We start from the raw sequence: 71,161 nt of genomic DNA on the forward strand, positions 1-71,161 counted from the left end.
GATTTGTGAAACCGGTCAAAAACAAAACAAATCAACCTTACATGTAAAGAGGTCTGTGAGATCTTTTTTCAATAGGAGCATTTTATTGATTTCTTTGTCACTTATTACTATCTATTTTTAAGAACCTAGATACAATAGAGGGGGGAGCTCCAGCAGTTCTCTTCCTTTGCTATAGAAGAATATATATTTGCCCAATTAATTTGAACAGCGCCAGAGGGGGGCTGGGATGGAGCCGGTGAACAGCGCACCGTAGCAGCCTAGCAGGAGCTCGCCGAGTAGGCTCCGTTGCTGGTCCAGCGCCAGGAGAGGTGGTCGGGCATGGACTAGCACCGTGCGCATACCCCAGCCCAGCTGATCCTCAGCTAAACGAGCTCCTGCACAGGACGCGTCCAGAACATCAAACCAGCTTGCTGGCTGGCAGTCTGTATAGGAGGGTATCCGTTTTACCCGCAAACAAAAAGGAGGGTGTTCGTTTGATTGCCGAAGAGAAGAGCTAGCGCCTCTTGCAACTTTTCTTTTTGAGTGTGGCTGTTCTACATGCTACACCCACAATCGAGAACTTAGCAAAACAAATCAAAAACATCTGAAACTTTGCAGATCCAACTATAACCAAATGTTTTAGGTGCTTGCAAAATTTTGTGCCGAAATGACATTCGAGGAGATCTTAAAAAAAAAAAAGCTTGTGCTCAAATATAAAATCTGAAACATGGGTGCAAAGCGAGAGTTTGTATTTCAATTCATATGAAGATCATTCAATGCTGTTTAGCGACCAAACTATGCAAGGTTGTTAAAACATTTGCTCATAATCAATGCCACGAAGTTTCAATATATTTTTTTCTAATTTTTTACTGTTCATTGCGTGGGTGCACCAAACTTGGGTGCAGCCACTACTTCCATTTTTTCCTCTCTGGGTTACACCCCTATCTTGGAAGTCATCATCAGGATTAGCATTCATGGTCAGGTCCATCATCGTTGTGATTCCAAATGCGAGGAATTAAATCGTCATCCATGACATAGTAATCCTCTTCAAGCACATAATGGAATTTGGTGTGGCCGTTGAGCTTAACAAACACGTCCGTTGAAAGAGAGACACCATCAGAACCAACCCTCTTTGGCAAATGTCTTAAGATTTCATAGTACTACCACCTGAATTCACAAAACTTAAGAAGCATATAGTAAATTTAAAGATTATAGGCATTGCCACTAAGAGGCACAAGATGTAGTTTCGTCGGGAAGAAGGGGTCATCAATGCAGGACAGCAGGAGTACGCAATGATGATGGTGAAGCAAGCAGCCGGCGCTGACCAGTTCTCATCGCCCTGCCACGTGGAGCCTGTATAGGATATTTTACTGCCACATGACCACACCGGCTTACGCTGCGTCGATGGACGCCAAGCGCAGTATCGCACATGGAGGCCGTGGTGGTGTGCTACGCCGACACGGCCGCATGCAACCCAAGGTATGTTGCCTTCTAGGATTGTGCTGCACCAGAATTACAACTCCTTATACGCACATCAGAAATCCTACTTTTTAGGTTCGTGAATTCCTCAACGAGGATGTGGGCGAGGGACATATAGATGAGGATCCCGGCCACAACTTAGCGGAGGCCGCGGTTGGGAAAGTCACTCCGGTTGTAATAAAATTCTGCTCTTTGCAATTTTTGGCACAACTGAAATTTAACCCTTTGATGATGGTCACTAACGCAAATGTCAGTTGCAGGGTGCATGTATGGGAACAACCTATATAACACCTTAAGCAGGATTTGGTTTTCTCCAAAATCTCATAGATTCCTAAAAAAAAGTGAAGGTGAATCTTCCATCACCCCATAAACGCTATAAGCGGTCTTGTGGGCAAGCTGAACTAACTACTCGCAATGGTAGTTTACCTTGCGAAGCATCTGCATATTTATAGCTGAACTCTCGGGTAGGATAGCATCCGCGCATACATGCAAGATGCATGCGTTATAAAACCAACGCAAATTCATATATTTGCAGTGTGGGCTGCACACAACAGAATGATCCATCCACCGAGCATCACGTTTGCGTGCAGCCCTCACTCATCCGAATGATATGAGCACTTTCAGGCTTTCCAAGCGAAGGAGACATTGGCTTTTTATAAAACATGAAAAGAGTAGGGAGTTGCATTTCATCATAGAAGAACAGATTTGACAAATAGATTTGTGAAACCGGTCAAAAATATAAGAAATCAACCGTACGTGCAAAGAGGTTTCTGAAATCTCTTTTCAATAGGAGCATTTTATTGACTTCTTGCAGAGTCACTTATTAGAATTTAACTTTTAAGAACCTAGATGGAGGGGAAGCTCCCGCAGTTATCTTCCTTCCTTATAGAAGAATATATTTGCCCAATTAATTTGTGAAATTGGTCAAAAATGAAGGAAATTAACCTTGCATGTAAAAAATCAGACTCACTATCCGTCCGCGGACATGGGTACAGGAGTCCGTCATTCAATTCTATATCTCAAATGTCCGTCTCTATTAAACCTAAAAAATTAGCAGCGGCAATAATCTTCCGCCAAATAGCAATAGCCTTCCGCCAAACAACAACAACCTTCCGCCAAATTGTAGCGGTCACATCTAGGAACGATCACATTTTATATGGGTAAGAGAAAAAAAAGAGTGAAACAACTACGTAATTTTTAGAACAAGGTGATTAGTATGCTTGGCGTTTGATTGGGAACCCTAAACACAAGCTAACTTACTAGTTAGAACACGCTAGCACGTGATGCAAGCCAAGTTTGGTTAGTGGCTTCCGCCAAACATGAAGCAGGATAATTAGTGGCTTCAGCCAAACATGCTAAACATGCTAGCAGCCTTCTGCCAAACGCCAAGCATGCTAATCACGTTCAACCAAACACCAGCAGAAAATAATAGCTGCCTTCTGCCATCCAGACAAAGAGAGAGAGAGAGGGATACGTGGTGCCTTCTAATTGGACAGACGGACATACGAACTCCCGCAAACCTTTCCTGGGTTTGCTTCCCGGTTTGCGGGAATTCAGACATGTGGACTGGTACGCAGACGTTTGAGGCTTGCGGGACATCGTTGGAGATGCCCTAATGAAAGCCCTCTATTGGTTCCTCATGATGTTACTCATGACACTTATTGCTGTGTGCATCTCTTATTCATATAGAAAAGCAAGTTGGTGATGATGGTGTCTCTGCTTTCGCATGATCCGTACCGTTCAATCTAAAACATAAGGCTGAGAAGGGTTGCCTCTGGCCCGCTTGCAATTTTGTAAAAAGAAAACACACCACACAAACATCTGGACGCGAGGTTCTCATTTTTCCTTCTCTCGCGAAAGAAACCAAGTCCTTGAGAATCCCTCCCAGATTCCTCGCCGGCAGCCAATCCCCTTCCTTCCTTGGTGTCTGCCGGAGTTGGGCAAGGGTCCCTCCCCTTTGTAGTTGCTGCACCCCGTCCATGGTTGAGGCACTTACAATAGGATGGACTACCCGTCAAGCTCGTTCCAGAGTCCAAACCCACACCGCCCAATGCCGAGTGGAGGCGATGCAACATCTTGAGAAGAAGACATTTGTTAGGGGGGGGGGGGGGGGGGGGGGGGGGGGCACCGAGCCCTTCCTCATCCTTAAAGCGGCAAACACGGTCCCAGACCCCCAAGTGTTGGGCGCCTGAAGCACGCTCCCCGAACCCGCCGCAACGCTTCAAGCCCTTTGACCATCAAGGGGGGAGAGCCATCGCTGCCATGGCATGGCAGCATAGGTGGGGATGGCATCAAGCACGGCGTTGATGAGGACCAGGTAGACTGCGGGGGAGAGAAGACGAGATCACTAGCCGGACAGGTATATATTTGTCAACCTTGGCGATCATCGGCAGAAAATCCGCCAACTTGAGCTTGTCCCATGACAAAGGCAGCCCAAGCTTCCATGGTGAAACTCTCCACTGTGCACGCAAGAGCAGCCACCACAGCATCAAGCTCGAGTGCGTCGACGTGCATGGGGACAAGGGTGTTGTTCTAAAGTTGATGACGAGCACAGCATCAAGCTCGTGGCAATGGCTAAGTTGTTGAGAATACGACAAAGATGAACGACCACAAAGATGAACGACCACCACATGACAGGCTCGAACGATGATGAGTGTGTCGTCAGCGTACTGCAGCAACAAGAGGGGAGGGGTGCTGAAGCACATTGTCTTGCCTGATCATCTGTTGGAGGAAGTCCACGACGATGAGGAAGATGTAGGGGGAAAGAGGATACCCCTGCCTGAGCCCACGGCACACGCTGAACCACTTCCCCTGGATCCTGTTGAGAAGGACCGTGGGGCGAGAGGAATGGCAGATGAGCTCCATCCAGAAATTAACACCAGAGCGTCGAGAAAACGCACACCTCCATGACCTGCCGCAAGCTGCACCAGTTGATGGAGTCGAACGCTTTGGCAAAATCCAGCTTCAAAACCATGATGGGGGAGGAGCGCTTGCGGCAGCACTGAGATGCCTACACGAAGTTCTCAGATATGCATGTGCTCCTCCCTGCGATAAAGTATAAACCTTGATTGATCCATGTCGACAACCTGGCTGATTTTTGTCTCTAAAGCGGTAAACCCTGGTGATTAGGCCACGACACAGGATCTTCACGTCGCCATTCTGAAGTGAGACCGGCCGGAACGCTCCCGGCGAGGGGATGCCGTCGCCCTTGGGGAGGACCACATAGGCCCTATTCACGCCGGTGAGCTGAGCAGTGCAGGCGTGCACCTCGTCAAAGAGGCGCTGAAGGAGAGAAACATGAAAAACATGGACCAACTAAGAGGAACGTGCCAACAAACAAGGCCACCCTAAACACTGAGAAGCCTACCACTGGCAGGCCGTCCAAATCAGAACATATATTCCCTAGTAATCCATTTGAGCTTCTTTCATCACAATTCCTTTTTCTCTAGAACAGGCAGACTCCATCTAAGCATTGCCAGAAATTTGAGAACATCGAAAAGAAAGACAAGATGACGGCTTATCAGAAAGGTAAGGCAAGAGCGCTTAAATCTCCAGCATTAGTGTAAGATCATCAAACCTATTATCTCATTGCAGGGCCAGCAGCCGCTTGTATCTCCCCTTCTTGCTGCTTTTCTTCTTCTTCTATCTCAAGTGCACTTCCCTCTCCAGGACAGGTCGAATCATCACCATTCGAACCCAAGCTTCTTCTCCTCCCATCACGACGGTTCTCGAGCTCCAAACACTCCTTAAGCTGCGCCACCACCTCCGCCATCGTCGGCCGCTCTCGGGAGGCGTCTCGCTTGCAATGCAGCGCCAAGTCAGCGGCTTTCCAGACAGAGTTGATGTCATAGTCCCCTCCCATCTTTGCATCCACAATGCTCTCGATGTTTCCATGGTCGAGGCTCTGGTGCACCCACTCCCCGATGTGGATGCTCATGCTGTCGCTAATTGGTATGACAGGGGCATGACCCGTGATGAGCTCCAGGAGGACGACACCAAAGCTGTACAGGTCGCTCTTCTCACTGATGTGATAACTGCGGAAGTACCTGAACAATTGGTAGACACAGGGGTACTTAACTATGACAAAGTAACAACACTTCTGGCAATATTGAAGACAAGTGGATACATGGGAGAAGAGATTGATGATGTGCATGACGTACTCAGGATCTAAGTAGCCCATAGTACCAGCTGGCTCCGTGGTTATATGTGTTTCGGACTCGCTGAAAGCCTTGGTCAGGCCAAAATCAGCAATTTTAGCCCCAAGATCTGTGGTCAGGAGGATGTTCCTGCTCTTCACATCTCTGTGTATCAATGCTGGCTTACAGGCGATGTGCAGATACTCAAGACCTGTCATAGAAAAAAATATCACTTTTTCGTTAGCAGTTATGAGTAAATGAAATTTCAGGACCTAGTAGAAGGCCGCTATGTCCTAACCTTGTGCAGCATCAAGGGCGATCTGAAGACGCTGCTCCCAACTGAGTGGTTTACTAGTAGAAGTGGCTTCGCATGTCAACAGGAATTAAACGTAGTTAGCTTAAAGAAGATATTGGGAAATTCATGGACTTCAGTTAGTAACCCCAGATATTTTAAGGACTATGCAGTTCTCGTTTGAGTAAAATGTAACATTTCCATCATTCGAATTTCAGGATATAGCACATAGCTGATGTAGGGCGCCTAAAACTTTGATTAGCCGATATAAGAATCTATATTTGAATAGCCAAGATAAACAACCTCTCAGATGATCCTGAAGGTTCCCTTCGGGCATGTACTCGTAAACAAGGGCCAAATGATTTCTGTCCTTGCAATAGCCAACCAAAGAAACTAAATTTTTGTGATGAATCCTGGTCAAGTGCTGAGCCTGCAATATAACGAGAGCACTGTCTTTCAGATAATTTAAGCAGAACACATAATGAGAATGATTAGTAAGTGTAGTTTAATACAAAAGCACGGAGCAAAAAATTCTTCAAAAAATCATTCATCAAAATTTGTACACAGATGGCTACACTAAGAAATTTGGGGGAAAGAGATAAATGAAATGATTACACATGAATATTTCAATTGCGACATAGAACTTCAAACTGATTTTTCTTTTACCTCAGCCAGAAACTCTTTACCCCCTTGGGAAGATGACTCGGAACGCACTTTCACAGCAACTGATTTTCCATTCTCCAAGTAACCAAGGAAGACAGGTCCAAACCCGCCCTTTCCAATCTGTTGGCTGAAATTATTCGTGATATGCTTCAGTTCTTTGTAAGAGAACTCTCGGTTCTCAAGTAATGCTGATTCATCTTCATGACCAGTAGCATTTCGCTTAGCTGAATAAATGCACAGAGTAGTTAAAGGCAAGAACTTTTCCTTCCGTATAACAAAAGCCAAAATAAAATGGAAATACTAAAGTGCGTAAGGCACAAAACATAAAGCATCACTTCCTCCATCTGACTGTGTCACCTTTTCCTTTGAGCACTTGGCACAGCAAAAATAGGATAACAAACAGTGCAATGGCAGCAGCTATTGGTACAACTATTGCGGTGAGAAGTGTCCCGTTGATTTTCTTTCGATCTGATCTGCAGGCAGTACCGTTGCCACAAAGATTTACATTATCACCAACCCTGCCAATTCAAAATGTACAAGATTAATCACAATATAATGTGATTCCATAGTGTTCCAAATAAAGAGAGATGTCTCATTATGAATGATGGTAGGAGCTAGTACTTCTCTATAAATATACTGATCAATCAGACCTAATAATTAACTGTCAGATGTAACACTGAAACTACTTTTAAAGGTGCTTTCATAACGAATGTTTTAAAGAAAGTGAAACTACCCATTAAATGCACTGGGACAAAGGAAACTGATATATAATAATCTTCCATGCCTTTCTACAGAAATCCAACCATAAGCATATTATTTTGTTCACTGGAGTTACCGGTCCTTGTTGTAGTATCACTTACAGTTGATAACTGACGATGAGATAACTTATCTTTCCAATTAACTAGAGGTACTACACTTTACTGAATGAAGAGTCAAAGAAATTGAAAAGCAATAGGCCCAAATAGCAAAGCATAAAAGTTTTAGTTAGTTTTATATTAAATTATCACTTATAAAAATATTACTGACATCATTCAAAAACGTTAAGCTACTTAGTGTGTGTATTTTTCTTCCAAAAATATATTTAAATCTAGTTAACTTTCGAAATAAAACATACCTTAGTGATAAGGACCCATTTTGGGACCTTTGTAGAAGGCTGTAAGGAATTGGTCCACTCAGATCATTGCTGGACAAATCACTATGAAGGAAAACATTGTGTACATACCATTGTCAGAAAAATGTTGTGTTGAGATTCAAGGACGAACAGACAAGTCATAAGACTTACAGAAACATCAGTGATGAAAGTTGCCCAAGAAAATTCGGAATGGGACCAGACAAGTTGTTGTGTGACAAATCCCTGGAAGGAATAACAGATCTTGTGAACTATAGCTAGTAAGTAAATGGGGAAATACAATGTTTTTGGAAGTTCTGTTTTCAGCTTCAGTGCATGCTGAATACAAGAGGCAAAAGTATGCAGCTAATCACTGCATGTAAATGAAGAGAATTACGTTTCTCTTCCAAACTATATCATTAGTGTTCTGACAGTATATTTTTCCTGAATGGTGAAGACAAATGGGGACGCACAAATCATGTGTCCAGAGCTTCTATATGGAGATACAGAGTTCTTTATTTTTCCTGAAAACTGATGGATAAGTCTGTGTACTAGGGTCGTTGTGGGGCTGCAGCACATGGTCCTTGTGGCAGTTAGGATAGAGTTCCTGACCATCAAGGACTGGCAGTTAGGATAGCATCTTAGACTAGCATCTTAGACTGGCATCTTAGACTAGCATCTTAGACTGGCATCTTAGCATATGCTTGGCTGGCTAGCAGCCTATAAGTATGTATCCCCAACCTCTCAGGTTGGCATGGCATTGTGTGAGAAATAAACCAACGAAAATTGTCCCAACTCTCCTAGTATTATCCACAACTATCAATGCTCAGGTTCAAAGGTCAGGGTACAAGATAACGAGGCTCTGATACCACTTGTTAGACCTTTGAACCTGAGCATTGATAGTTGTGGATGACACTAGGAGAGTTGGGACAATTTTCGTTGGTTTATTTCTCACACGATGCCATGCCAACCTCAGAGGATGACACTAGGAGAGTTGGGACAATTTCCGTTGGTTTCTTTCTCACACAATGCCATGCCAACCTGAGAGGTTGGGGATACATGCTTGGCTTGTCCCAACTCTCCTAGTGTCATCCACAACTATCAATGCTCAGGTTCAAAGGTCTAACAAGTGGTATCAGAGCCTCGTTATCTTGTACCCTGAGCATTTCCTGTGAGTAGCCTAAGTCGGTAGCAGCAGCTGCTCCGTCTGCCTCTGGTTACCTTCCTCCCTCCGGACTGTCGAGCAGCAGTTCGTCTTCAACAGCCTCCTCTTCACGCAACAGCCCCCCAGCAGCGAGCCATCTCTGCAGGTCGCTCTCAGCACACGGCTACCTCGAGCATACGGCGCCGGCAGGAGGCCGAGCGCGCCGTGGCGGAGGAGCGTGAGCGAGCAGCTGTAGCAATAGCTGCTGCGGCAGCAAGGGTGTCGAGGCTGGCTGCAGCGGAGCTGGCAGTGGCCAGAGCGGAGGTAGAAGCAGCCAGGGCGGAGGTAGAAGCAGCAGCAGACGCAGCACGTGAGGCTACGGCGGATGCCAAGGCACTCCGCGGCGGCTCCGGCAGCTCCAACAGCTCCGCGCCTGCGGACGACGGCGCTGACGTAGACCGCGCCAAAGTGGCGCAAGAGCGGACGGCGTAGTGGGCAGCCGAGCACGCCCGCGCTCCAGGTGGAGGTGCGCACCGCGACGGCGGCTGCAACGACCAGGACCGCGGCCTCTACGAGGTCCGGACTGTGGTCAGGGATGTTGGTCCCAGTGCTGGGTGGCCTACCCTCACTAAAACCAACTACGTCGAGTGGGCCGGGATCATGAAGATCAAGCTCCAGGTGCGGCGCATGTGGGAGGCAGTCTAGGACAGCAACGTCGACCACCAAGAGGACCGACGGGCGCTGGACGCCCTCATCGCTGCAGTCCCGCCCGAGATGCAGTTCTCGCTTTCCAGCAAGCGGACTGCCAAGGAAGCTTGGGACGCCATCGCCGCGGCACGCATCGGCAGCGACCGTGCTCACAAGTCCACTCTGCAGGCACTTCGTAAGGAGCAGGAGAGCCTGGGTTTCAAGCCAGGTGAGGACGTTGATGACTTTGCTCTCCGTCTCAACACTTTGCTGCAGAAGTTGGTGAAGTTTGGTGATGCCACCTACACCGAGGAGAGAGCTGTCGAGAAGCTTTTTCGGTGCATCCCCGAGAAGTACAAGCAGATGGCTCGATCGATCGAGTCTTTGTTGGACCTCTCCACGATGACAATCGAGGAGGCGATAGGTCGCCTCAAGGTCGTCGACACCGACGAGCCACAGCCTTCCTCGGGGCCCATCACCACCGGCGGGAAGCTGCTCCTAACTCGGGAGCCATGGGATGCCAGCCTTGGTGACAGGAAGAAGGGGGGGCCTTCTTCCACGATGGGCGGCCGCAAGCGTGGCAAGCAGCGTAAGACGCGAAGAGGCCCCCCCGGGCAGGGCACAAGGACGTGCTGAAGGTGACGCCCGCGGAGGCGCCAAGGACGGCGCTGCTAGCAAGCCCAAGCCGGCACAAGACAACAGTTGCCACAACTGTGGCCGGTTTGGCCATTGGGCCAATGAGTGTTGGCAACCACGACAAGGCCAGGCTCACGTCGCACAGGCGAAGGAGGAGGAGACGGCTCTGTTCATGGCGCATGCAAGCGTTGAGCTATCTTCAGCGACACCAGTCGCAAAAGCTCTCATCCACCTCGACGAGCCAAAAGCACACGCTCTTCTCGGTGATGGCTCCGGGAAAGACAAGACTACGGGGTGGTGCCTTGACACCGGCGCCACCCACCACATGACCGGCCGAAGGGAATTCTTCGCCGAGCTCGACTCCGATGCGCGAGGCTTCGTCAAGTTTGGGGATGCCTCCGCTGTGGAAATTAAGGGCGTCGGCTCCGTCATCTCCACCGCCAAGACGGGAGAGCACCGGCTGCTCACCGGTGTCTACTACATCCCTGCGCTAAGGAACTCCATCATCAGATTGGAACAGTTGGATGAGAACAGCTCACGCGTGCTGATTGAGCATGGGGTCCTACGCATCTGGGATCGCCAGGGTCGCCTTCTCGCCAAGGTACCCAGAGGTGAAAATCGACTTTACGTCCTTGATGTGCAGGTGGCACAACCGGTCTGTCTCGCTGTCCGTCGGGACGACGAGGCGTGGCAATGGCATGAGCGCTTTGGGCACCTTCATTTTGAGGCCCTGAAGCGTCTAAGTGCCAAGGAGATGGTACGAGGCCTGCCATGCCTCGACCATGTGGAGCAGTTCTGCGACATCTGCGTACTGACGAAGCAGAGACGACTCCCCTTTCCCCAACAGGCGAGTTTTCGGGCCAAGGAGAAGCTGGAGCTCGTGCACTGAGACTTGTGCGGCCCGGTGACGCCAGCCACACCAGGAGGTCGACGCTACTTCCTGCTGCTCGTCAACGATCTCTCTCGCTACATGTGGGCGATGATTCTCGGCAGCAAGGGAGAAGCGGCGGACGCCATCAGACGCATGTAGGTTGGTGTGGAGGCGGAGAGCGGCCGCAAATTGCGCGTGTTGCGCACTGACAACGGCGGCGAATTCACGGCGGCTGAATTCGCGTCGTACTGCGCCAATGAGGGCATCCAGCGCCACTACTCCGCGCCGTACAGCCCGCAGCAAAACGGAGTCGTCGAGCGGCGCAACCAGACGGTTGTGGGGATGGCTCGGGCTCTCCTCAAGCAGAGAGGGATGCCGGCTGTTTTCTGGGGAGAGGCGGTGCTGACGGCCGTCTACATCCTCAACCGCTCGCCTACTAAGGCACTCGACGGCAGGACACCGTACGAGGCCTGGCATGGGCGGAAGCCGGCGGTCTCCCATTTGCGGGTCTTTGGCTGTCTTGCATTCGCTAAGGAGCTCGGCCACATCGGCAAGCTCGACGACAGGAGCACTTCGGGAGTCTTCACCAGCTACGCGGAGGGCTCAAAGGCCTACCGCATCCTTGACCCAAAGACACAGCATGTGCGCACGGCGCGAGACATCGTGTTCAACGAAGGGCGAGGGTGGCAATGGGACAAGGCAGTGGACGACGGCTCGACGCTGACGTATGACGACTTCATTGTCGAGTACGCCTGCTCCAAGGAAGCCGGGGGAGCAAGCAGCTCCTCTTCGCCGGGCGCGTCTACCCCGGGCCCCAAAACTGCATCGACTCCGGTGCCTGCTACTCCGGTGCCTGGTTCGTCTTCATCAGCACCAGCTTACGTAGAGCACAACCCGATGAAGTTCGCTTCCCCGCTCACTCACGACGAGGAGCGTGTCGACGCGTGGTATGGAGGCGAACAGTTGCGGTATCGCACGATGGATGATCTACTCGGCGACCAGCTGGTGCCGGGACTAATGCCACGTGACCTGGAGGCGCAGCTACAACTCGCGTGTGAGGACGGCGAACCACGGTCCTTTGCAGAGGCCGAGAGAGATGCGGCATGGCGCGCCACGATGCAGTTGGAGATGGATGCGGTCGAGCAAAACCGCACCTGGGAGCTCGCTGACCTCCCTCGTGGTCACCACGCAATCACCCTTAAGTGGGTGTTCAAGCTGAATAGGGATAGAGCCGGCGCCATCATCAAGCACAAGGCTCGCCTGGTGGCCCGAGGCTTCTTGCAGCAGGAAGGAGTCGACTTCGACGACGCCTTCGCTCCCGTGGCACGGATGGAGTCCGTACGACTTCTCCTTGCGCTGGCTGCCCAGGAGGGCTGGCGTGTCCATCACATGGATGTCAAGTCGGCATTCCTCAACGGCGACTTGAAGGAGGAAGTCTACGTGCATCAGCCATCGGGATTTGTGATTCCCGGCCAGGAGGGCAAGGTACTCCGCCTGCGCAAGGCTCTCTATGGCCTACGGCAGGCACCTAGGGCGTGGAACGCCAAGCTGGACTCCACGCTAAAGAAGATGGGCTTCGAGCAAAGCCCGCATGAGGCTGCCGTCTACCGACGGGGCAGTGGAGGAAATGCCCTGCTGGTGGGCGTCTATGTTGGCGACTTGGTGATCACCGGCACCAAAGATGCAGAGATGGCGGCGTTCAAGGAAGACATGAAGGCCACCTTCCAGATGAGTGATCTAGGGCTCCTCTCCTTCTATCTAGGGATTGAGGTGCACCAGGACCACTCCGGGATCGCGCTTCGACAGTCCGCCTACGCCAAGCGCATCGTTGAGCTAGCTGGGCTCATCGACTGCCACCCAGCTCTCACTCCGATGGAGGAGAGGCTGAAACTGAGCCGCGACAGCATGACAGAGGAAGTGGATGCTACGCAGTACCGACGCCTTGTGGGGAGCCTTCGCTACCTCACCCACACACGGCCGGACTTGGCATTCTCCGTCGGCTATGTCAGTCGGTTCATGGAGCGACCGACGTCGGAACACCAGCAGGCAGTGAAGAGGATCGTCCGCTACGTAGCAGGGACCCTCGACCACGGCCTCCACTACCCTAGGTGTCCGGGGGCGGCACACTTCGTCGGGTACAACGATAGCGACCACGCCGGCGACATCAACACCAGCAAGAGCACGAGCGGGATCCTCTTCTTCCTCGGCAAGTGCCTTGTGAGCTGGCAATCAGTCAAGCAGCAGGTGGTGGCCCTGTCCAGCTGTGAGGCTGAGTACATAGCGGCCTCCACCGCCTGCACTCAGGCGCTCTGGCTCGCTCGACTGCTTGGTGATCTTCTCGTTCAAGACACCAGAACGGTGCAGCTCCTGGTGGACAGCAAGTCCGCCCTGGCCCTGGCAAAGAACCCCGTGTTCCACGAACAGAGCAAGCACATCCGACTGAGGTATCACTTCATCCGCAGCTGTGTGGAAGAAGGGAGCATCGAGGCGAGCTACATCAACACCACGGACCAGCTCGCAGACCTGCTCACCAAGCCTCTTGGGAGGGTCAAGTTCCTCGAACTTTGCTCCAGGATCGGGATGATTCAACTCTCCCACAAGACGACGTACAAGACTTAGGGGGAGAATGATGGATAAGTCTGTGTACTAGGGTCGTTGTGGGGCTGCAGCACATGGTCCTTGTGGCAGTTAGGATAGAGTTCCTGACCATCAAGGACTGGCAGTTAGGATAGCATCTTAGACTGGCATCTTAGACTAGCATCTTAGACTGGCATCTTAGCAGCATCTCAGCATATGCTTGGCTGGCTGGCAGCCTATAAGTATGTATCCCCAACCTCTCAGGTTGGCATGGCATTGTGTGAGAAATAAACCAACGAAAATTGTCCCAACTCTCCTAGTGTCATCCACAACTATCAATGCTCAGGTTCAAAGGTCTAACAAAAACATGGAGACACGGGCAATCCAAGATATTTGCCACCTTGATTCTAAGAAGAAAAGAAAATGTACCACCTTGATTCTCAAAAGAAAAGAAAATGTACAGCCATCTAACCGTGAAGTTCAAAACAGTTCCTCCATACTACTGTTAAATTGTTTCAGATATTGTTGAGTAATTCTCTCCATGTGTAAACATGCTAATCATCTTTAGAATGTCAGTGCAATGGTTTTTTTTTTGGAAATTCGCAAATGTGGTTGTGAATTATGCTGGTCAAAATAAACTTGAACTTCCTTAGAGAAATACAGACATTCATGTTTTAACAACAAGTACACCAATTCCTAAAATATGCTAAAAAAAGCAGGTGGGGAAAAGATCCGCGTGGGTTTATTTTGAGTAGTATAAAAAGGGCATTGGCATGTTAAAACCTACAGTAAGAAATGATGATGAGAAGTGAGAACCTACAGATACTGGAGTGCTTGGAGATCTCTAAAATTAGTAGAGATGGCACCAACCAACCCAAAGGAAGACAAGTTTCTGCGAAAAAGGTAATCCAGAAGAGTTAGCTTCTCTTGTTGATTTGTCCTAAATGTTTCTTCGAAATGTCAAAATATTCAGCATATAAGAACAAGTTCTTTATTTTATTCAAACATAGTTATGAAACTTACAGTGCCGTTATTTTAGAGGCACCTACTGGTGGATATGAGCAGTTTAATCCTCTCCATATGGAAGCCTTCGGAATACATGGATCACCCATCCAGTTTTTTATCACACCAAAATCGTCTTGGATTGCCATCATGGCTCTAGCTGCTTTGCGAGAACAAGGAAGATGGTTAAACCAATCAAATGAACAGACAACCAGGCAAACCTTAAGGTACTCATACACCTCAAATGTGATAAACAACAGTCTAATACATCTCTCTCTATTGCTAAGATGAAGTAGACCTACTTCTCAACCCTGAACTTGCGTCACTGCCATGAATAAAGATATACAACAACAAAAAAAGGGCAACCTGGTGCATGTAGCTCCCGCTTGCGCAGGGTCCAGGGAAGGGTCCGACCACTTTGGGTCTATAGTACGCAGCCTTTCCCTACATTTCTGTAAGAGGCTGTTTCCAGGACTTGAACCCATGACCTCATGGTCACAAGGCAGCAGCTTTACCACTGCGCCAAGGCTCCCCTTCAAAGATATACAACAACAGCAAACAATATAAATTAAAATCCGCCATTTGGATTAAAAAAACTTTCACAAAAAATCCAAAAATAGAAGAAGAAATGGTAGACATATCAATAAACAGAACTTGGTGACATGGCAACGACATGGAAGTGATATGGTGGACACATGGCATACACGTAACAGTAAATCACTTGTGAGACTACCCGAGAGTTGAAAAGACAGACACACGCTTTCAATAGTTTCACATGCCAATCGAACGGTTTTAGAGTTCAGGATTGAAACATAAACTTTTGAAGGCTGGACCATATACAAACTCACTGAAAAAGAGACCCCTCGCGTCGCTCCCGCGAGCGACCGAGGGGATAACCCTAGCCGCCGGCGCGCGTCCCTCCTCCCCCCTCCCCCCCCTCGCCGCCGCCTGTCCGCGCCGCCGGGCAAAGCCCGGTGGGTGCTGGCGGCGGCGGGGCCCTTTCTCTCCCCGCTCGTGGAGGCTGGCGCGGGCGGGCTCTCCCGGGCGACGGCGCGGCGCGGATCCGGGGCGCGGCGGCGCATGGCTGCGCTCGGCGTCGGTGTGCGGCACGGCAGGCCTGGCGCGGAGGGCTGGACGCGGGTGGGTGACGCGCTTGTGCCCGAGACGGCGGTGGCTTCGGCGCGGTCAGATCTGGCTCAAGACGGCGCGGGCTGCGGGCGGCGCGGGCTGCAGGTGGCCACCTCTCTGTCGTGGTCGCGGCAGGTGGTGGTGACTTCGCGGCAGTTGGTGGTGGTGGTGCGGGCCGGAGGTTGGGGACGACGGCCGCGGCGGCTCTTTCGGATCCGACCTCCCGGCTGCGTGGGCCGAGAAGGCTTGGGCTGTGGGCAGCGGCCCTGACCGAGGCCCCCTCGGCTGGTCGGGGTGGCGGCGCACTGGCGGTGGCTGCGGGGGTTCGTTCCCGGCGGCTGCTGTGGTGGTGGCAGGTTGATTGCGGCGGCGGCCAGATTTTCCTGGCGTCGGCCCGTCTGTAGGCTGCCTGTATCGGCCCTCGACCCCTTTCCTCGGCGTCCGTTCGCTTCTCTCCCGGAGGGCTGGCCTTCTCCCGGCTGCGGTCCATCATCCGTCTTGCACCCGGTGCCATAGGACCGAGCTGGTCTCGCGCCCGGCAGCAGGACCGGCTCGTCTCGCGCCCGGCAGCAGGACTGCGCTCGTCTCGCGCCCGGCAGCAGGACCGGCCCGTCTCGTGCCCGGCGGCAGGACTGTGCTCGTCTCGCGCCCGATGTAGCAGGACGGCTCGATGGAGGCTTGTTGTGGCCAGCCTATTGGGTCTCGGCGTTGGGACCGGCCAGGGGTGTGAAAGGCGGATCCTTTCCGCCCGTCTCTACGGTGGGGGTAGCGGTGGGGCTCGGGGGACTTGGTGTCAGGGTCTTGGATTCCGGGGCGGCGGCCTTGGTGGTGGTGGCGCGGTGCTCATGGGCAGAGCTCGTGCCTTGGTGCTGCCCGGCTACCACGGCCGTGTGGGCGGCGTGGTAGCCGGGGTGTGGCGTTCGGTGGCGGTGAAGGTTGGCCGGGGTGAAAACCTACTCTATCTTCGGACGGACTGGCGACGGCGAAGATCGCTCCCTTCTTGAAGGCGTCGTCGCGGCTATCACTGCCCGTCGTGGTGCTCCAGGGGAAACTCTGATCCTCGGATCGGGCGGTGGCGACTCTCCAGTGCCGTATCCTTCCTGAAGGCACCGCCTTGGAGCCCACGATTCGTCATATGCGGCCTTACTTCTTCGGATGAAGCCCTCGGCGGCTCTTGTAGTGCTAGGGTGTGTGTTGCTGCGCTCAGCGCCTATGTATCATGCCTTGGGTGCGTGTGTGTGTGTTTGTGGTGGGTGTGTGCGGTTGTACCGGGCGTTGTGGATCTTTGCTTTATATATAAAGCGGGGCGAAAGCCTTTTTCGGTAAACATAAACTTTTGCCGAAGTTCAGAGTTGAGAAGTACTACAATTTTTCTATTGCAAATTAGACAAGACCCTTAACATAGTAACTGTGGGTGGTTATACCCTCTGTAGTCCAGTACTAATATTGCATCAGTAAATTCATACCATCTCCAGGATCAGTTGCAACCGCAGTTATCGGTTTCACCAAGTACATCTCCATGGCATTGAGGATAGGTGGAAGCGTTGCATTTTTAGTAGCAACAAGTGAGACACTATAATTTTCCATCCCATGCAAAATGCCAGAAAAATAATCTGTGACTTGGAATGTTGGGGTGTAAGGTTGCTTGTTCCATGTCTTGCTATTGATAATGATATCAAACTGCCGCACTGCATTGCTTCCTACAGTCTGCAGCTCAGCAAAGTAGAAAATAAAGAAGTATTTGGAGCTTATGTTCACTGATGGATCAGATGGATTCCATGAGAAATCAATTCTTGAGCTATTAGCAGTCACTGCATTTTGCATAACAGACGATGGCACATCGTAGACATCCCTGAGGTTATTCTGAATTACAGATGTTGCAGATATCTGGATACAGTTTGGAATTGCATTATATGTCGTCCAGATGCGGTCATGGGAATCCGAGGGGTACCTGCTTAGACCAATGAAATATCTCTATCATCTGGCATTATAGTCCGCTGAATTAACTAGAGTCAAAATAACCATATCTCTGTCGAAAAGTACACCTTGCGGACAAAACTTATGCAATACAAGGCTAAAAGCAGCTGGTACAGATTACACTCATCTATAAATATATTTTTTCTTTTAGTCTAATTACTTCTATTGACCAATATATGATAACATAGATTTTCCAATTTAAGATTTGATTAAAACAATTATAAGTAGAAAACTAACCTGATTACTGAACCGTCTGTGGGCCCCATGTGGAACCGATTAGAATTAACCAGCACGAGCGATTGAGTTGCATTTACCTCTGGGTAAAGGGTATTCTTCATTGGCCTCAAATCCAGCCCAGAAATAAATGGATTACCCATACCTTTGTTCACCAAACAAACTTGCAAGTAATCATCAGGAGCCACAACTATGATGTCCATCCAGTTGAATGCTCCTGCATCACTTAAGCTAACTTCATGCCAGTAGTTTGTCCCCAGGTACAGATCAAAGACAGGAGGTTTGCCCAGGCCATCATAGTTTCCATAGTAGAAGGCGGCACGAACAAGGTACTTGTTTCCCATCACCAAGGATCTCAGGGTGTAGCAATTCCTTGCGCCATGTGGAAAGAACCGGAGATTCAGATAGCGTTTCACCAGTGATGGCTTTACGTAATCTGAGGAGATGCCGTGGTTTTCTCCAGTGGTGACGAAACTATAGTCTGATACATATATCATATTTGAAACGGAATCTTGGTAGGTAGAGTTCACTTCGATGCCACAATCGATGCTTATGAAACCTGGAAACAAAATACAAGTCAAAAAGATTTATATCATCGACCTTGAATAAACCTTTGGCTATGAGCAATGCAGGTGCTTCACATTGTGTATTTTCTGAACAAAAAAGCAGTAAGAAATAAGAATTGAGGGGCAACACACCTAGATAATCAGGCTGTCCATGGATCAACTGGAACATGTAGAATAGGAGAGCTGTTACACATAGATTCATGTTTCTTGTGAGCAAACTAGAGGCTTCAGGCTTCTATCCAAGAGAGAGAGAGGGAGAGAGGCAGAGACTGGCATATATGTATATCCATGGGACTAGCAATTGCTTTCATATGTGTATTACGGTTGTCATATTCCACAATTATAGACCAGGAGGGTCAGTGTACAGTTGCCGTGTGTGGCTATGGTACGCTCCAATAAGAAATGGCTGTTTCGAAACAGTTTCATCATGATAATGGTTAATGGAGTATCTCCCACCAATAGAAAGGATACGGCCGCGACATAATTGCAACTTTTAGACTTGACTCCATGATTCCTTTGTTGGCATTAGAAGAAAGGCTGTCCTCTCTTGTGGTCTGGTCATCTCATAGTAGAATGATAAATCAGAATGGCAAGTAAATCCCATGCCTCAAGCATTTCAGTGTATTTATTAAGCTCCGGAACAGAACCGGCCTGAAACAGTGCGCAACAAATTACTCCCTCCGTCGCAAAATATAAGAACGTTCTTATATTTTGGGACAGAGGGAGTACATTCCAACCGATCATGTTGTGGTAATCTTGTCGCCATGGCCTTGGCGCATAACTTAACTGCCATCCGCCATCAACCTAAATGAACTTACGCAGTAAACTAATAAGATGATCTCAACGAATTTTACAAATATAAGTGGCAAACAGTGATAAAGTCAGGGAAGACTTGTACCTCCTTGCTTATCATGCGCTACTGCTAGTTAACAATTTTACCAATTGGTGCATATACTGTAGTGTGTAGAGGGGACCTGATCTTTTACCCAGATTCCATGATCTACCAATAGTTTCAGATGGAGACCCGCAGCTGGAGGGCGACCACGTGCATACCTGGCCAAAACAAGGGTGCGCGACAGCGCGGCGCGCGCCGTCTTCGGAGACCCTGAGGCCAGGTCGGCACGAGCAATCCATACGCTCCCCGGGGCCCCGACGGCGACGTCGCGTGTACGAGGACACGGGTGCGGCCGCGTCAAGACACCACCGCACACAGACTACCCGGCCAGTGGATGGCAGCGAGCGACCAGGGAGTGGAGCCGTCCTTGTCGGCCTCCTCTCCTTGACCTCGGTCTCAGTGGCGGCATGTCGGCACGCACTGCACAGCGCCGAAGGAGGTGCAGTACAGGCAACCGAGGAAGTCATTACGCCGAGCACCCTGCGCGCGCGGCGACCGGAATCGACCCCGGCACGCACGAACACGCGCGCGCACGCGCCGAGAGGAGAAGCGCGGCATCAAGGCCGTCGGTTCCCCCCAGAGTGACGCGCACGGAGGGCGCGACCATGGCTGCGCTAGCTTTGCGGTGACATTTCGCCGAACACACACCGAGCACTGCCACCACCCCGGTTCCGATGGGCAGTGGGGAATTAATTTTTTGTTTTTTGGGGGTAAGGCAGTGGGAAATTGATGGAAATTTCGCGGCAACGCAGAGAGAAGTTGGGCTGCCGGGCCCGGTGTCTCGGTGAGGAAAACTTTGCCCGTCTCTCCTCTTCTTTTTTTGAACTGGAGATGCAGAAAAGAGAATGCCGCCACTCGGATTCAGAACAAGATGCTTGAGCATTGCTTTCTAAGAGCAGCGTGTCTATCAATTTCACCGCACATACACCCTAGCACATGATCCTCAAGCTAAGGCATTCTTTAAGAGCCTGTTCGGCGACACTCCAGCTCCGAACTTCATGACCGGAGCGGGTGAAGCTGTGCCAAACGCAACAGCTCTCAAAATCTAATAATGAAGAGCGGAGCGGCGCACAATGCAATTTAACGGAGCAGCATAACCCTCGCTCTTCGTTTCAGCAGAATCGGGAGCTGGTTGAAATTACCAAAAGTGCCACCGCCAAGTGCCACCAACAAAACGGTACGAGTCTATTTTTTCTCCTCTCCTCTCTCTATCGCTAACCAGTCCCAAAAAAACAAAGACGAGAACCAGCGCTCCGCCGGAGAGCCAGCCGAACGGTCCTTCCACAAGGCGTTTGATTGGGAGAGCGCTTCCTGCACGGGTCGGAGCGGAGCGACTAGTTTTTCTGGAGTGGGTGATTGCCGAACAGGCCCTAAGCGCGCCCTTTTTTTTAGCATTTCGTATTGGTTGTCTTGCGTTTCCTGCATTGACCGCTTGTATATCTTCATGGTTTTCTGCGGATAAACAACTATTGCTTGAGGTCTCAACACCCATTAGTGCATGGTGTTCTTCGACTGATCCACATGTTGATCTTTTTGCTTTCTCAGCGATATGTGCATATCTAAGTAACTGTTCTTCTGTCAAACCGTAATGAAAACACATTTTCTATTTTTTAATCTCATTCTTTATACTTCTTCTTGGCATAATGGCATGCAGTATGAATCTGGTTCACTTTCTTTATAATGTGATTTTTGAAAATAAAATTATAATGATCCTTTGATTTTGATTAAACCGATTTGCTATTGAATCGTTGGCTAGTCTATTTTTTACTTCCTCTATTTCTAAATATAAGCTCTTTTAGATATTTCAATATGAACTACACACGAACGTATAGTCATATTTGAGAGTGTAGATTTCACTCATTTTACTTCGTATGTAGTCAGTATGGAAATATTTAAAAGGTCTTATATTTAGAAACTAAGGAAGTACATATAAAGGAGGAAAGCCAAAGGGTGCTGACATTGGGGGGCAAGATTTTTCTAAAATGAAAGTTTATCGTTCGTCGCAGGAGTGAGACATGATGTTTTGCAAATTGGTGGCTAGGATATCAGGTTGGATGCTATGTTGTTAGATTGGACATGCTGAGCTTTTGCGTCAGTTTTCATCTCCCTTCGAGCTTTCTCTTTGCTTTATTCGCTATGTTTTTTATACTTATGTTCTTCTGTAATTCAAAGTTTAAAACTTAGTCTGGGGTACGTGATTGTGAGTGTGCTCGTTTATGGCACTCCATACTTGTACGTGTTCTCTTTTGGCTTTAGCTTGATTGGGATCCGTCGTGACTCAACCTTCTTGTATGATACATGCTGCTAGTTTGTAATAGGGTTCAAACCATATGGTTTCTTTAATAGAAATCGAAGGGGGTGGCCTCTCTTTTATTAAAAATTATAATCTTTAGAAGATGAATCTATATGCATATGTCATACTGGATAATGTGGTTTCTCTTTGACTTGGATATACAAATGTTTATTTAGATATGCAGAAAAAAGATTAAAAGGCAGTCATGGATTGTGCCACAAAAGGCAAAAACAAAACTGAAAAAGTAGCACACATGATTAACATCTACTTTTACAATGTATTTTGATTTAAAATTTGTTGGATTGTAGACACATATTTCTTTATAGTTTCATTTAGAAGTTTTTTAGTGGTGTGCCATGCACTAGTAGCAAGCTAGCAACATAGTCCCGTTAGCACTAGAAGTCTAGCAAGGATCAAGATCCAAGCAAACAACAACAATACATGATATTAGGAGTATTCTTGGCCCCGAGATCAACTGGAGATTAGGGCAAGTCCAACGCAGATCACCTAAACGCATCGCACAATGTCTAGAATTTTTTAGTATTGAACTAGTGTGGGTGTTTGAAGCCCTACATATTGTCCTCAAACTAGGGGTTTGGAGGGGAGGGCTTTGGGAGAGTTTGGACATCCGAGAAATCGCCAACTTAGCCTCAGGCCCGCCACAAGCTTGCCTTTTCCCTCTTCCTTCATGTCTCTAAGATTTCAAGGTCTAAAAGATAATAAACTAGATTAAAAATTTATTGATTCAACGTTAAATTTAATTTGGTTGGGGTGCACCAGGCCTAGGCAATGATGCAACGCCTAGGCAACACACAAGGGCCCCAATGGCAAGCCATTGTGATGGAACCTCCCCACAAAAAATAAATTTAATATTGTTAGGCACATGACCCAAATATCAGATATTAAATTGATAAAAACAGATACTACACTTGATCTTAGTCAAAAGGCCGAGAAAGGTATGCTTTGAAACGATGTCTTATGCCTTGTTTTACAGCTCCCATCATCCATCTCCTCCATTTTATGTAGACGAGGTGGTACTAAACCAAGTAGGGATTTTTTTTTGTTTTAGGTAAGAACGATAAGTTTGCATTGAACTTTGTGCAACCGGCCTGCTTGGGGCGCCCCTATGTATCGCTTATAGCAAGACGTAGGGAACCCTCGCGTAAGGGCGGCATAAGATGGGCCGGCCCAAATTCGTTGGAGGCCACAACTTCTTTGTTCTGGGTTTTTATTTTCTTTTACTTTTGTTTACACGTCAAAACATTATACACATATATATTACAAAAATATACTTTACATAATGTTTTAGAAAATATTAATCACGCATACGGAAAATGTTTAAATGTGTATAAACAAATGTTGACCATGTATATGAAAACTGAATAACAAAGATATGCAATGTGTGTGAAAAGGTTTGATCATGTATTTTAAGAAACTTAATCAAGCATTCGAAATAAATGTTAAATAAGTATTTGAAAATTGTTAATCAATCCTTTGAAAATGTTAGATGTGTATAGAATAAATATTGACGATGTAATAAAAATAATATTAATCTTGTACTTGAAAAATGTTGATAAAGCATTTTAAAATTGTTAAATGTGTATAGAAAAAAATATATACTACTCCCTCAGTCCCATAATATAAGAGTGTTTTTGACATGTGTCAAAAACATGTGTATGTATTATGGGACTAGTGTCAAACACATGTATAAAAAATGCTCTTATATTATGGGACGGAGAGTGTATGTATTAAAAACGTTAATCTTGTACTTGAAAAAAATGTTAATAAAGCATGCAAAAAAATGTTAAATGTGTGTCGAAAAAATGTTGACCATATATTTAAAAAATGTTAATCCTGTATTTAAAAATGTTGATCAAGATTTTTATTAAATCTGTGTAAAAATATTAACCATGTATTAAAAAATGTTAAACATGTATTTAAAAAATATAAGACATATATTATAAAAATGTACTTGATACATACCAAGAATATACAATGTGTACGGATAAAAGTAGACATCACGAAGGTATAAGATTTCAAAAAATGTTAGACGTGTAATAAAAAATATTCAACCTATATATAATAAATGTTTCTGATGTATATCAAAAATATTAAGTGTGGTCTGAAAACCGAGGAAAGCTGAAAAAACAATAGGGAACAAAGAAAAATAAAAAACAAAGAAATCCGGGAAAGAAACCAAAAACATAAGAAAACTGAGAAAAAATGATGGAAACTGACAAAAACACAAAAAAAACGGAAGAAACCCGTGAAAAACAAAGAAACCCACTAAGAACCGTGAAAAAATGAAGAAAAAAAGATGATATATAAATTAACAATATATATATATATATTATATAAAGAAATTGAAGAATCCAATTAAAACAAAGAAATACAAAAAACCAAAGAAAAAGAAAAAACCAAAGAAAACTGGCAAAGAAACAAAGAAACCGAAAAAAAACGAAAAGAAACAAAGGAACATGCGCAGCAAAAAACAGCGAAGCCACGACCAAAACGTAGGAACAAACCTGCGAAGCGTTTGTCTTGACGGAAAAAAGAACAGAAACACGGGGCGGATAGTCTGACGCGTGAGAGCTAGTCTCTTCAGAGCGAGTGTAGCTTCCATATCTCTTAAAGCGGGATATAGCTGTCGCGGCTGCTTCTACCACCGTGTTGTTTGGGTCTCCCAGGCCCAATAAAAAGTAGCAGCTCCAGGAAATGTTCATATATGTTCATAAAATTGAAGAAAATGTTCGCTAATCCATTACTTGATGAACATTTTTTGAGCTTGACGAACAGAAATTGTATTCAACAACATTGTTTGTTGAAAAATGGATGAACAAAATTTTGAAAGTCGATGAACAAATTTTGAATTTGATGAACATTTGTTGAAAAAAAAGATGAACAAACTTAGAATGATGAACATTTTTTTAGTTCGACAAACATTTTTTGAATTCGATGAACAATTTTGAATTTGATGGGCAACTTTTAATTGGATGAAAAAAATTGAATTCAGTGCACAGTTTTTTTACATTTTTAAAAATTTTTGAAACTGATGGACAAAATAATGTTAGTGAATTTTAAAATAAAATTCGCAAAAAACTGAAATGTATAGTAGAAAAGAGAGAAAAGAAAACCTGAAACAAAAAAAAAGAAAGAAAAAAAAAGAAATCCTGGTTTAGGGAAGGTTGTAGAACCTTCCCAAACCGGGCTAGAATGCACGTAAATATCCTGGAAAAACTGGGCGGGCGCACTGTGTGAACGATTCAGGGTGGGGGCTACGCACTATGCGCGAAATAGGGGGGAGCAACTACTTGGTGAGCGCTCCTTCGAGAGCCTCCCAACGATCATTTGGGGTGGGTTGAGAGCGCGCCAAGTGGCGCGCTCTCAGCCGTCGCCACGTGTCATGTTCTGGGTGCTCTCTCCGGATTCAGTTTTTTTCGCACACGTTTTCGGCCTTTTTAATGATTTTTTTTACTTTTTTGGTTTTCTACTGGTCTTCCTTATTTTTTGGACCAATTTTTAATTTCTTTTGGCGCGAAAAAACATTTTTTTTCTTCCGCGTAAGACACGGTTTTGCTTTCGTGCGAGGTATGGCTATGCCTCTCGGAAACAAAAAAAAAGAATGCACTTTTTGTTTTTCTCTTTCCGCGAGAGGCACGGTTTTGCTTCCACAAGAGATACGGTTGTGCTTTCGCAAGAGGCATGGCCGTGCCTCTCGCAAATGAGAAAAAAAAAATATGTTTTCTATTTTTTTTCCTTCCGCGGGAGGCATGTTTTTGCTTCCACGAGAGGCACGTCCGTGTCTCTCGGAAACGGGAAAAAATACGTTTTTATTTTTATTTTATTCCGTGAGAGGCACGGTTTTGCTTCCGCGAGAGGCATGGCCGTGTCTCTTACGGAAAATGAAAAAACGTAATCTCGGTTTGGTTTTTGGTCCGGTTTTTGACCGTTTTTTCGTGAAAAAGAAATTCGTCAAAACCTATCAATATGGAATCTAATTTTGAAAAACGACACGAGGAATCCAATGATGAAAACGGTTCAAGATTTGGATGCACAATTTAAGAGATAAAACGTTTTGAATAAATAAATATACAGAAAAAGAAAAACTCCCAGATTACAAAAATAAATGATGTCACAAAAATAAATAATGACATAAAAGAGACACAAGAAAGAAAGAAAATGGATATTCTCTTCTGACATAAGGAAACTGCTTGCCCCTGAACGTCTCCTTCAGATTCTGTTTGGATATATACATTTTGATAGCATGCAGCGGCACATCTTCCAAGCTAAGCCAAGATACTCATCTCGCAACCAGAGTTGTTAGGAGTAGTACGTACTGCTTTGCTGACAAGAAAAAGACTAGTGTGGTCTTCTCGAGCTCTCAATCAACGAACTTTGGGTGGCATGGCAGGCCGGCTGAAAGGAAAACCACTCAACGCGGCAGAACAAAGTAAATCAAGTCGTTGTTTAATTAAGGTAATACTAAACATGTGATTTGATATGATTACATTACCTAACACAGATTGCAGGCATGCTGATTTGTATCCTGTGTAAGTTTCGTTGCTGTTGACAGAACCTTTTTCGCTAGAACTATTGACAAAAAATATCCCATCAAAGTTCAGCAGAGTAAGAAACCCATGGTGTTGTAGAATACATTAGTGCTCCTATCAGCAGATGCGGATGCCGACGGGGTTGGTCCGGAAAATCAAGGTAGTTAGGCATTTTCCGGCAGCTAGCTAGCAAAATCAACCCTTTCAATTCCCCCCTTTAATTCCTTTCCTAATCACAAGCAAAGTCAAGTTGGAAGAAGAAAGAACGATGCGATTAATCATGCACACAACACAATCATCCAGTAAACCAAGTGGAGTAAACTAACTAACTGATTAAGTAGTGCACAGAAAGGTGATGCGTGTTCAACCTTTGTGTCCTCCCTTTTCCCACAACAACCAACCCAAAACTTTGGGGTTTGAATATGCACGCACTCATCTGTCTCTCCGTGTGACCATACATACAATCATACTACATACATGCTTCCTTTCCCTTCTTTTTGGGACAGTGTGATCGACCATAGCATACGCTTTCATACAAGAAACTTCTCTTATCTACGTACACAAAGTTCCAAACAGAGCCAGCAGTACTACTAGTGCTCCTGCTTTGCTGCCATGGAATTCAAGCCGACTCAATCAATCAGGCGCTTTGCTTCGATACCCCGTTGTTAGGCGACAATAATTGCGACAACGATCTTGACCTGCTGATGTCTCTTCCTGCCTGCATGTTGCGTGCTTTGTCAATTCAAGTGTTCGGCGTTGAAACCCTAGCATGTTTGAACGCGATGCACACGTATGTGTCTATGTGGTACGTGCCAAATCTTTTGACGTTTCGCTGTACACGGATGGGGGACCTGAACTGAATTGACCAATCGAGTTCGTTAACTAACCTGATCGCCGACGCGTGGGCGTGTCGTGTGACGACCGGATGACGCCCGTGTGTGCAAGGCACTGACCAGCTAGCTGCTCCGAGGAAGCTATACTACCTTATTATAGCTGGCCAGTTCGTGCGATGACTGGGGCGCATGCATGTCCCCTAACGGCGGGCTGTGCTCTTCAAGCTAGACAGACATTGTGGGCACGATCGATCAGTCGATCGAGGGGTTGTTGATTCCGATGATGGCATCTGGCAGCTGCTCGGCTTGCTTGCCAATACGGAATGTAGCTCCGGCGTCGTGCTCTCCGTGGATCGATCATCGATGTGATGTGCACGGTGGCATGGAGCTCCATATCGATCGGTCCCTCCCCGGGGAAGTATATCCTGAAGAAGTTCGAACCATATTCGTCTCTCCCACACAGCCAGGCAGACACGAACACAAGAGTTTGAACAGGCAATTGCTAGCTCAAAGTGGCGTAAAGCAATGCACTATGCCGCCCCGGCGGCCTCTCCATCTGTGTCATGCCGTTCAGCAGAGTTCAGACAAGACAACCAATCGCGCACTAAAGAGTCGTGGAAAAGGAATAATTCTGGTGTCACTGTTCTTCACAAAAGTTGGGGAGAATTATATTCTCAGCCCCTCGATTATTACCAGAGTCTGAATTTGGTCTCTCCATTCTAATACCACAAAGATATGCGACAAATTATGCTACCAAGTCTAGAATATTCTCAACTCTAGAGACTTGTTTTGACGATCAAGTAGTGATGATCTTGTGCACGTGACAAATTATGCTACCAAGTCTAAATATTCTCAACACAGTACAACGCATTCAGCCTATAAACGCACACACATACATCTTATCTCTATGAGCAGGGGCGGAGTTACGTTGGGGCAAAACCAGGCCGTGGCCCGCCCAACGTAACAACAAACAATGAAGGATTGAGGAGGCCATAAAACAAAAGTTTGTGAGTTTAGCTTTAATCTGCCTGTTTGGCCTGCCCAAAGAATTTCTCGTAGCTTCGCCACTGTCTATGAGCACCTCCGAGATAATGAGCCGACACAATATCTTGAGATTGACGAAACCATCAAATGTGTTTTTGTAGTCGACGGGAACGTCTTCTCGCACTGAACGACCATTGGTGGAAACAGACTGAAATAAATCCAGGAAGATGCAAACATCAGTGCTAAGTGTAGAACTTGAACCCTGATGGGCTGCATCAATGACAAGGAACCTAACCCAGTCCAGTCATCACGTACGAAAATAAAACTAAAAAAAGGTCACCTGAGGTACTAGGCGTTTTGGAAATGCAAAGACATACACGGATTTTCTTGAAAAATTCAAAAGTTTTTCTTTTCCTCAAATCATGATTTTTTTGTTTCAATTTTTGATTTTCGGTAACTTCCTTCAATATTCCACTTTTCTTCTAAATTTCCATGTTTCCGGTAGTTATACGTATTTTCTAATGTTTTATTTTTATTTCCTATCATTTTCTTCTTAAAAATTAGATAAAAATGAATTACTCATCTATATTTTTGAAACTGTGAATATTTTGATGTGGTCTTTTCCTCAATATTTCTTCAATGTATAACAAGAGTTTTCCAATATACCATCAATTTTCTGTTTTTTTTATTTGTTGATCATTTTTATTTCATAACAACATTGATGAGTGTGCTACCCACATGTGTGAAATTGCCGACACAATGCCAAATTTCTCGTGACCATGGTGTGTGGAAGTGCCCCTCCAGGTAATATTGTCTTCTTTGGCAAGTGGCGGTGGCACACATGGTGCCTTATTAGTACCGGGTCTCAAGCTCCAGGGTCAAAACCCTTGGTTCGGCCTTCAATGAATGCACCTGGTAGGGGCGGTGTTTTCGCATCCTTGTTGAAGGCATTGCTTTGAAGATTCTTCAGGTGTACCATTTTGGGTGAAAACCCAAGATCCAACCTTCTGTTGTTGGATTTAGCGGCGGAGGCTACTTACGGAGAATCTTTCTTGTAGCCCATATGTTGTAAATTGACGGTGGTTGATGTTGCTACTTGTTTGCTTGTTACGTGTCATTGTCACGTCGGCTCTCTTTAATTTCTTCCTTCCTTTTTTTATCATTTTGGTTGTGTGCAACCTCAATTTCTAGATTGGGTCTCGATATTGTATCGTTGCAGAGGCCATATATAACTGATATCTTCTTGATATCAGTATATTATCCTTTGTCAAAAAAGTCTAGAACATTCTCAACTCTAAAGAGTAGTTTTGATGATCAAGCAACAATGGTCTTGTGCACATGGAAACCCATTCACCATGTACAAAATTAAAACTCAAAATAAGGTCACCCGAGGTACTAGACATTTTACAAATGCAAACCATTTTCTGTTCCTCAACTTATGATTTTCTTAGTTTCAAATTTTAGTTTTTTGGGAACTTCCTTGAATATTGGAAGCAACTATTACACGGGTGGCTGAATTTTTTGGGCATTCAGTCAAATTGCTCTCCACCACTATGCACCACTTGATAAAAATCCAAAGGCCCAACCTTCTTCTTCTTCTTTCTCTAGCCTTCTTCTCCTCCCTATACTCATGCTGAAATAAAATAAAAGTTTTCTAAAGAAGAATAAATTTGTGTAGTGGTATTTAACTTCAAAGAGGAAGAAATTAAAACAAACAATGAAAAAAATTGCACATAATTTGCAAATAAATTTATAAGATGAAAAAATAAATATATGATAGTGAAGTTTTCACACAAATGGTTTTTTCCAAAAATAATAATTAATTAGTGGCATTGGTATTACCATTAAAAAAGAAAGAAAATAAATAAACTAATACCAAATGATGACAAAAAGTGCGCACAATTTATACTGAAATTGCATACATTCTTGCATATACAAAATAAACATATAATTATGCAAATTTCGCACTCTAGAATATACAGATGTATTACGTAATACTTATGTGTATACTTGCGCACGCGCGCGCGCGCACACACACACACACACACACACAACGCACAACATTCACACATACCCATATAGGAAAAGAAAAATCAACTAAAAAATAAATAGAGCAAACACGCTTAGAAAAATGACTGCCCCTTAGACACCTGCTCAACAGCAATGAATTGAATATTTCATTTTCCCTCTAATATTTCATATTTTAAATGCTTTATTTGTTATTTCCTATCCTTTTATTTTAAATATATCAAAATGGTATTGTATCAGAAAAAACGATTTCTTCATATATACTTCTTTTAATATTTAATGTGGACTTTTTCTCAATATTTCTTCAATGTAAACTATAACAAGAGTTTCCCGATAAACCATCAGTTTTCAGATTCTTTATTATTTTTCTTGATTTTCTTGTTTCATAACAGCATTTGGCGAGTGGGCTGCCCACATGTGTGAAATTGCCAACACGTTGCCGTCAATATGGCTTTGACACTTTAAAGATCAAGAATCGTTGATTTTCAGACTTAAGGGAAAGGAAAGAACTTTAGCCCAATTGTGTAGCACTCACCAAAAATGTTTTTTCTTCTTCTCAAGCATCCAGGGTGCTCTCGTAGCCCAATTGTGTAGCACAGCACTCACCAAACATGAAAGCAAAGTAGGGCATCACACGCAGTTTTTGCAAGATACAACCACTGCATCAGGAGGCATGATTCCCCAATTATTTATCTAAGCATTCTAGCAATAAAAAAACATGTTCATGTAAGCACCTACTAGCAGCACTGACAAATAAATAACGTCCTAGAGCACTCGTAGTACCAGTTTGTCTTATTTATAGTGAGAACACAGTTGTAATTTTCACTTCTGTCATGCTAAAAAAAAGCCGATCGGTCAAACAAAATTCGAATCACCAGATTTATCATTAAAAATATTTACAAACTTAATTTTTTAACTAAAAATAATGGAAATCAGTTGACAGGGTCTTGCACTGAAAACCGAGTCAAAACCTCATAGGACAAACATATACACGGCCAGTGCATTGTTATATACGTATACCACTTACATGCGTGCCTGCGTACATATATTATATGCTTGTAACGCAATGTAACGCTGGGAACAAGTCATCGGGCGAACGAGGCGCGACGTCGATCGTTGACGTTCAGCTACGCAACACCACCTGGTGTGTCCGGTGAGCACTCGGTCTCTCCCCCACACGTACCAATCACCGCTACTGTTGCATCGTGGCAGCTTCCAGTGCCTCTCCTCGTCAAAGGTCCCAATTCCGCCTCCTCGCCTAACAGTTTGCATATTCCAGTATTACTCTTCTTCTAAACGTGGGTCGCCCGAATGCCAAACGTGGGCCGCCTGCCCACCAGAACACGGCGGAGCAAGCGTCAATGAAGCCAGTCGCATAATAGTACCGGTACTTTTGAAAAGAAATAAAAAAGCAGGCGTCAATGGAGCTGCTAGCCACAAGAGTGTTTTCGTTCCTTGATTCCAACCGAAGCATCGTCCGGCGATGGGCACCGGCCGGCCGCACGCCGATGTGCTCGCTTGCCGCCGACGGGACCCGTCACACGATTTGGTTAACGATGATGTACCACACCACCTGACGGCGACGCCGCAACGGCCCGGCTCACCTACAACAGAAAGAGCTAGCCACACAAAGTACACACACACACACACACTAGCTTTGCCAGAAATCAAACAACCTAGTAGGAGTAGTATGTGGCTTCCTCCCCACATGCACCTTCCTTCCTTCCTTCCTTCCTTCTCATGGTGATGGGAATGAAAAAGCGGCTGGTTTGTCTATTCGTAGGTTGCGTGAAACTTGGCTTGAGGCCAAGAATTCTCGTTGCATTTTGCTAAATTTGCGCACTTGTGTTCCACAAATTTTGCGCTAGTTAAGAGGTGCGCAAGGAATGAGATCGCAACAGTTCTAGACCAACCGCTGAGAAATGGAGAAAAGGATTCATTTGCATATCTTTTCCTTACACCGGTCCGCTGGTCGATCAGTTTGGACTTTGGAATGCATTTCCTTGAACATAGTTGCACTGTCCTTGTGATGTGTGCCAATCTCTGTAGAAAACCAGAGACAACGGAAAATCGACAACTTATCGACCCAGCAACAAACAACGAAAATGATTTTTAGTAATAAACAATATGATGCTTAATGTATCGAAATATCCATGTTTATCAATTGTTCCTGAAGAAAATATGTTTGTTAGTTGTGCGGAACATTTTTTAGGGAAGGCTATCATGGTGACACAAGCTGTGGAACTTAATTAATGCTTATAATTACAGTTTACATCTTGCTAAATTTGCAGGGTTGCACCATACTACTATACTCAGTTTTAGGCTGGTTATAAATGATGTACTATAATTTCCCCGCAAAATAATAATAAATAACAAATGATGTATAACTTTAAGTGGCTGATATTAAATGATTAAGTTTGTCTATCTTTTATTAGACGGTCTGGTTGTCGACTATGAAGATGCTCAAAATTTCTTGACCGTGTCATGCAACCTATGTGGCTTAGTTTTGCCAATAAATCAAAGAACGTATGTGGCTTCCGCCATGCACCTTCCTCCGTTCTCATGGGAATAAGAAGCGGTTGGTTTGTCTATTCGTAGGTTGCATGAAACTCAGTTTGAGGCCAAGAAAACTCGTTACATTTTGCTAAATTTGCACACTTGCAGTTCCACATTTTTTTTGTGCTGGGAGGTGTGCGACGATGAGATCACAACAATTCTAGGCCAACCACCGAGAAATGGCGAAAAAGATTAATTGGTCTATCGTGCCTTACACCGGCCCGGTTAGCACAGTTTGGACTTTGGGATGCATTTCCTTGAATATATTTGCATTGTCCTTGCGATGTGTGCCAATCCCTGTAGAAACCAGACACAACGGAGAATCGACAACTTATCGACCCAGCAACAAACAACGAATATGAGTTTCATTAAGCAAGAATAGCCACGTTTCTCAGTTTTTCACAAAAAAATTGTGTTTTATCAGCTGTGTAAAACTTTTTTAGGGAAGGCCATCACTGTGACACAAATTGTGGGACTTAATAAATGCTAATAATTTGCAGTTACATTTTGCTAAATTTGGAGACTTGCACCATATTTAGGCTGGTTATAAATGATCTTTTATTACCGATCCTGTTGTGGACCTGGAGGACGCTCAAAATTCCTCGATCATGTCATGCGGCATTCCAACTAGTAGAAAAAGTACTCCCTCCATTCGGAAATACTTGTCTTGGTTTTAGTTCATTTTGAACTAAAAGCACAACATGTATTTTGGAAAGGAGAGGGAGTATTACTCATTGTGTTAAGAAAAAAAACATATTCCGACGACGACATCAGGGCATCTCCAATAGGTGGAATATATAGTCAGCATTGTAATTACGCTACTTCTATGCATTCCCATATCACTTGCTCCACCATGCCTTTGAATTGGCTCCGGGCCAGTCGAGCTACGCACGGCAGGACCGAACCGATCCGCACCGTAGACCGGGGCGATCGTACGTCGGAGGAAAAAACGCGGGAAGCGCTCCCCGTTCCGCCGCGAGGACCGGCCGGGGGGCTGGGCTGGACCGACCAACCACAGCAGCCGGGGCGTGCGTGGGCCCGCGTGGACCAAGCAGAACAACCCAAAAAAACGTAAACGAAGGCAACTCGCGCGCGCGCATGAGTTTTTTGATGATGATTTGCGGACATTGCAAAAAAAAAAAAAAAATCCCGAACTGGAGTAGCAGTAGTAGTAGCTCGTACTGACTTCTCTCGGGACGTCGCTGTCCCTCCCCCGCCAAGCCACCGCACCGCCATGCATGCCAAGCCCCAAAGCATTCTTCCTCCCTCCCTCCCTCTCTTTCAACACAGCCCACCAACCCAACATCGCCATCCGTTCCTACTACTTTGCATATCTGCGCGCGCCCGCGCCCGGCCGTATATAAACCCGTCGATCAATGCACAGCGAAGATATTGTCGAGGAGGGTTAGGGTGAGGAGGAGGTCCGCCGCTAAAGCTGGAAGCCGATCATTAGCCATTTATTTACTACTCTACTCGGGAGCGGAGCAATTACTCCGTCGGTTATCTATCAGCTTCCGTTTCGAGCTTAAATTACCAGGCAGGAGGAGGAGGAGGCAGAGCCGCGGGTTCACTTTTCGGAGGCGGCGCTGACCCGCTTCCATTCTTGGAAACCCGTTACTCCGGCGAGCGAGGCCGGCCGCCGGTGGCCATTTTGGTTTGCGGCGGGCGCGGAGCGATCGAGCAAGGTCGGCCGCACCGTCGGCGCCTGCTTTGGAGTTTCTTTCGGGGGCCGATCGACCGACCGCGGGTTTCTTTCTTGGCGCGCGCGCGGGCGGGACGGGCGGCCGCTGAGATGAGCGATGTCACCGGCAGGTTCGTGCTGGCCGCGGCCGTCGTGGCGGTGTCGCTGGTGATGGCGTCGGCGGCGCGGCACGACTACGGGGACGCGCTGTCCAAGAGCCTGCTCTACTTCGAGTCGCAGCGGTCGGGCCGGCTGCCGTACAACCAGCGGGTGCGGTGGCGCGGCCACTCGGGGCTCACCGACGGGCTGGAGCAGGGGGTGGACCTGGTGGGCGGGTACTACGACGCCGGCGACCACGTCAAGTTCGGCCTCCCCATGGCCTTCACCGTCACCATGCTCTCCTGGGCCGTCCTCGAGTACGGCGACCAGATCGCCGCCGCCGGCGAGGGCGCGCACGCGCTGCAGTCCATCAAGTGGGGCACCGACTACTTCATCAAGGCGCACACCGCGCCCAACGAGCTCTGGACCCAGGTCAGTCATCATCCATCGCCGCCGCCGCCGCCGTCGCCATGACCGGCCGCGCGCGCAGAATGCAAAGTGTAAACACGCACGTAGCGTGCACACGCTGCATCTTTTCTGACCCGATCGCGCATACGTACAGGTCGGCGACGGCGACTCGGACCACTACTGCTGGCAGCGGCCGGAGGACATGACGACGTCGCGGCGGGCGTACAAGGTGGACGCCGAGCACCCCGGCTCGGAGGTGGCCGCCGAGACGGCCGCCGCCATGGCCGCCGCGTCCATCGTGTTCCGGCGAGCCGGCGACGCGCACTACGCGCACCTCCTCCTCCACCACGCGCAGCAGGTACGCTGTCACGTACTAGCACACATTACTTGTCACACAAAATTAATAATTAATAAACGTAAAGCAGAAAAATCAGACTAGATTAGCACCAGCTTAATTTCCCTTTAAGCTTTTGTCAGCCCCCTTTACACACAGAATTCACGATTAAAAAACACGACACTCGATCCACTAGCCACAGCCGGGTCTGGTACGTGACAGCGAGCAGCTCAACGTCCGTCGTGCACACACACGCTTGACGCTTCGGCTATACCGTAGTTCTTTTCTTATCGTATATGTCGTCGTATTTATAATTTATACGTACGTATGTATATTACGTGCAGCTGTTCGAGTTCGCGGACAAGTACCGGGGGCGGTACGACGCGAGCGTGCGGGTGGTGAAGAGCTACTACCCGTCGGCGAGCGGGTACAACGACGAGCTGCTGTGGGCGGCGCTGTGGCTGCACCGCGCCACCGGCGGCCGCGAGTACCTCGACTACGCCGTCGCCAACGCCGACGACTTCGGCGGTACCGGCTGGGGCGTCTCCGAGTTCAGCTGGGACATCAAGTACCCCGGCCTCCAGGTCCTCGCCTCCAAGGTCAGTCTCAGTACCACTCATCACCACTACTGCCATCTCGTCTCTCTCTGTGCGTCTCTCCATTGCTGACGCATGCACGCAGCCCATGCATGCATGCACTGCACCAACCTAGCGACCTTTCCTTGAGCTGGTCAAACTTGTTTACCTTTTCATGCATCATCAGAATGAATTCCTCACAAAAGAAAACAATGATCAGAATGATTCTTTTTTCCACCGCCGATTGCGGCAGCTGTAAACAAATTAGTCAGAGGCATACGTCAACTTCCACTATAGTTAGTTCGAATTTTAGTTAGTTCGCGATTTTTTTTAAAAAATTCACTAGTAGTTAGCAGTGCTGGTAGTTATTTAATACTACGTACTAGGGGATTGCCATATGGGATCCATGCGGTAAATTGATCCCATATACTAGTAATGACAGATGTAGTATGACTTTGTTGATTTGGTTGTGCCACCGGTTTTGTATATATCGTTAGCATGAGGAGCAAGCCGCGTGTTTGGTGCACCCTAGCTTTTGCTTAGCTACCCTCTCTCTCTAGCTTGCAAGCATGGCTACCCCCCTACCGTACCTTACCTAGCATGCTTTCCCGGGGTGCTTCCGCTGGAGTTGATGGATGATGCGCCATGCCCAACAACTCCGCCCGCCCTATGCATCTCTCCTACTAATTCTTCTAGGAGAATGCATATATACATATCATCCCAAACGCCTTTCGAATTTCGATAATACATATTGCAACGTGACTTTTTGCGTAGAGGTTGATTTTCGTCGAGGGGCGCCCATGCATGTGCAAAACCTAGTTAAGCAAGCATATGAGATGATTGATGATGATTCTCAGCAAAAAAAGCTAATCATGGGGAGCAGGCGATGCTCTGCCCACCAAGAGGGTCAAGAAAGTTGAGAGATGCCCAAATTTGTTTTATACTACACAAACACGGGGCCGGCCATGAGACTAGGAGAGATCTTTCGATCTACCCCACCCCACCTGCGCCTTTGTCCTGCGGGTAACCATTTCTAATTCGTTCCTTTCACATGTGCTCCTCCCGGCAGCTGCCATTTATTTATTAAAAACCTTCCAGAAACAGACCGGTTTCCTAACCATGGACTGTTCACTGTCGCCGATCACATGAGGTCTCGTAGGAATGGACTGCCTTCCTAATCATAGCTCCTTTGACCGCACCTTCTGCTTCGCATATGCTTAGAACGCAAGGCAGCATGCGGCCGGCTCCTCTTGCCATGAGGGTGAAGGCTCGTCCATCACATGCCTGCTTCTTTGGTCATCCACAAGCTGTTTTTGTCTCTGTCATGCTTCACTTGGGATGTGATGTTTGAAGCAAGCGATTCAACCAATGATGGATACCTACTCTGGCTAGACAGCTTACTTGCCCAAGTGGAATGGAGGGGCCGAGCGGTCATTTCCTCGGTTGTTTAATGAAAAACACATCAGCAGTTGTTACTGATGTGTATGGGCTTTTCAATTGGAGATGGGAGAAAGGAAAGAGTGGAAGCACATGAGACAGAAAAATACTCAACCGACAGTAGCTGCACGTTTTTTCTTGGGATTCAGTTTTTTTTAAGGGTTTTTTGGATTCGGTGGTTGGATCACAACTTGGGCACTGGTAACTGAGCCAGCAAGGATCATGCGGCCCATTTTCGTTGATGTTCGGCCGGGTTGGTTTATATAACCTGATCAATTCTGCACGGCACTGAAGTTATGTTCCGTGTAACGATGGATGCCATTCGGACATGGCGTCTGTCAGTTGGTGTCAAAGATTCTGCACTCACATACAGTATACCAGACAAATGGAGGACAGGTTGACAACGATCACTGCTCAAGTCAACCCTGCTATTAAGTTTGCATGTAGTTTGACTACCAGCGATCGCTGCTCAAGTCAACCCTGCTATTAAGTTTGGCACATAGCTTTGACTACTAGAAGGTGTTCCTGGTCGACATGCAGCCTCTAGAGCCTATAGGTCAATATATTTTTTAGAGAGGGTCAAAGGTTTTATTTGCAAAAGGTCAAAGGGGTCAAAGGTTTTATTTACAAATTAGCCGTCAATTAAAAACTAAATTAGCCATGCATCAGCTGTTTAATTAGTATAATTTGTGTTTTGATCCTTGCAATTAACATTTCTCTTCCTGGGCCATCGATCAGCTGCTGCTGGAGGAGAAGGACCTGAGCTCGGAGTACCGCGCGGTGCTGGAGAAGTACCGTGCCAAGGCCGAGTTCTACGTGTGCTCCAACATGAACAAGAACCCCGGCGGCGCCGCCCGCAACGCGCCGCGCACCCCGGCGGGGCTCATCTTCATCCGCCCCTGGAACAACCTCCAGTACGTGACCAACGCCGTCTTCCTCCTCACCGTCCACTCCGACCTGCTGGCGGCGCTCGGGGAGCCCCTCCGCTGCACCGTGGACGAGGACGCCGACACCTCGGACACGGGCGGCGAGACGGCGGCGGACGTCGTGGTGCGCGCCGAGGAGGTGCTGGCGTTCGCCAGGGCGCAGGCGGACTACATCCTGGGCACCAACCCGATGGGGACGAGCTACCTGGTCGGGTACAGCGACAAGTACCCGCGGCGGGTGCACCACCGGGCGGCATCGACGGCGTCGTTCGCGGACGAGAAGGGGTTCATCGGGTGCGCGCAGGGGTTCGACTCGTGGTACAGCGCGGGCGAGGAGAACCCGCACGACCTCGTCGGCGCCGTCGTCGGCGGGCCCGACGGCGAGGACCGGTTCAACGACCAGCGCGGCGCGTACATGCAGACCGAGGCCTGCACGTACAACACCGCGCCCATGGTCGGCGTCTTCTCCAGGCTCATGGAGCTCGACGCGGAGGAGCGGCTGCGGGAGCAACGGGACCTGTGAAGAAGCGGCTCCTCGTCGCCGGCCGGTGAATATGTTCAGCTGTAGGAATGTTAATTGAATAACCGAGAAAAATGTGAGAAAAGAAAGAGTGAAGAAAAGGCGATTTTTTAGGACCGTTGGATGGATGGGTGGATTTGTACATTTTTTTGTTGATTAATTCGTATAGGTTTTGCTTTGTTTCATTCGTGTAGGAATGAAATTTCGAAAAAAAAAGAGAATAAAACATCACCAGATTGATGATGGTTGACCTTGAGTTGACCAAGAGGGAAGAGGAAAGGCGGGAAAGGTTTTTCCGTCGCTGACACCGGGCCCCGTAGTCCAGTTTCTCTCCGCGTCCCCACGAAATTTCCATCCCCACTGCCCACCGAGAGGGTGGCGGTGGTAATGCTCGAGAAGCAGTGCCCGATGTGTGTTCGACGAAATGTCATCGCCAGAGCTAGCGCTGCCATGGTCGCGCCCCCGTGCGCGTCACGCTGGGGGAACCGACGGCCTTGACGCCGTGCTTCTCCTGTCGGCGCGGACGCACCGTGCGTGCCAGGGTCGATTCCGGTCGCCGCGCGCGCAGGGTGCTCGGCGTAATGGCTCCCTCGGCTGCCTGCACTGCATCTCCTTCGGGGCAGTGCAGTGCGTGCCGACATGCCCACTGAGACCGAGGTCAAGGAGAGGAGACCGACAAGGACGACTCCGCTCCCTGTTCGCTCGCTGCCATCCATCGGCCGAGTAAATTGTGCGGTGGTGTCCTGATGCGGCCGCACCCGCGGGCTCGTACAAACGACGTCGCCGTCGGGGCCCCGGGGACATACGGATTGCGCGTGCCGACCGCGCCTCAGGGTCTCCGAATGCGGCGCACTCCGCGCTGGCCAGGCACGGTACGTGGTCGCTGTGCAGCTGCGGGGCTCCATCTGAACCTCTTGGCCCAGCATGAAATCTGGTGAAAAATCAGGGCCTCACTGCAGTAACTGCAGTAATGCCAATTGCTAAAATTGTTAGCTAGCAGCGCATAATAAGTAAGTAAGCACTACCTCATTGTTCCCAGACTTTATCCTTGTGTGCCACTTGCAAGATTCCTTAGGATCATCTTGTTAGTATACTGTACCAGGTCATTAGGTTGATGATCACTTAGATTACGGTTCCATTCCGGAGATTCATTCATTCATACATACATACCCTGAAATGCTTGAGCCATGGGGGTTCTTGCCCTTCTGGTTTGTTCGTATTATTTACTATGAGATGAAGATGACCAAACCACATGAGTGGACAGTCTTTTTCTAATGCCAACAAAGGAATCATAGAGTAAGTTAAAAGTTGCAATGACAGAACTGTTTCGAAAAAACCTTTTCTAGACCGACCCTCCTAATCTATCATTGTGGAATAGGACGACAGTAATATGCATGTGAAAGCATTTGCTAATCCCATGGATATACATATATATGCCAGTCTCTCTCTCTCTCTCTCTCTCTCTCTCTCTCTCTCTCTGCCCTCCCTCCCTCCCTCTCTCTCTCTCTCTCTCTCTCTCAGATAGAAGGCTCGTTTGCTCACAAGAGTGAAGCATGAATCTATGTGTAGCAGTTCTCCTATTCTACATGTTCCAGTTGATTCATGGACAGCCTGATTATCTGGGTGTGTTGCCCCTCAATTCTTAGTTTCTTACCACTCTTTCTGTTCAGAAAATACACAATGAGAAGCACCTATGTTGCTCATAGCACAACGTTCATTTAAGGCCGGTGATAGAAATCCATTATGCATAAGTGCATAACCACTTGTGATACAAATCTTTTTGACTTGTATTTTGTTTCCAGGTTTCATAAGCATCGATTGTGGCATCCCAGTGAATTCTACCTACCAAGATTCCATTACAAATATGGTATATGTATCGGACTATGGTTTCATCACCACGGGAGAAAACCGCATCATCTCCTCAGATTACATGGAGCCATCACTGGCAAAACGCTATTCCAATCTCCGGTTCTTTCCGCATGGTCCAAGGAATTGCTACACCCTGAGGTCCCTGGTGATGGGAAACAAGTACCTTGTTCGTGCCGCCTTCTACTATGGAAACTATGATGGCCTGGGCAAACCTCCTGTCTTTGATCTTTACCTGGGGGCAAACTACTGGCATGAAGTTAACTACAGTGATGCAGGAGCATTCAACTGGATGGACATCATACTTGTGGCTCCTACTGATTACTTGCAAGTTTGTTTGGTGAACAAAGGTATGGGCAATCCATTTATTTCTGGGTTGGATTTGAGGCCACTGAATACCACCCTCTACCCAGAGGTCAATGCAAGTCAATCGCTCGTGCTGGTTAATTCTAATCGGTTCCACATGGGGCCCACAGACAATTCAATAATCAGGTTAGTTTTTGACTTAGAATTTTTGTTATCAAATTTTAACATAAATCCGCGTTAGCACCATCTTGATCAACAGAAGTAAAATTTTGGTCGCTGAATATCCTGCGGAAAAATATATTTATAAATGACTGTAGACTGTAACCTCTGCTTTTAGCCTTATAGTATTGCATAAGTTTTGTCCGCAAGGTATACCTTTTGACAAAGAGGTGGTTTTTTGACTCTAGTTAATTCAGTGGACTACAATAGTACATAAAACATATACTTCATTGGTCCAAACAGGTACCCTTCGGATCCCCAAGACCGCATCTGGACGACATATAATGCAATTCCGAACTGTACTAAGATATCTGCAACTTCTCCAATCCACAATAACCTCAGGGCTGTCTACGATGTGCCACCTTCTGTTATGCAAAATGCAGCGACTGTTAATAGCTCAAGAATTGATTTCTCATGGAATCCATCTGATCCATCGGCGAACATAAGCTCCAAATACTTCTTTATTTTCTACTTTGCTGAGCTGCAGCATGTACCGAGCAATGTGGTGCGGCAGTTTGATATCATTGTCAATAACAAGACATGGAACAGGCGACCTTACACCCCAACGTTCCTATTCACCAATTACTTTTCCGGTGTTGTGCAGGGGATGGAAAGTTATAGTGTCTCACTTGTTGCTACAAAAAATGCAACACTTCCACCTATCCTCAATGCCATGGAGATGTACTTGGTGAAACCGATAACTGCGGTTGCAACTGATCCTGGAGACGGTATGGATTTAGTGATGCAATATTAGTAGGGACTAGAGAGGGTATATAACCAGCTACAGTTACTACGTTAAGGGTCCTGTCTAACTTGCAATAAACAAAAGTCCACTTTCCAACTCTGAACCTTGGCAAAAGTTCACTTTTCAACCCTGAATTCTAAAACCTTTCGATTGACAACCTCAAACTATTGAAACCATCATTTTTTTAAACCTCGGGTAGTCTCACTAGTGATTTAGTGTAACGTGCATGCCACGTGTCCACCACATTACTGCCATGCCATTGCCATATCACTAAGTTCCGTTTATTGATCTGTTTGTACCATTTTTTCTTCTGTTTTTAGCATTTTTTTTGTGGCAGTTTCTTTTATCCAAATGGTGGAGCTTGTTTTCGATTGTTTGTTGTTGTAGTGTCTGTTTGTTCATGGCTGTGGTGTAAGTTCAAGACTGAGACGTAGAATTTTTTCTTAGCAGTAAAGAGGGTTGGATTAGACTGTCCTTTATCACATTCGAGGTGTATTAGTATCTTAAAGCTTGCCTGCTTGTCTATTCGTTTAATTAACCATCTTCCTTGTTCTTGCAAAGCAGCTAGAGCTATGATGGCAATCCAAGACAATTTTGGTGTGGTAAAAAACTGGATGGGTGATCCATGTACTCCGAAAGCTTTTATATGGAGAGGATTAAACTGCTCATATCCACCGGCAAGCCCCTCTGAAATAATGGGACTGTAAGTTTCATAACTGTGTTTGGATGAAATAAAGAAAAAACCCATTCTCATACGCTGAATATTTGACATTTCTAAGAAACGTCTAGGACAAATGAACAAGAGAAGCTAACTGTTCTTGGTTTACTTTTTGGCAGAAACTTGTCTTCCTTTGGGTTAGTTGGTGCCATCTCTACTAATTTTAGAGATCTCAAAGCACTCCAGTATCTGTAGGTTTTTACTTCTCGTCTTTCTTACTGTGGAATTTTTAACATGCTACTACCTTTTTTATATTCCCTCCGTCCGAAAATACTTGTCATCAAAATGGACAAAAAGGGATGTATTTAGAACTAAAATACATTTAGATACATCCCCTTTTATTCATTTTGATGACAAGTATTTCCGGACAGAGGGAGTACTACTCAAAATAAACCCACGTGGATATTTTCCGCACCTGCCTTTTTTAGTATATTCAGGAATTAGTGTACTTGTTATCAGAACACAGGTTTGTATAAGCTAAATTATATGCACATAATTCACAGACATTTGAAAATTACCAAAAAAGGAATGCTTGCACTGATATTCTTAAGATGATTAGCTTGTTTACACATGGAGAGAATTACTGAACAATACCTGAAACAATTTACACAGTAGTACAGAGAAACTCTCTTGAACTGTGGATGATAGTACATTTCTTAAATTGTCTGTGTCTCCATGTTTTCAGGAAAAAGAAAGAACTGTCTGTATCTCCATATAGGAACTTTGGATACATGATATGTGCTTCCTCGTTTTAATACACCGTTCACCAAAATAATACTGTCAGAAAACTAATGATATAGTTTGGGAGAAAAACATAACTCTCTTCCTCACATGCAGTGACTAGATACATACTTTTGCCTTTTGTATTCAGTCATGCAGTGAAGCTGAAAATAACACTTCAGAAAATGTTGTATTTCGCCTTTCCTTTTTAGCTTTAATTCACAAGATCTGTTACTCCTTCCAGGGATTTGTCACACAACAACTTATCTGGTCCCATTCCAAATTTTCTTGGGAAACTTTCATCACTAATGTTTCTGTAAGTCTTATTACTTATCTTTTCATTCTTGAATCTCGGCACAACAGTTTTCTGTGCTACATATATGGATATACCATGTTTTTCCTTTATAGGGATTTGTCCAGCAATGATCTGAGCGGACCAATTCCTTACAGCCTTTTACAAAGGTCCCAAAATGGATCCCTATCACTAAGGTATGTTCAGCTATCAAAAGTTAACTAACTAAGAATATAATTTTTTTTAAGGAAAAAATTCATACCAATATGTAAATCAGTAAATGCTCATCATTTTGGGATGATGTCAGTAATATTTTAGAAAATGATGATTTAATATCATACTACTTAAAATTGTATGGTTTTGCTATTTGGGCCTTCTATTTTTCAATTTCTTTGACTGCTCATTCAGTAAGGTATATTACTTCTGGTTAACTGGAAAGATAAGTTGTGTCATCATCAGTTATCAACTGTAATAGATACTACAACAAGGACCGGTGACTCTAGCGCATAAAATAATATATGCTAATTGTTGGATTTCTCTAGAAAGGCATGGAAGAATCTTGTATATCAATTTACTTTGTCCCAGTGCATTTCATGGGTAGTTTCATTTCTTCAAGAGCATTCATTGTGAAAGCACCTTCAAAAACAGTGTCAGTATTACATTTGACTAGTTAACTATTAGGTCTGATTGATCAGTATATTTTGTAGAGAAGTAGTGGTTCCTTCCAGCATTTATAGTTAGACACCTCTCTTTATTCAGAACACCATAGAAGCACATTATAATTTAACTTTTGTGTATTGCCAGGGTCGGTGGCAATGCAAATCTTTGTGGCAATGATACTTCCTGCAGACCAGTTCGAAAGAAGATCAATGGGTCACTTCTCTCTGCAATAGTCATTGTGCCAATAGTTACTGCCATCGCACTATTTGTTATATTATTTTTGCTGCGCCAAATGCTCAAAGGAAAAGGTAATATTGGAAATAATGGTTTCTGCTTTGTGCATTACACACTTTTGTATTTCATTTTCTTTTGCCTTTTTTTATACAAAATATAAAATGCTTGCCATTACGTTGTGCATGTATTCAGCTAAGCGAAAGGCTACTGGTCATGAAGATGGATCAGCATTACTTGGGAGCCGAGAGTTCTCTTACAAAGAACTGAAGCATATTACAAATAACTTTAGCCAACAGGTAGGAAAGGGTGGGTTTGGACCTGTCTTCCTTGGTTACTTGGAGAATGGAAACCCAGTTGCAGTGAAAGTGCGTTCTGAGTCATCTTCCCAAGGGGGCAAAGAGTTTCTGGCTGAGGTAAAAACAAAATCAGTGTGAAGTTCTACATGTCGAAATTAAAAATATTCATGTGTAATCGTAACATCTATGTTCCCCCCAGATTTCTTAGTGTAGCCATCTGTATACGAATTTTGATGAATGAGTTCTTTAAGATTTTTGTGTTTGTGTGTGTAGTTTTACAAAAGAGAGAAGTTCATGTTACAACCCTGAACTTTTCCATTTGTCTATGATTCAGTCCCGAACTCTGAAACTGTCTAAGAATTAATCCTGAACTATAAAACCTTATGAGATTCAACCCTTCTCTCCCCTGAATCCAGTTTTTGCTGAGTTGGCCTAGTTTTCTCCCGTTGACCGGCCTGTCAGCATCCCAGTCACCCCTTTTTGGGTCAAATTTTGACAAAAAATTGGAAGTGTCAATAAAATTTTGAAATAATTTCTGTAAAATCAATACTAATATACTTTACCATTCTGGGGAAGTTTCAGACATTTTTGCCAAACAAACTTTAAAATACCCTCAAATTACATTTTCTGCCCCTTTTTTGGTCAAATTTTGACAAAAAAATTAAAGTGTGCAGAAATTTTTTAGACTGTTCTGTAAAATATAGACTAATATACTTATCATTCTGGGAAATTTTAAGACATTTTTGCCAAACAGATTTAAAATACCCTTAAATTACATTTTCAGCCAATGGAAGTGTCCAGAAAAAATAGTGTAAAATCAAAGAAATATAGTGATAATTCTTGGAAATTTTCAGACAATTTTGCCAACATAACTAAGAATACCCTCAAATTTCATTTTCAGCCCCTTTTGGGTAAAATTTTGACCAAAAAATGAAAATGTGCAGAAAATCTGAAACAATTCTGTAAAATCAAAACTAATATAGTGATCATTCTGGGAACACACACTTTGGCCTGCAGAAGTAGGGATACCCTCAAATTTCGTTTCTGGGATGCTGACGTGGCTGCTAACTGGCCGACCAACGGGCCAAAGCCAGGCTAACTCAGTGAAAACCGGGTTCAGGGGAGAGAAGGGTTGAATCATAGATGGTTTTGATAGTTCAGGGTTGATTCTTATATGGTTTCAGAGTTCCGGGTTGAACCTTAGACAAATGGAAGAGTTCAGAGTTCAGGGTTGAACCTTAGACAATATGGACTTGTCTCTTTACAAGACTACACTTACTAAACATCCTCATTATGTATTCTACTTAAATTATTTGAATGACAGCGCCGCATGTTATATTGCAGGCTCAGCACTTGACGAGGATTCATCACAAGAACTTAGTTTCTTTGATTGGCTACTGCAAGGACAAAAATCATTTGGCTCTTGTTTACGAGTACATGCCTGAAGGGAGCCTGCAGGATCATCTGAGAGGTTCATCTTGGCCATTCAAATGTGGATTCTTATATCGGCTAATCAAAGTTTTAGGCGCACATTACATTACATTTCATTTAAGCAAGAATTGCGTAGACCTTAAATTATCCGTGGTTATTAACTGAAGTCCATGAATTGTTCCAAAATCTTCTTTGAACTAACTATGTTTAATCTCCATTGACATGTGAAGCCACTTCTACTAGTAAACCACTCACTTGGAAGCAGCGTCTTCAGATCGCCCTTGATGCTGCACACGGTTAGGACATAGCAGCCATCTACTAGGTCCTGAGATTTCATTTGCACATGACTGTCAACAAAAAAGTAGTAATTATTTTATCACAGGTCTTGAGTATCTGCACATCGCTTGTAAGCCAGCATTGATTCACAGAGATGTGAAGAGCAGGAACATCCTCCTGACCACAGATCTTGGGGCAAAGATAGCTGATTTTGGCCTGACCAAGGCTTTCAGCGACTCCGAAACACATATAACTACTGAGCCAGCTGGTACCATTGGGTATTTAGATCCTGAGTACGTCATGCACAGCATCACTCTCTTCTCCTGTCTACTCCACTTATTCAACATTACCTGAAGTGTTGTTACTTTGTCATAATTAAGGACCCTTTCGTCTACCAATTGTTCAGGTACTTCCGCAGTTATCACATCAGCGAGAAGAGCGACCTGTACAGCTTCGGGGTCGTCCTCCTGGAGCTCATCACAGGCCATGCCCCGGTAATACCGATTAGTGACAGCATGAGCATCCACATCGGCGAGTGGGTGCATGAGAGCCTCGACCATGGAAACATCGAGAGCATTGTGGATGCAAAGATGGGAGGGGACTATGACATCAACTCTGTCTGGAAAGCTGCTGACTTGGCGCTGCATTGCAAGCAAGATGTCTCCCGGGAGCGGCCGACTATGGCGGAGGTCGTGGCCCAGCTTAAGGAGTGCTTGGAGCTCGAGAATCGTTGCAGTGAGAGGAGAGGAAACTTGTCCTCGAATGATGATAATTTGACCTGTCCCGGAGAGGGAAGTGCACTTGAGGTAGAAGAAGAAGAAACACAACAGCAACAAGGTGGAGAGATACAAGCGGCTGCTGGCCCTGCAATGAGATGATAGTTTTGATGATCTTATACATAAATGCTGGAGGTTGGAGCCATCTTCTTTACCTTTCGGATAAACCTTCATCTTGCCTTTCTTTGTGAAGTTCTCAAATTTCTGGCAATGACTAGATGGAGTCTGCCTGTTCTAGTCTAGATAAAAAAATTGTGATGAAAGAAGCTCGAGTGGATCACCGGAGAATTCACATTCGGGTTTGGACGGCGTGCAAGTGATACGTTTCTCAGTGTTTAGAGTGGACTTTTTTGTTGGCATGTTCGTCTTAGTTTGTCCATGTTTTTGATGTTTCTCTCTTGGCAATATTAAACTTTGATCTCTTTATAATAAACAATGTTTTAGTGCTGGCTATATGCATCTTAGGATCCAGAGGCTGGGGGCAAATAAAGCTTCCATCATCTAAAAAACCAATCATGTATTTGATGGTTGCTTACCCAAAGGTGACACTTCTTTCTGATATTCTTTTGACAAACATTTGTGATAATGTGATGATTGATGATGGCACGGCATAAATTCCTTGATTCTTTTTCTTTTAGCCTGGATTTCTTGATTCTTAGGATGCTGATGCAAGATGGCAACGTGTGAAAACCTTGAAACCATATTGATGGCAATGTGTCGGCATTTTCACACATGTGGCAGCCCACTCGTTAAATTGTTTTGAAACAAGAAAATCAAGGGGAAGAAATATTGAAAGGAACACATTGAAATATTCAATAAAACATTAAAAATTTAAAATATAGAATAAGAAGAAAATTCAGGTTAAATTTTCAAAATTTTAATATATTTAAATAAAAGATATGTAATATAACAAATAAAACATTAAAAATGTGGAAAATAGGGTAAACATGGAAATTTAGAATAAAATGTAATATCTAAGGGAGTTACTAATCTAAAAGTTTAAACTGGAAAAAATCATGAATTGATGAAAGAAAACCTTGTGAGGTTTTATGAAGAATACTCAACTATAGTCTGAATTTCTAAAATGTTAGAGCAACTCTAGCAGACCCCGCAAAACGCCGGCCCGCAAAACGCGTTTGCAGTTCGCGCAAAACAGCTTTTGCGGGCCGGCGCGGGCTGGCAGAGATGCAGACCCCGCAAACGGATCCGTAAAAAAGTATATTCGCGGAATATGCTTTTTTACGGGTCGGCTATGCAGGTTCTGCTCGGACACCACCGTGACGACCCGCAAACAGATAAACTGCAAATCTCGCATTTGACATAGGATTTCACAAACAAGTTCAAATTCAAACGACACAAACAGTTTTACGCGTAAATAGAAGCCAAGTTCATTACGGCTAACACAAAAGAGGGCCCTGCAAAAGGTTTGCGCTCATGTCCGGCATCATCTTGATCGATCTTCACTCCGCGCCATCGAGTCCACCTTGGAGTTCATCGGTGCCACCGAATCCACCTCCGGCGCTTGTTCCAACTCCTGCACCGAAATCATCCACGTTGCCACCATATGGAGCGGAGAAAACATCACCGGAACTGTAGCACGAACCGGCCGACGCCACCATTCTTCTCTTCAAGATTTCCCTCCTTGCCATATCATGCCATGTTTTGGTGAGGTCGTTCATGTCATTGCGGTTCATTGACATGATCTTGTTCTCTTCGGCGAGCAACATGGACATTGATTTGTTCTTGGCGGCTCGTGCTCTTCTCTCCTCGATGGCATCTTTGCGCAACCCCTCTTCCTTGAGCAACTGCCACTTTTCTTGCTTCTCCTTTGCCTTCTTCTCGGCCAACTCTTTCTTGATCTCCAACGATTTCAACAACATCGACTCGTTGGATTGCAACATGGCATCAATCTTCTCCCTCAAGTTTGATGCTTCTTGCTCTCTCTTCATCTTCTCCTTGGTCTTCTTGTCACCATCGGGCTTGTGCAAATTTCTTGGGCCATCATCATCCTCATCTTCATCCATGTTTGTAAGTGAGCCTCTCTTTGGTGGGGATTCTTTGTCGATCAACTTTCACTTGTCGCACTTTTGGAGAAACTCCCAACAATGCTCTAGTTTGAAAAATTTGCCTTCCGAAGCTTCCATGTCCTTGTATCTATGTTGAGCAATCTTTTTCTACACAATGTGAACAAAGTGATCCAATCACTTCTCATGATGCAATATGATGATGCACAATTTGAACAAAGGAAAAACAAACTCATGGTCGGACTCCACGGTGCCACTTGGAGGTGCATTGCGTACTTGCTTCAAGCAAGCTGCCCAACGGTTGCACATATGCTTGATGCTCTCCCAACGCCCTTGAAGCGACCGAAATATGCGTGGAGTCCTATTGGGATACTTTGTCATAATGCGGAAGTATTGATCTTTGATCCTTTGCCAATATCTCTTGGAAGTTTTAGATGTACCCGTGGTAGCATCAAGAGACACCGCACTCCATGCTTGAATCAAAGCTTGATCTTCCAAGATCGTGTAGTTCTTCGATCTTATACTTTTCCCAGTTTTTGCTTGCGATTGCTCAAACGCTTCCGCTTCGATCTCCTCCAATTCTTCTGCACAACCATGATCATCCACGCCGGCCTCCGTTTCATTGTACTCGAATGGTTCGAAAGGGGCTTGATCAATGTCAACCGCGTTCGTGTCCAACAAGTTCATGAACTCGGTTGTTCCATTGTTCGAACCACCGCTGTAGCGAACGATAACAAGTCACGCGCTATCGAGAATAATGGCGAAAAATGAAAGGGAATCGCCAAGACCGAAGGCGCATACCTTCCGGCCATTTCGTTGAACACCTTGCTCGCGGGGGGAGCGGCACCGTTGAACGGCATCGCCGGAGCACCTCCTTGCGGCGGGATGAAGCGAGAGGTTGAAGAAGGTGGCTTCTTTGTAGCCGGAACCTTCCTCCGCTTTACGCCCGCGACCTTGCTGGCCTTCTCCGCCGCCGGCCGGGATCGCACTGCCGCGTTGGCGCCCGGAGCGCGGGCCATCGCGGTGGGGGCGGCCGGATTCCCGCCCTGCACGACAACGTTGCCCTGCCGCTTGCGTGCAGGCGCGGCTTGGGCTTGGGCGACGGCGGCTGGACCAACTTGGCCGGCGACGAGATCCGCCCGAGCGGAAGGGGCGTGGTCGACCTCGACGGTGACGGGGGACAGCAGGGGGTCGTCCATGACGGCGACGGATGGCCGGGGAAGAGCAGCCGGAGCTTGCGGAGTGGGGGCAATGGTGGCGGAGGATGCGGGGAGCGGGAAGGGCCGCGCGGAAATGTCTCTCCCGCCAAATCTCGCGCGGGATAGGGGTTGAGCTCGGGTCGGCCTCCCAACCCGTGAAGATAGAGGTTGGGGAGAAGATTTGCCGCGCCCCGCAAAAAAATTTGCGGGCCGGGGCGGGATGCGGGGTCTGCTCGTGCAGATTTTCTGGCCTCGACCCGCAATTTGGCGGTTATTTTGCAAGGCGGGGCGTTTTACGGGGTCTGCTAGAGTTGCTCTTAGTACCTCGGGTGAACCTTTTTGGAATGTTTATGTTTTTTGCCAATTATTTTAATTTCCCCTTACTTCTCATCTGTATTATTTTTGTATGTGGTCACTGGGCTGCCGCCTGCATGAGACCATCGCTCGGTACTTGATTGTCAATAGTCAAAACCCACTCTCTTCGAATTGAATTCTTTCGATCTACGTTATTCTTCATCTCGGCGGTTGCTGTTATGGTGCGCTGGTCCTACGGGGCCTTAGCACGACGACTTCTCAACTGTCTACTACAACAAGTTGTGCCCGACTCCGACGATGGAGGGGCGATGACGGCGGCGCGCCTTCGGCTCGCTTCAGTGCTTGTAGTCGTCGCTAGGTGGTCTACGGATCTGGTTGTAATTTCTATTATTTCTGGTATTCGTTGTACTGCCATGTTTGAAAATGAATAGATCGGAAATTTTCTCGCCAAAAAGAAACCCCGCTGTCTAGAGTTGAGAATATTCTACAGTTGATAGCGTCATTTGTGGCATCTCTTTGTGGTATTAGAGTCGAGAGACCAAATTCAGAGTTTGCTAATAATAATTGAGGGTTTTCCCTAACTTTTTCTGAAGAACAGCGACATGAGAACAATTCCTTTTTCATGGTTCTTTAGTGCGTGCTTGGTTGTCTCGTCTGAACGGCATGATCCAACGGAGAGGGGGCATAGTAGGTTGCTTTACGCCACTTGAGCTAGCAACCCGGCCTGTTCAAACTCTAGTGCCCCCTTGTGTTTGTGTCTGGCTGTGTGAGAGAGAAGAAGACGATTCCAACTTCTTCATGGTGCACCGTCCATAAGTGTGTGATTCCAACTTCTTCATTTCCCCGTTGATTAAGTGCAATAAGGTGTGGGGAGGGGACAACAATTGCTTCCCTAGGGAGGGACCGGTTGATATGGAGCTCCATGCCGTTGATCACATCACATCCATCCATGGAGAGTGCGACGCCGGAGCCACATTCCGGGTTGGCAAGCAAGCCAGGCAGCTGGTTGATCCCATCAGAATCAACAACCCATGATCGATCGATGGCGCGCAGAATATGTGTCTAGCTTGAGCAGCACAGCCCGCCGTTAGGGGACATGCATCTTAATCAAGATTCCATCGTACGCACATGCCCAGCCATAATAAGGTAGGGTAGCTAGTTTCCTCAAATTCGAAGGAAAAAAAAGAGGGATAGCTAATCGATCGGCGCCTCTTGCACACACGCGTCATCTAATCGTCATGTATGACACTGACACGCACGCGTCAGAGAGTTAGTTAACGAACTCGACTGGTCAATTCAGGTCCCCCATCCGTGTACAGCGAGACGTCAAAAGATTTGGCACGTACCACATACACACATGCATACTACCTGTGCAAAGCATTCAAACTGGCTAGAGTAACGCCGAACACATGAATTGACAAAGCAAGCAACATGCAGGCAGGCAGAGACATCAGCAGGTCAAGATCGTTCTCGCAATTATTGTCGCCTAACAGCGGGGTCTCGAAGCAAAGCGTCTGATTGATTGAATTGGCTTGAATTCCATGGCAACAAAGCAGGAGCACTACTACTTAGCTCTGTTTGGAACTTTGTGTACGTACGTACTGTAGATAGCAGAAGTTTCTTGTATGAAAGCGTATGGTCGATCCGTCACACTGTCCCAAAAATAAGAGGAAAAGGAAAGTGTATGTATGCATGTATGGTCACCCAGAGACAGATGAGTGCGTGCATATTCAAACCCCAAAGTTTTGGGTTGTTGTGGGAAAAGGGAGGACACAAAGGTTGAACACACATCACCTTTCTGTGTGCTACTTAATCAGTTAGTTAGTTTACTCCACTTAGTTTACATGATTGTGTGTTGTGTGTATGATTAATTGCATCGTTCTTTCTTCTTCCAACTTGACTTTGGTTGTGATTAGGAAAGGAATTAAAGGGGGAGTTGAAAGGGTTGATCTAGCTAGCTGCCGGAAAATTGCCTAACTACCTTGATTTTCCGGACCAACTGGTCGCCATCTCTGCATCTGCTGATAGGAGCACTAATATATACTACTACAACACCATACCATACCATGCGTTTCTTACTCAACCGGTGAGCTTTGCTGGGATATTTTTTGTCAACAGTTTTAGTTGGACAAAAGGTTTTGTCAACAGCAACGAAAACTTATACAGGATACAAATCACCATGTCTGCAATCTGTGTTAGGTAGTGCAATCATATCGAATCCCATGTTTATTTATATGTACGTTAATTAAACAATGACTTGATTTCCCTTTCTGTCGCGTCAAGTAGTTTTCCTTTCAGCCGGCCTGCCATGCCAGCCGAACTTCTTTGATTGAGAGCTCGAGAAGACCAGACTAGTCTTTTTCTTGTCAGCAAAGTAGCACCACTCACAACTCTAGTTGCCAGGTGAGTATCTTCGCTTAGTGGCTTGGAAGATGTGCAGTTCCTACCAAAATGTATCCAAACATTTTTTTTTAAATAGAGGCAAAAGCTTGCCTCATCCATTAATTAAGAAGGAAACGGACAAGAGTTTGCAACACATTGTGAAAGAGAGAAAAAAAGAAAAATATTACATCATGGTCATTACTCTCCCGGCATCAAAAGACCCACATTTTTTGCCCCGGCGGTGATCCAAAGTTTAGCCTCGCTCTTTATGTTGATAAATAGGATGTTGGGTGGCTTGGACTTGTTGCGGAAAATCCTCACGTTCCTCTCATTCCATATAATCCAGCTAACAAGCATTGTGAGGGAGGCCATAGCTTTCCTATGCACCCTCATTGCGCTAGACATTCTTGTCCACCAATCCTTGATCGATCGTTCCCCCGGCCAAGTAGTAATATCCATGGTATCCAATCGTAGCCATACTTTCAGCATTTCCCAGAGCCTCAATGTGTATCGGCACTTGTAGAAGAGGTGAGCCATAGATTCTTGCTCCCTCTTGCATAGTGGGCAAAGCACGCAATTGTCCCAACCTCGCTTGGTCAAGCGAGCGGTGGTCCAAACACGATTTTGAATTGCTAGCCAAGCAAAGAACTTGATTTTTGGGGGATCCCAAACCTTCCAAATGGTTTTATTCATCTCTGTGTGTGCAATGTCCAAGAATTGCGCCCTATACGCCGAGGCTGTGGTGTATTCACCATTCGTTGTGTGCTTCCATGCGATGGAATCCACCCTATCCTCCTCGAGATGAACATTCCGAAGCAAGGTCCAAAGATGGATAAATTGACGGATATGCTCGAGTGTAAAGGAGGTCGAAATTTTGACTTTGCCAATCCATGCGCCCTCGAGTAAGGCTTCGCGCACCTTCCAATTTTTCCTCGTAGAGCACTCAAAGATGAGTGGAGCCACGTCTTTTGGTTTCCTACCAAATAACCAAGGGGAATCCCAAAAAGGCGCAATAGCCCCATTGCCAATAGTGATAGTGGTCGAAGCATAGGAGAGGTCCATGTCGTCCTCGTCACAGGGATTGCCCATTCCCACCCACATCCGATGGGAGTCGTTCCACTCATACCAAGGCCATCATAATCTTAGTGCACGGGAAAATTTCCCAAGATGAAGCACACCAAGGCCCCCGGATCCTTGGGGCGGCACACCGTCTCCCAACTGACCTTGCACTTGGCTCCGGTCGTCTTGTCCGTCCCAGACCAGAGTGAAAGATCGTGGATGTCGCCTAGAGGGGGGGGGGGGTGAATAGGCGTTTTAAAATAATTACGATTTAGGCTTGAACAAATGCGGAATAAACCTAGCGGTTAATTTGTCAAGCACAAAACCTAAAACAACTAAGCTCACCTATGTGCACCAACAATGTATGCTAAGCAAGATAAGCAACTATGTGATAGCAAGATATATGACAAGAAACAATATGGCTATCACAAAGTAAAGTGCATAAGTAAAGAGCTCGGCTAAGAGATAACCGAGGCACGCGGAGACGATGATGTATCCCGAAGTTCACACCCTTGCGGATGCTAATCTTCGTTTGGAGCGGTGTGGAGGCACAATGCTCCCCAAGAAGCCACTAGGGCCACCGTAATCTCCTCACGCCCTCGCACAATGCAAGATGCCGTGATTCCACTAAGGGACCCTTGAGTGCGGTCACCGAACCCGTACAAATGGCAACCCTTGGGGGCGGTCACCGAACCCGTACACTTTGGCAACCCTTGGGGGCGGTCACCGGTACCCGTCAAATTGCTCGGGGCGATCTCCACAACCTAATTGGAGACCCCGACGCTTGCCCGAAGTTTTACACCACAATGATTGAGCTCCGAACAACACCAACCGTCTAGGGCGCCAAGGCACCCAAGAGGAACAAGCTTTAGGGTGCCCAAACACCCAAGAGTAATAAGCTTCTCAAACTTCACTTCCACGTATCACCGTGGAGAACTCAAACCGATGCACCAAATGCAATGGCAAGGGCACACGGAGTGCCCAAGTCCTTCTCTCTCAAATCCCACCGGAGCAACTAATGCTAGGGAGGAAAATGAGAGGAAGAACAAGAAGGAGAACACCAAGAACTCCAAGATCTAGATCCAAGGGATTCCCCTCACATAGAGGAGAAAGTGATTGGTGGAAATGTGGATCTAGATCTCCTCTCTCTTTTCCCTCAAAAACTAGCAAGAATCCATGGAGGGAATGAGAGTTAGCAAGCTCAAAGAAGGTCAACAAAGGGGGCAAAAACGAGCTCAAGAGATAGATAACCATTGGGGAAGAAGACCCCCTTAAATAGGTCCCCACGAATCTGCCCGTTATGTACAGAATAACATAGGAGCGGTACAACCTCTATGAGCACCGGTACAACCGGTAACAGGCAATAAGCGGTACAACCGGCCCACAACCGCCCAACAACCGCACCACAATAGAGACCAGTCCGGTGGTAGAGCAGTACATGACCGGTACAACCTCCGGACCAATTCTGGAGCGGTACAACCGCTCCAAACACCGGTTGTACCGGTCAAGTGGTACAACCTTTCCATGGGGCGGTACAACCTCTCTGTGTAAAACAGGCAATATCAAAGCAACCACAACTTTCGCATACGAGCTCCGAATTCAATGAAACCAAGTTTGTTGGAAAGCTAATGACAAGGGCTAACACAATCTAGAGAGAAATATCAATAAGAAGCAAATGAGAAAAGGACCATAATAAAATGGTGAGAACCCTTCCTCGGAAAGACCGGTAAAACCTCCAACACCGAAAACATCATAGAAGATGCATGCGAACTCCGTTTTCGATGAACTCAAGCTTGTCATCAAGATGACCATAAGCTCTAAGACTCACAAATGGAACCAAACAAGAACCAAGAAAGATGATGCAAGGATGCAATGGTTTGAGCTCTCGACTAATGATACGATCAAGCTACTCCCTAGAGAGCCCCCCTTGATAGTACGACAATCGATCCTACAACCCGGTCTCCCAACTACCACTATGAGACCGGTAAAATAGAAAACCTATCAAGGGCAAACCTTTGCCTTGCACATAGTCCACTTGAGCTAGATGATGACGATCTTGACTTCCTCAAGTTGGACCACCTTTCTTGATTGTGTTGGCTCGATGAAGACTAGTTGATTGCTCCCCCATACTCCACTATGGGTGAGCCACTCTTTGGCACATCTTCACAATTCCATTGACACCATAATGGACGGCAAGCTTCAAGCTTGATTGCTCCCCCATACTCCATTATGGGTGAGCCACTCTTCGAGTTGCTCCACTTGAACTTGCACACTGCAAACTTGATAACGATCACCACTTGATGTCATCCTCCATGGGTTGTATGAGATCTTCCTCTTGACGCAAGACCATGGAAACATACCTAACCCCACAAAGAACTCTCACGTAGACCATGGGTTAGTACACAAAGCGTAATGGACAATGCTTACCATACCATGGGATCACTTGATCCCTCTCGGTACTTCTTCTACGCTTTGTGAGTTGATCAACTTGATTCACTCTTGACTTAGTCTTGATCAACATTGAATCTTTCCAACTCTCTTCATTTGGATGATGTCTTGAAGGTAAACATGAATGATCACACAATCTTCTTCTTTAAGACATGCTTGCAATAAGCTCAACTCACACATGACCAATCTTTGGATAATTCCTTGAAAAACATTGTGTCCATCTCATAAACTCCTTGAAACCAACACATGGACTTCAAGACAATCCTATGGACAAATGCTTCAAATATAATTCAAGGCAACCGTTAGTCCATAGAGACTGTCATCAATTACCAAAACCACACATGGGGGCACCGCATGTCCTTTCACAGAGGAAAGCTCTCTCGATCTTGTTGATGCTAGCAAGCGTGCCGGGCGGGGTGGTGAGGGAAGTGGCATGAAAGATCACCTGCGAGGAGAGCACTGATTTGACAAGAACGCACCGACCCTTTGTGGTGATATTCCCACCTTCCCAAGAGACAAGGTTTCCTGCGACCTTGTCCTCAAGGTATTGGCAGTCGACCTTCTTGAGCTGCCACACGGAGAGAGGAAGGCCCAAATACTTCACTGGGAAAGAGGCTCGGGAGGCCGGAAGCTCATGGAGGATCTTGTCCAAGTTCAAGCTCCCACATCTTATGGGGACGATAGAGCTTTTCTGGAAGTTTGTGCATAATCCCGTGGCCCGACCAAAGCAATCCAGGATGGTTGCAAGGTTCGAAACATCCCCCTTCAAAGGCTTAACAAAAACCGCCGCGTCGTCCGCATAGAGGGAGGTCCGGAAGCTAGTGCCACGCCCTCTGATCTTGTGAAGAATCCCGCAGCGAGTGTGAAGGAAATATGCCCTAGAGGCAATAATAAAGTTATTATTTATTTCCTTATATCATGATAAATGTTTATTATTCATGCTAGAATTGTATTAACCGGAAACATAATACATGTGTGAATACATAGACAAACAAAGTGTCACTAGTATGCCTTTACTTGACTAGCTCGTTAATCAAAGATGGTTATGTTTCCTAACCATGAACAATGAGTTGTTATTTGATTAACGGGATCACATCATTAAGTGAATGATCTGATTGACATGACCCATTCCATTAGCTTAGCACCCGATCGTTTAGTATGTTGCTATTGCTTTCTTCATGACTTATACATGTTCCTATAACTATGAGATTATGCAACTCCCGTTTACCGGAGGAACACTTTGGGTGCTACCAAACGTCACAACGTAACTGGGTGATTATAAAGGTGTCTCCAAAGGTACATGTTGGGTTGGCGTATTTCGAGATTAGGTTTTGTCACTCCGATTGTCGGAGAGGTATCTCTGGGCCCTCTCGGTAATGCACATCACTTAAGCCTTGCAAGCATTGCAACTAATGAGTTAGTTGCGGAATGATGTATTACAGAACGAGTAAAGAGACTTGCCAGTAACGAGATTGAACTAGGTATTTGGAATACCGACGATCGAGTCTCGGGCAAGTAACATACCGATGACAAAGGGAACAACGTATGTTGTTATGCGGTCTGACCGATAAAGATCTTCGTAGAATATGTAGGAGCCAATATGGGCATCCAGGTCCCGCTGTTGGTTATTGACCGGAGACATGTCTCGGTCATGTCTACATTGTTCTCGAACCCGTAGGGTTCGCACGCTTAAGGTTACGATGACAGTTATATTATGAGTTTATGCATTTTGATGTACCGAAGGTTGTTCGGAGTCCCGGATGTGATCACGGACATGAGGAGGAGTCTCGAAATGGTCGAGACATAAAGATTGATATATTGGAAGCCTATGTTTGGATATCGGAAGTGTTCCGGGTGAAATCAGGATTTTACCGGAGTACCGGGAGGTTACCGGAACCCCCCGGGGAGCTAGATGGGCCTTTATGGGCCTTGGTGGAAAAGAGAAGAGGCAGCCCATAGTGGGCCGCGCGCCCCTCCCCTCCCTTGGTCCGAATTGGACAAGGAGAGGGGGCCGGCCCCTCTCTCTCTTTTCCCCCTTCCGCGAGTCCTATTCCAACTAGGATTGGGGGGGGGGGGGATCCTACTCCCAGAGGGAGTAGGACTCTCCTGGCGCGCCCTATGTGGCCGGCCAGCCTCCCCCCTTTGGTCCTTTATATACTGAGGCAGAGGCACCCTAGAGACACAAAAGTTGATCCACGTGATCTATTCCTTAGCCGTGTGCGGCGCCCCAGCCACCATAGTCCTCGATAATATTGTAGCGGTGCTTAGGCGAAGCCCTGCAGCAGTAGTACATCAAGATCGTCACCACGCCGTCGTGCTGACGGAACTCTTCCCCGACACTTTGCTGGATCGGAGTCCGGGGATCGTCATCGAGCTGAACGTGTGCTAGAACTCGGAGGTGCCGTAGTTTCAATGCTTGATCGGTCGGATCGTGGAGACGTACGACTACATCAACCAAACGCTTTCGTTGTCGATCTACTAGGTATGTAGATCATACTCCCCCCCTCGTTGCTATGCATCACCATGATCTTGCGTGTGCGTAGGAATTTTTTTGAAATTACTACGTTACCCAACAGTGGTATCAGAGCCTAGGTTTTATATGTTGATGTTATATGCACGAGTAGAACACAAGTGAGTTGTGGGCGATATAAGTCATACTGCTTACCAGCATGTGATACTTTGGTTCGGCGGTATTGTTGGATGAAGCGGCCCAGACCGACATTATGCGTACGCTTACGCGAGACCGATTCTCCCGACGTGCTTTGCACAGAGGTGGCTTGTGGGTGACAGTTTCTCCAACTTTAGTTGAACTGAGTGCGGCTACGCCCGGTCCTTGCAAAGGTTAAAACAGCACCAACTTGACAAACTATCGTTATGGTTTTGATGCGTAGGTAAGATTGGTTCTTGCTTAAGCCCGTAGCAGCCACGTAAAACTTGCAACAACAAAGTAGAGGACGTCTAACTTGTTTTTGCAGGGCATGTTGTGATGTGATATGGTCAAGACATGATGCTGATTTTATTGTATGAGATGATCATGTTTTGTAACCGAGTTATCGGCAACTGGCAGGAGCCATATGGTTGTCGCTTTATTGTATGCAATGCAATCGCGATGTAATGCTTTACTTTATCACTAAACGGTAGCGATAGTCGTGGAAGCACAAGCTTGGCGAGACGACAACGACGCTACGATGGAGATCAAGGTGTCACGCCGGTGACGATGGTGGTCACGACAATGCTTCGGAGATGGAGATCACAAGCACAAGATGATGATGGTCATATCATATCACTTATATTGATTGCATGTGATGTTTATCTTTTATGCATCTTATCTTGCTTTGATTGACGGTAGCATTATAAGATGATCTCTCACTAATTATCAAGAAGTGTTCTCCCTGAGTATGCACCGTTGTGAAAGTTCTTCGTGCTGAGACACCACGTGATGATCGGGTGTGATAGGTTCTACGTTCAAATACAACGGGTGCAAAACAGTTGCACACGCGGAATACTCAGGTTATACTTGACGAGCCAAGCATATACAGATATGGCCTCGGAACACGGAGACCGAAAGGTCGAGCGTGAATCATATAGTAGATATGATCAACATATTGATGTTCACCAATGAAACTACTCCATCTCACATGATGATCGGACATGGTTTAGTTGATTTGGATCACGTAATCACTTAGAGGATTAGAGGGATGTCTATCTAAGTGGGAGTTCTTTAAGTAAATTAACTGAACTTAAATTTATCATGAAACTTAGTACCTGATAAGTATCTTGCTCGTTTATGCTTGTTTGTAGATAGATGGCTCGTGCTGTTGTTTCGATGAATTTTAATGCGTTCCTTGAGAAAGCAAAGTTGAAAGATGATGGTAGCAATTACACGGACTGGGTCCGTAACTTGAGGATTATCCTCATTGCTGCACAAAAAAATTACGTCCTGGAAGCACCGCAGGAGCAACGCCAGATGTTATGAACGTCTGGCAGAGCAAAGCTGATGACTACTCGATAGTTCAGTGTGCCATGCTTTACGGCTTAGAATCGGGACTTCAACGACGTTTTGAACGTCATGGAGCATATGAGATGTTCCAGGAGTTGAAGTTAATATTTCAAGCAAATGCCCGGATTGAGAGATATGAAGTCTCCAATAAGTTCTATAGCTGCAAGATGGAGCAGAACAGTTCTGTTAGTGAGCATATACTCAAAATGTCTGAGTATAATAATCACTTGATTCAATTGGGACTTTATCTTCCAGATGATTGCGTCATTGACAGAATTCTCCAATCACTGCCACCAAGCTACAAGAGCTTCGTGATGAACTATAATATGCAAGGGATGAATAAGACTATTCCCGAGCTCTTTGCGATGCTGAAAGCTGCGGAGGTAGAAATCAAGAAGGAGCATCAAGTGTTGATGGTCAACAAGACCACTAGTTTCAAGAAAAAGGGCAAAGGAAAGAAGAAGGGGAACTTCAAAAAGAACGGCAAGCAAGTTGCTACTCAAGAGAAGAAACCCAAACCTGGACCTAAGCCTGAAACTGAGTGCTTCTATTGCAAGCAGACTGGTCACTGGAAGCGGAACTGCCCCAAGTATTTGGCGGATAAGAAGGATGGCAAGGTGAACAAAGGTATATGTGATATACATGTTATTGATGTGTACCTTACTAATGCTCGCAGTAGCACCTGGGTATTTGATACTGGTTCTGTTGCTAATATTTGCAACTCGAAACAGGGACTACGGATTAAGCGAAGATTGGTTAAGGACGAGGTGACGATGCGCGTGGGAAACGGTTCCAAAGTCGATGTGATCGCAGTCGGCACGCTACCTCTACATCTACCTTCGGGATTAATATTAGACCTAAATAATTGTTATTTGGTGCCAGCGTTAAGCATGAACATTATATCTGGATCTTGTTTGATGCGAGACGGTTATTCATTTAAATCAGAGAATAATGGTTGTTCTATTTATATGAGTAATATCTTTTATGGTCATGCACCCTTGAAGAGTGGTCTATTCTTGTTGAATCTCGATAGTAGTAACACACATATTCATAATGTTGAAACCAAAAGATGCAGAGTTGATAATGATAGTGCAACTTATTTGTGGCACTGCCGTTTAGGTCATATCGGTGTAAAGCGCATGAAGAAACTCCATACTGATGGACTTTTGGAACCACTTGATTATGAATCACTTGGTACTTGCGAACCGTGCCTCATGGGCAAGATGACTAAAACGCCGTTCTCCGGTACTATGGAGAGAGCAACAGATTTGTTGGAAATCATACATACAGATGTATGTGGTCCGATGAATATTGAGGCTCGTGGCGGATATCGTTATTTTCTCACCTTCACAGATGATTTAAGCAGATATGGGTATATCTACTTAATGAAACATAAGTCTGAAACGTTTGAAAAGTTCAAGGAATTTCAGAGTGAAGTTGAAAATCATCGTAACAAGAAAATAAAGTTTCTATGATCTGATCGTGGAGGAGAATATTTGAGTTACGAGTTTGGTGTACATTTGAAAAATTGTGGAATAGTTTCGCAACTCATGCCACCCGGAACACCACAGTGTAATGGTGTGTCCGAATGTTGTAATCGTACTTTACTGGATATGGTGCGATCTATGATGTCTCTTACTGATTTACCGCTATCGTTTTGGGGATACGCTCTAGAGACGGCCGCATTCACGTTAAATAGGGCACCATCAAAATCCGTTGAGACGACGCCTTATGAACTGTGGTTTGGCAAGAAACCAAAGTTGTCGTTTCTGAAAGTTTGGGGCTGCGATGCTTATGTGAAAAAGCTTCAACCTGATAAGCTCGAACCCAAATCGGAGAAATGTGTCTTCATAGGATATCCAAAGGAAACTATTGGATACACCTTCTATCACAGATCCGAAGGCAAGACTTTTGTTGCTAAATTCGGAAACTTTCTGGAGAAGGAGTTTCTCTCGAAAGAAGTGAGTGGGAGGAAAGTAGAACTTGACGAGGTAACTGTACCTGCTCCCTTATTGGAAAGTAGTGCATCACAGAAAACTGTTTCAGTGACACCTACACCAGTTAGTGAGGAAGCTAATGATGATGATCATGAAACTTTAGAACAAGATACTACTGAACCTCGTAGATCAACCAGAGTGAGATCCACGCCAGAGTGGTACGGTAATCCTGTTCTGGAAGTCATGCTACTAGATCATGATGAACCTACGAACTATGAAGAAGCGATGGTGAGCCCAGATTCCGCAAAGTGGCTTGAAGCCATGAAATCTGAGATGGGATCCATGTATGAGAACAAAGTATGGACTTTGGTTGACTTGCCCGATGATCGGCAAGCAATTGAGAATAAATGGATCTTCAAGAAGAAGACTGACGCTGACGGTAATATTACTGTCTACAAAGCTCGACTTGTCGCAAAAGGTTTTCGGCAAGTTCAAGGGATTGACTACGATGAGACCTTCTCACCCGTAGCGATGCTTAAGTCTGTCCGAATCATGTTAGCAATTGCCGCATTTTATGATTATGAAATTTGGCAGATGGATGTCAAAACTGCATTCCTGAATGGATTTCTGGAAGAAGAGTTGTATATGATGCAACCAGAAGGTTTTGTCGATCCAAAGGGAGCTAACAAAGTGTGCAAGCTCCAGCGATCCATTTATGGACTGGTGCAAGCCTCTCGGAGTTGGAATAAACGCTTTGATAGTGTGATCAAAGCATTTGGTTTTATACAGACTTTTGGAGAAGCCTGTATTTACAAGAAAGTGAGTGGGAGCTCTGTAGCATTTCTGATATTATATGTGGATGACATATTACTAATTGGAAATGATATAGAATTTCTGGATAGCATAAAGGGATACTTGAATAAGAGTTTTTCAATGAAAGACCTCGGTGAAGCTGCTTACATATTAGGCATTAAGATCTATAGAGATAGATCAAGACGCTTAATTGGACTTTCACAAAGCACATACCTTGACAAAGTTTTGAAGAAGTTCAAAATGGATCAAGCAAAGAAAGGGTTCTTGCCTGTGTTACAAGGTGTGAAGTTGAGCAAGACTCAATGCCCGACCACTGCAAAAGATAGAGAGAAAATGAAAGATGTTCCCTATGCTTCATCCATAGGCTCTATCATGTATGCAATGCTGTGTACCAGACCTGATGTGTGCCTTGCTATAAGTCTAGCGGGGAGGTACCAAAGTGATCCAGGAGTGGATCACTGGACAGCGGTCAAGAACATCCTAAAATACCTGAAAAGGACTAAGGATATGTTTCTCATATATGGAGGTGACAAAGTGCTCATCATAAAAGGTTACATTGATGGAATCTTTGACACTGATCCGGACGATTCTAAATCGCAAACCGGATACGTGTTTACATTAAACGGTGGAGCTGCCAGTTGGTGCAGTTCTAAACAAAGCGTTGTAGCGGGATCTACATGTGAAGCGGAGTACATAGCTACTTCGAAAGCAGCAAATGAAGGAGTCTGGATGAAGGAGTTCATATCCGATCTAGGTGTCATACCTAGTGCATCGGGTCCAATGAAAATCTTTTGTGACAATACTGGTGCAATTGCCTTGGCAAAGGAATCCAGATTTCACAAGAGAACCAAGCACATCAACAGACGCTTCAATTCCATCCGGGATCTAGTCCAGGTGGGAGACATAGAGATTTGCAAGATACATACGGATCTGAATGTTGCAGACCCGTTGACTAAGCCTCTTCCATGAGCAAAACATGATCAGCACCAAGGCTCCATGGGTGTTAGAATCATTATTGTGTAATCTAGATTATTGACTCTAGTGCAAGTGGGAGACTGAAGGAAATATGCCCTAGAGGCAATAATAAAGTTATTATTTATTTCCTTATATCATGATAAATGTTTATTATTCATGCTAGAATTGTATTAACCGGAAACATAATACATGTGTGAATACATAGACAAATAAAGTGTCACTAGTATGCCTCTACTTGACTAGCTCGTTAATCAAAGATGGTTATGTTTCCTAACCATGAACAATGAGTTGTTATTTGATTAACGGGATCACATCATTAAGTGAATGATCTGATTGACATGACCCATTCCATTAGCTTAGCACCCGATCGTTTAGTATGTTGCCATTGCTTTCTTCATGACTTATACATGTTCCTATAACTATGAGATTATGCAACTCCCGTTTACCGGAGGAACACTTTGGGTGCTACCAAATGTCACAACGTAACTGGGTGATTATAAAGGAGTACTACAGGTGTCTCCAAAGGTACATGTTGGGTTGGCGTATTTCGAGATTAGGTTTTGTCACTCCGATTGTCGGAGAGGTATCTCTGGGCCCTCTCGGTAATGCACATCACTTAAGCCTTGCAAGCATTGCAACTAATGAGTTAGTTGCGGAATGATGTATTACAGAACGAGTAAAGAGACTTGCCAGTAACGAGATTGAACTAGGTATTTGGAATACCGACGATCGAGTCTCGGGCAAGTAACATACCGATGACAAAGGCAACAACGTATGTTGTTATGCGGTCTGACCGATAAAGATCTTCGTAGAATATGTAGGAGCCAATATGGGCATCCAGGTCCCGCTGTTGGTTATTGACCGGAGACATGTCTCGGTCATGTCTACATTGTTCTTGAACCCGTAGGGTCCGCACGCTTAAGGTTACAATGACAGTTATATTATGAGTTTATGCATTTTGATGTACCTAATGTTGTTCGGAGTCCCGGATGTGATCACGGACATGACGAGGAGTTTCGAAATGGTCGAGACATAAAGATTGATATATTGGAAGCCTATGTTTGGATATCGGAAGTGTTCCGGGTGAAATCGGGATTTTACCGGAGTACTGGGAGGTTACCGGAACCCCCCGGGGAGCTAGATGGGCCTTTATGGGCCTTGGTGGAAAAGAGAAGAGGCAGCCCATAGTGGGCCGCGCGCCCCTCCCCTCCCTTGGTCCGAATTGGACAAGGAGAGGGGGCCGGCCCCTCTCTCTCTTTTCCCCCCTCCGCGAGTCCTATTCCAACTAGGATTGGGGGGGGGAATCCTACTCCTAGAGGGAGTAGGACTCTCCTGGCGCGCCCTATGTGGCCGGCCAGCCTCCCCCCTTTGGTCCTTTATATACTGAGGCAGAGGCACCCTAGAGACACACAAGTTTGATCCACGTGATCTATTCCTTAGCCGTGTGCGGCGCCCCAGCCACCATAGTCCTCGATAATATTGTAGCGGTGCTTAGGCGCCCTGCAGCAGTAGTACATCAAGATCGTCACCACGCCGTCGTGCTGACGGAACTCTTCCCCGACACTTTGCTGGATCGGAGTCCAGGGATCGTCATCGAGCTGAACGTGTGCTAGAACTCGGAGGTGCCGTAGTTTCGATGCTTGATCGGTCGGATCGTGGAGACGTACGACTACATCAACCAAACGCTTCCGTTTTCGATCAACTAGGTATGTAGATCATACTCCCCCCCTCGTTGCTATGCATCACCATGATCTTGCGTGTGCGTAGGAAATTTTTTGAAATTACTACGTTACCCAACAGAGTGGCCACATTAAGAACTTGTTGGCGAGGATCAATGGCAATGACAAAGAGGAGAGGAGATAGCGGATCTCCTTGTCGAAAGCCCTTCCCGTGTTTGATGGCATTGCCGGGTATCCCATTTAGAAGGATTCTCGAGGAAGATGTCTTAAGAAGAGCGGTGATCCACTCCCTGAACTTGTTTGGGAAGCCTCTCCTTTGAAGGAGGTCGAGGATGTATTCCCACCGCACGGAGTCGAACACTTTGCGGATATCAAGCTTGAAGAGGAGGGAAGGAGTCTTGCTCTTGTGAAGTCGTCGCGCGAGATTTCACACATACATGAAGTTATCGTGGATACTTCGTCTCTTAATGAACGCGCTTTGGGCATGTGAGACAGGGTTGTTCATGAGGGGGGCGAGTCGTAGGGCAAGCACTTTGGCAATAATCTTGGCAATGGTGTGGATGAGGCTAATGGGCCTATAGTCGGTGATTCCTTCCGCCCCTTCTTTTTTGGGCAGCAAGATGACATTTGCGGAGTTTAACCAATGAATGTTTCCCACATGAAGATTTCCAAATAGATCGATGACACACATGACATCAATTTTGATGAGATGCCAACATTTTTTGAAGAATGCCCCTGTAAAACCATCCGGGTCGGGGGCTTTATCACTAGGCATTTGTTTGATGGCATTCCACACCTCTTCTGTGGTGAAAGGGTCATCAAGGCCATGAAGATCTATTTCCTCAAATTCGAGGTTCTACCAGTTGAAGTCCTTGGTTCGAGGCCCCCTCTTCCAATGGCCTTAGTGAAGTGGTCATGAATGATTTTTCTCTTTTTGCTCGTGGTTCGTAACCCAACCGTTGTTGTGTTTGAGGCGATGGATATGGTTTTTCCTCCTTCTCGCATTCACCCTAAGGTGAAAGTATTTGGTATTAGCATCTCCCGCCTTGAGATTGCTTGAGCGGGCACATTGCTTCTTTCTTGTGCGCTCAAGGACCGCCAAGCTAATGACCCTTCTTTTTAATCTTGCTCTTAGGTCCATCTCCTCGGCAGATAAAGTTCGTGACTCTTGAGCAACATCGAGCCTAAGGATAACCAACAGCGCAGCATGCAGGTGCAACTTGGTCTTGGAAAACAAACTTCTACTCCACTCTGTCAATCTCATGCCAACTCTCTTAAGTTTGTGAAAAATGATTTGCTAGGGCTCAATATGGCCAGTGTGCGCGGCCCAAGCATTCTCGACAACCTCAAAGAAACCCGGGATGGAACACCAAAAGTTCTCAAATTTGAAGCTCCGAGGCCTACGAGGCCCTCGATCGTCGGCGAGGAGTAAAGGGTAGTGGCCAGAGAGCGAGGAGGAGAGCACATGTAGCACATGGGTGTCAAACTGAATGTCCCAGTCGGCATTCCAAACAGATTATGAAGGAGACGCTCAGCAGCTAGCAATTTTCTTAGATCAGAAGATACTTTATTTTGCCATCTCTTTTAGATCAGAAGATTATTCTTTGTTTTAGAACAATTCAGATCAAGAAAGATGATGGAGAAGCCAGGGTTACAACGATCCTTTTTTTTTTTGAGAATCGGATTACAACAATCAGGGCCAACAGCAGTCATGCATGCCTTGCCAAGCCACGTTGCTGGGCCATTTAAAAACCCTGGAGCTGCCACTTTTTGTTTGGCCTGGGAGCCCGAAACCACACGGTCGCACAAGGAGGCCGGTTGCTGAAATCTCAGCCCAAAATCATGGTTGTTACCCAAACAAAATAAATAAATCATGCTGGGTTTAGTGGGGGCTCCTGTTCTGCGCCTTTAAGTGCCCGAACAGGCTGCTGGCGTCCACGCACCGCACCTCATGGGCCGGGCCACCATGCGCAACAACAACAACAACAACAACAACAAAGCCTTTAGTCCCAAACAAGTTGGGGTAGGCTAGAGGTGAAACCCATAAGATCTCGCAACCAACTCATGGCTCTGGCACATGGATAGCAAGCTTCCACGCACCCCTGTCCATAGCTAGCTCTTTGTCGATACTCCAATCCTTCAGGTCTCTCTTAACGGACTCCTCCCATGTCAAAATCGGTCGACCCCGCCCTCTCTTGACATTCTCCGCACGCTTTAGCCGTCCGCTATGCACTGGAGCTTCTGGAGGCCTGCGCTGAATATGCCCAAACCATCTCAAACGATGTTGGACAAGCTTCTCCTCAATTGGTGCTACCCCAACTCTATCTCGTATATCATCATTCCGGACTCGATCCTTCCTCGTGTGGCCACACATCCATCTCAACATACGCATCTCCGCCACACCTAACTGTTGAACATGTCGCCTTTTAGTCGGCCAACACTCCGCGCCATACAACATTGCGGGGCGAACCGCCGTCCTGTAGAACTTGCCTTTTAGCTTTTGTGGCACTCTCTTGTCACAGAGAATGCCAGAAGCTTGGCGCCACTTCATCCATCCGGCTTTGATTCGATGGTTCACATCTTCATCAATACCTCCATCCTCCTGCAACATTGACCCCAAATACTGAAAGGTGTCCTTCCGAGGTACCACCTGGCCATCAAGGCTAACCTCCTCCTCCTCACAGCTAGTAGTACTGAAACCGCACATCATGTACTCGGTTTTAGTTCTACTAAGCCTAAACCCTTTCGATTCCAAGGTTTGTCTCCATAACTCTAACTTCCTATTTACCCCCGTCCGACTATCGTCAACTAGCACCACATCATCCGCAAAGAGCATACACCATGGGATATCTCCTTGTATACCCCTTGTGACCTCATCCATCACCAATGCAAAAAGATAAGGGCTCAAAACTGACCCCTGATGCAGTCCTATCTTAATCGGGAAGTCATCGGTGTCGACATCACTTGTTCGAACACTTGTCACAACATTATTGTACATGTCCTTGATGAAGGTAATGTACTTTGCTGGGACTTTGTGTTTCTCCAAGGCCCACCACATGACATTCCGCGGTATCTTATCATAGGCCTTCTTCAAGTCAATGAACACCATATGCAAGTCCTTCTTATGCTCCCTATATCTCTCCATAAGTTGTCGTACCAAGAAAATGGCTTCCATGGTCGACCTCTCAGGCATGAAACCAAACTGATTTTTGGTCACGCTTGTCATTCTTCTTAAGCGGTGCTCAATGGCTCTCTCCCATAGCTTCATTGTATGGCTCATCAGCTTAATTCCACGGTAATTAGTACAACTCTGAACATTCCCCTTGTTCTTGAAGATTGATACTAATATACTCCGTCTCCATTCTTCTGGCATCTTGTTTGCCCGAAAAATGAGGTTGAAAAGCTTGGTTAGCCATACTATCGCTATGTCCCCGAGACCTTTCCACACCTCAATGGGGATACAATCAGGGCCCATCGCCTTGCCTCCTTTCATCCTTTTTAAAGCCTCCTTCATCTCAGACTCCTGGATGCGCCGCACAAAACGCATGCTGGTCTCATCAAAGGAGTCATTCAGTTCAATGGTAGAACTCTCATTCTCCCCATTGAACAGCTTGTCGAAGTACTCCCGCCATCTATGCTTAATCTCTTCGTCCTTCACCAAGAGTTGGCCTGCTCCGTCCTTGATGCATTTGACTTGGCCAATATCCCTCGTCTTCCTCTCTCGGATCTTAGCCATCTTATAGATGTCCCTTTCACCTTCCTTCGTGCCTAACCGTTGGTAGAGGTTCTCCGGGCCACCATGAGCAGTAGAAGGAAAAATGTCTCGCGAAAAAAACACGCAAAAAATGCGGGTACAGGCACTCGGCCATGCCCCTTGCCGCTACTATACAAGAACTGTTTTTTTAAGGCATACAAGAACTGTTTTGCTAACCGCAACAGCCGGTAAGCGCTGGTTACTACAAGGAACGCGAAATGTTTAAGAACAAACGTATCCGCTCTATTTATTAGATTTGCGAATTATTTAAAAACAATTTTAAAAAGTTGATTTTTTAATGAAACAGAGTTCATCAAATTTTGAAAAAAGTTTACAAATTTTCAAAAACAGTTAATTGATGTTTAATAAAAGTTCGGTGAATTAAAAAAAGTTCATCGATTTTCAAAAAAGTTCATTGAATTTGAAAGAAAAGTTCATCGATTGGAAAAAAGTTCATTGATTGACATTTTTTAAGCACTGGGAAATTTTGCCAATATTTCGCACAGAAAAACTTCAGATCTTTTTTGATATTTTTCAAGATTTTACTGCTCATGCAGGTTCATTTTAGCTCGAGCTGAGAATAGCTGCGTCCGCTGTTGCGTATATATACAGTTCATAGCAGACACTTCTTAGACCATGGTAGTGATCTGTATGATTCTTTTGTTCTTAAGGATATATCAGTCATCATCTTGAGCTTACATATACTAGCGCGCTTGGATGAATCGCTTGAACCAGGCGGCCAGTTTATCCACACACTGTGGACATTTATATGGCCTCATGGTCAGTTTATCCAACCTTAGAGCAACTCCAACGGACCGACCCAAACGGACGGCGCTTTTGTCCGGCTTTTGTCCGTTTGGGTCGGCCGCCCGTCCGGCGTCCGCCCTCTTTTATATTTGGGTCGGCAGTACACCCAACACGTTGACCCATTTCATGACCGCACGCGCTGGTTTTGGCGCTCCAACACGTGGGAAAGGTTCGCACGCTGGTTTTGGCATGGCCAGCGCTCGTTATTAAGAAGGCGCTCCCTCCACACTTTGTTCACCACCCATTCGTCTCGCCCCTTCTCACTAGCCACGCCGCCTCTGCATCACCATGTCGATGCGCCGCCTGGGCGGTTTGGATTTTCGCGGAGTCCACGAGCGCCGCTCCGGCGCCTTCTCCTCCGAGATCTGGTTTGGCGAGAAACCCTCGGCACCTTCGACACCGCAGAGGAGGTGGCCCGCGCGTACGACGCGGCGGCGTGGCGCCTCCTGTGGCCTCGTCGGGAGATGAATTTTCCCGACGTGTCGACGAGCCAGCGGGCGCAGGATCTCGCGCCTCTCCCGCGGCTTTTCACCGACGAGGATCGTCGTGACCACAGGAGGCGGCAGCGTCGCCTTGCCATCGCCGAGATGGACGTGGAAGCCATGGCGGTGTGGTGCGAACGCTTCCCGCAG

At 46.1% G+C, this 71,161-nt stretch overlaps 3 protein-coding genes and 1 non-coding gene across 6 annotated transcripts; 2 read left to right on the forward strand and 2 right to left on the reverse strand.

Moving 5' to 3' along the window:
* Nucleotides 1-3,747: 3,747 nt before the first annotated feature.
* On the reverse strand, nt 3,748-20,401 carry LOC123132271 (probable LRR receptor-like serine/threonine-protein kinase At1g05700). The gene is made up of 13 exons (XM_044552056.1): nt 18,612-20,401; nt 17,917-18,472; nt 17,169-17,653; nt 14,596-14,734; nt 14,393-14,464; nt 7,832-7,903; nt 7,664-7,744; nt 6,907-7,067; nt 6,553-6,773; nt 6,190-6,316; nt 5,893-5,958; nt 5,619-5,805; nt 3,748-5,504 (listed from the first exon to the last, which is right to left on the reverse strand). The coding sequence occupies exons 1-13, from the start codon at nt 18,679-18,681 to the stop codon at nt 5,039-5,041; spliced, it is 2,703 nt and encodes a 900-aa protein (XP_044407991.1). The 5' UTR covers nt 18,682-20,401; the 3' UTR covers nt 3,748-5,038.
* Nucleotides 20,402-22,433: 2,032 nt separating this feature from the next.
* Nucleotides 22,434-22,627, reverse strand: LOC123132685 (U2 spliceosomal RNA). The gene has a single exon (XR_006464971.1). It is a non-coding gene; the product is annotated as a U2 spliceosomal RNA (small nuclear RNA).
* Nucleotides 22,628-33,918: 11,291 nt separating this feature from the next.
* On the forward strand, nt 33,919-38,848 carry LOC123132274 (endoglucanase 5). Its single transcript, XM_044552060.1, has 4 exons — nt 33,919-34,830; nt 34,961-35,164; nt 35,485-35,739; nt 37,891-38,848. The coding sequence occupies exons 1-4, from the start codon at nt 34,411-34,413 to the stop codon at nt 38,599-38,601; spliced, it is 1,590 nt and encodes a 529-aa protein (XP_044407995.1). The 5' UTR covers nt 33,919-34,410; the 3' UTR covers nt 38,602-38,848.
* Nucleotides 38,849-38,948: 100 nt separating this feature from the next.
* LOC123132273 (probable LRR receptor-like serine/threonine-protein kinase At1g05700) lies at nt 38,949-47,791 on the forward strand. Of its 3 annotated transcripts, XM_044552058.1 has the most exons (14): nt 40,059-40,221; nt 40,401-40,956; nt 41,233-41,494; nt 41,594-41,717; nt 42,299-42,437; nt 42,572-42,643; nt 43,417-43,488; nt 43,581-43,661; nt 44,269-44,432; nt 44,551-44,771; nt 45,999-46,125; nt 46,316-46,381; nt 46,468-46,654; nt 46,768-47,791. In XM_044552058.1, the coding sequence occupies exons 1-14, from the start codon at nt 40,152-40,154 to the stop codon at nt 47,237-47,239; spliced, it is 2,613 nt and encodes an 870-aa protein (XP_044407993.1). In that variant the 5' UTR covers nt 40,059-40,151; the 3' UTR covers nt 47,240-47,791. The 3 variants fall into 3 exon arrangements, with proteins under 3 accessions (XP_044407994.1, XP_044407993.1, XP_044407992.1); XM_044552059.1 differs by lacking the exon at nt 40,059-40,221 and adding an exon at nt 38,949-39,608 and having other exon boundaries at nt 41,233-41,717; XM_044552057.1 differs by having other exon boundaries at nt 40,060-40,221; nt 41,233-41,717.
* The last annotated feature ends 23,370 nt before the right edge of the window (nt 47,792-71,161 follow it).

Source organism: Triticum aestivum, chromosome 6A, assembly GCF_018294505.1.
Source record: "Triticum aestivum cultivar Chinese Spring chromosome 6A, IWGSC CS RefSeq v2.1, whole genome shotgun sequence".
Lineage (NCBI taxonomy): Eukaryota > Viridiplantae > Streptophyta > Magnoliopsida > Poales > Poaceae > Triticum > Triticum aestivum.

What these genes read in the sequence shown, in the direction of transcription:
- LOC123132274 (XM_044552060.1), top strand. Translation starts at nt 34,411, where the DNA reads ATGAGCGATGTCACCGGCAGGTTCGTGCTGGCCGCGGCCGTCGTGGCG. An exon ending in TCCTCCACCACGCGCAGCAG is followed by an intron (nt 35,165 to 35,484) that starts GTACGCTGTCAC and finishes TATTACGTGCAG; the next exon opens with CTGTTCGAGTTCGCGGACAA. An exon ending in TCCAGGTCCTCGCCTCCAAG is followed by an intron (nt 35,740 to 37,890) that starts GTCAGTCTCAGT and finishes GCCATCGATCAG; the next exon opens with CTGCTGCTGGAGGAGAAGGA.
- LOC123132273 (XM_044552057.1), top strand. Translation starts at nt 40,152, where the DNA reads ATGAATCTATGTGTAGCAGTTCTCCTATTCTACATGTTCCAGTTGATT. An exon ending in CTCAAAGCACTCCAGTATCT is followed by an intron (nt 42,644 to 43,416) that starts GTAGGTTTTTAC and finishes TACTCCTTCCAG; the next exon opens with GGATTTGTCACACAACAACT. An exon ending in CGCCCTTGATGCTGCACACG is followed by an intron (nt 46,382 to 46,467) that starts GTTAGGACATAG and finishes ATTTTATCACAG; the next exon opens with GTCTTGAGTATCTGCACATC.
- LOC123132271 (XM_044552056.1), bottom strand. Translation starts at nt 18,681, where the DNA reads ATGAATCTATGTGTAACAGCTCTCCTATTCTACATGTTCCAGTTGATC. An exon ending in TGGACAGCCTGATTATCTAG is followed by an intron (nt 18,473 to 18,611) that starts GTGTGTTGCCCC and finishes TTTTGTTTCCAG; the next exon opens with GTTTCATAAGCATCGATTGT. An exon ending in GTAAAGAGTTTCTGGCTGAG is followed by an intron (nt 6,317 to 6,552) that starts GTAAAAGAAAAA and finishes GTTATATTGCAG; the next exon opens with GCTCAGCACTTGACCAGGAT.